Raw genomic sequence first — 67,435 nt, 5'->3', positions numbered from 1 at the left:
TTATATCCTGCCCGCACTCAGGCAATCGCAGTGGCCTGGATCCCTAGTTCTACCATCAAGTTAGTTCCTCAGTTGTCCATGGTCCTCTCACCCCAATACTTTTACGTTGGTCAAGGGGATCTTACAGATTGGCCTAATGCAGTGGTCCCCAAACTATGCCCTTTAAAGGCTTTTGGACTTCAACTCCCAGAAGCCTCAGCCACATTGGCCAATAGCTTGGGATTCTGGGATATGAAGTCCAAAGTTCCCTTAAAGAGCACAGTTTGGGGACCACTGGTCTAAGGCAATGATTCCCAAACTTTGGTCCTTTGGGTGTTTTGGACCTCAGCTCCCAGAGGTCCTAGATTAACCAATAGTCAGGAATTCTGGGACCTGAAGTCCAAAACATCTAGAGGTCCAAAGTTTGAGAACATGACTTCTTGCAATCTTGATGGTTCATGATGGCCAACTGTGCAGAGGATGGGGATCTTTAGGGCTTTTAGGACACTGGGAATAATGTGTGGGCCATAAATAACGTTTTCTTCCTTTGCCCCCAGATGTGGATGAGTGCAGCTATTCCACCTACTTGTGCCAATACCAGTGCGTCAATGAGCCTGGCCATTTCTCTTGCGCTTGCCCTCAAGGATACCAACAACTGAGCACCCGCCTCTGCCAAGGTAATGGTGGAACACATTTCCTTGCCTGGGAATCCGGTTATTGATGAGACACATTGATGATTATGGTTATAATTATTGTATTTTATTCCCTCTTATGTCCGAAATTGGCACTTGAAGTGGCTTGCAATGTAGTCAAAGAACAAGAGAGCTAAACGCATGCAAAAAGTGAACACCGAAATTGAATTAGTGTATATACTGGACTATATATTGACCTCAAGGGCAGTTTTGGAGGCCAGAATTAAGGATTTTGATATGAGCCATGCATAAGTCGAGGATAAAACTTAAGGGGATCTAAAGCAATGGTTTCCAAACTTTGGTTCTCTGGCTGTTTTGGACTTCTGCTTCCAGGATTGCTGACCATTGGCCAAGTTGGTCGGGGCTTCTGAGCATTGAAGTCCAAATCACTGATCTGAATGATGAAGCAAAGGAAAACAGTGCCAAAGTACTTACAAAATTCCAGCAGGCATAACTGTTTGTATCCACCCAAAAGGCTGGATGGATATGAGACTGGAGGGGCTTCCAGGACAGATTACGTTCTTGCCTTTTGCCTTTACATAAGAGTTAAAGTACAGTACATGCACTGACCCATTACTACTGCTACTACTACTAGAGTGGGCTCTTGGTTTTCACTGGGGTTTGGTCCTAGGTCCCTCCATAGATACCAACATCTGTAGAGGCTCACATTTCATTATATATAGTAGCATAGTAAAATGGTTGGAACCAGTATAGCGTAGTGGTTTGAACTTTGGATTGGATGCTGGGGACCAGCGTTTGAATCCCTGCTTGGCCATGGAAACCCATTGGATGACTTTAGGCAAGTCTTACTCTCTAAGCCTCAGAGGGAGGCAAAGGCAAATAGCCTCTGGACAAATCTTGCCGTTGAAAGACTTGCCTTAGGGTCACCATAAGTTGGAAACAACTTGAAGGCACCCAAAGAAGAACAAAACAGAGACTGGATGGGCACTTTTCAGGAGTGCTTTAGCTGCGTATTCCTGCATGGAATGAGGCTAGACTCTGTGGCTCCTATAATTCCTTTCAACTCTGTGTTTTCTCTCCTTACACCTCTCCGCTTCTCATTTGCAACCCTAGACATTAATGAATGTGAGACGGGGACTCACCAGTGCGCCGAAACCCAGAACTGCGTCAACTTCCATGGGGAATACCGCTGCGTGGAGAAGAACCGATGTCAGGAACCGTACATTCAAGTCTCCGAAAAGTGAGTAGAGGCGCAAGGGGTTGGGGTTGCGGTTAGGGACAGAGGAGGAAAGAGATGTGTAGGATCCACCAAGGCACAACCAATTGGCAGGAATCCATGCTAGGGAATCCTAATAATAATAATAATAATAATAATAATAATAATAATCCTGAGATTTGTAGTTTTACAAGTTCCTTTGCATTCTCTGCCAGAGAGTGCTGGTACCTCACTAAGACAACATAGGGTTGGGTTTGCGTATCATAATAAGCCATGATTTCTGCTAACCATGGTTTGCTGCTTAAACCATTAACTGCAGAGCAGTTGACTACATAAACTATGTTTTCCTATTTTTGGTCAGTTTCTCTCCTGCTCCTTTTGTCAGTCCCTGATTCTAAATGAAGAAACAAGCCAAGGATAAGTCACAGTTGCAAGTCTGGCTGCCTTCGCAAACCATAGTTTAAACAAGCCGGAGTTCCCAAGACGACAAACCATGGTATCTAATTGTGGTTTGTCGCTAGTGAATCAATCACAGATGGTCCTCCAGGTCTTTTGGACTTCAACTCCCAGAAGCCTCAGCCATCTTAGTCAATGGTCAGGAATTCTGGGAGATGAAGTTCAAAACATCTGGAGGACCACAATTTGGGAGTTGCTGAATTCTAGCAAATCAATTGCATAAGTTTGCTATAATAGTACAATTTAAACATCCATAATAAAACTATATAAACTAATCAATATTATTATTGATCAGTAAGCTTGGGAAGTCAGGGCATATACATCGACCCCACTAGTGCAAAGAGTCTACTCTAGCTGGGGCAAACCATTGGATTTAGGCTAGGGTTTTAAAGGAAGGCCTGTGAGTAGACTGCAAAGCTTCATGTTTGCAATTGCCGTACATCATCCCCACAAATGTATTTCCATTGTAGCCGCTGCCTCTGCCCAGCCACAAACCCTCTCTGCCGAGACAAGCCATCGTCCATCGTCCACCGATATATGAGCATCACAGCCGACCGGACGGTGCCTTCGGACATTTTCCAGATACAGGCTACCAGTGTCTATCCCGGCGCATACAACACATTCCAGATCCGCTCTGGCAATGAGCAAGGAGAGTTTTACATTCGGGTGAGTCCTCTTCCTGGCAAGCGAAAGAGACAAATCCATTGCGGAGAAGGACAACCAGGACTAAGAGTCATGCGGGCAAATTCCTTGATTCTTTGGCCCAATTCAGGGGTCATTCAGATGTCCTTTTTTTAGCAGGACCATGCCAACCATCTCACTCATGCATTCTGGGTTTGTTATTCACATTATGCAACCGCATTGATGCGCATCTCTGCAAGATCAGTTGCTCACGTGTAAGCATTCAAATAAAGATGGAGTCGATGATGTGAAGGCATTGGAAACACGTTCAAGACATGTAGTGTTTTATCCCAAGTCTATTCGTATCAGTTATTCATGTTACCAATGAAAACCCCAATATAGATTATTCGGATTAAGTGGGGGGGGGTTGGCAGCCCCTCAAAAAAACTAAATTAAGTGCATTCAGAATGTGTGTGAATAATGCAGATTCAACCTGGATTCATACTGGATTATTTTCACAGTGTGGATAACCCCTCAGATGATAAAAATAATCCCCAGGATGAATCTGGGTTGAATCTCCATTGTTCACATGCATTTTCAGTTTAGATTTAGAAGGGGGTTTCTGAGGCATGACACCTGGGATGGGACTCAGCCAAGGCTTCTGAGGACCATGCGGAGCCCAGGACCTTCTCACCTGAGACCACAAGGCTAACTCCCAATGCAATGTCCAGTCTTCGTCCCCATGGTCACCCTCTCCAACCACGGTCACCCTTTGCCTCTTTCTTGTCCTTTCTCCCCAGCAAATCAACAACATCAGCGCCATGCTGGTCTTGGCCCGGCCGGTAACAGGACCCCGGGAGTTTGTCCTGGATTTGGAGATGGTCACTATGAACACCCTGATGAGCTACCGCTCCAGCTCCGTTTTGCGCCTCACCGTCTTCGTGGGAGCCTACTCCTTCTAGCCAAGCGGAAACCTCCCCTTTACCTGGCCAAGGAAGGGACAGGTAAGTCTAGGGCGGCCGGATCTAAGGGTCCGGAGCCCCAACTTTATTAATCACCCTATGTATTGCAGTGGGCCCTTGGTATCTTCCGGGGCTTGGTTCCAGGACCCCCATGGATAACAAAATCCGCGGACGCTCAAGTCCCATTACATACAATGCCACAGTAAAATGGTACCTCTTATACAAAATGGCAAGATCCAGATTGGCTTATTGGAATTTATATTATTTGGGGATATTTTCAAGCCGTGGATGCTTGAATCCGTGAATAAAAAAATCGGTGGATACGGAGGGCCAACTGTACAATGATTAAAAAATGGCAAACGACAACATTTTGCAGTAACAGAAATTGCATTACTCATAGATCCCCTTTAATTTCCTCAACCTTCCTATCTTCTTGGCATCTTCTTGGAAAATTTGTATTTTCCAGCCTTGAATTTCTACATCTAGGAAAAAAGAATATGCCAAAGAAAGATTATACATCACTTAGTTGCAAACTCACACCTTGATATTACGGCACCTTATTTCTAATGTAGCGTTATCTTAAGTATACCAATTAAACCGAACCTAAAGTCAATAGTTGGACCTCATTCTTGGCTTAAACAATTCAATCCTGGCTCGTATTCTTCTTTCAATCCATCCGTTAAATTATTTCTTAACAATGGAGTCCATCCGCCCGATTCCATGTATTCATATAGTTTCCATATCTGGTCCTTTAATTCTAGAACTTGCTTATTTTTTCCATCTTGCCGCATAGTGGCAGCAGTAGTTACGTAAAGCAACAACCTCCCATAAGGAGTCCAGATTTAAGTGTGTTGTCAAGTTGGCTTTGGTTTATGGCGACCCCATGAATGGGAGACCCCAGCGAACGTAGAGGATCCATTGTATACGCTTCAATAGCATCCTTTGCCATTGATGTTTCATGGGTTTAGGGCCAAAAGGAGCAAGGTGCAAGGTTGAGCTTTCTCTCCAGTGTATTATATGCACCTACCTTTATTTGGCATCTTGGGGCACAATGTATTTGGACCAAGTGTGGAGACACTTTCTTCTTCCTCTCTCCGTTGCAGAAAAATGTCTCGCAGGGACCAGGCTAGGACGAAGCGATGAGGATCCACGAATCCCCAACTTGAGAGGGAAGGGAGGTCCCATCCGTACATCTCTCCCACAACCTCCCAAGCCAGAAACACTGATAACTATGACTGGATGAGGACTCTGGCGGCCGGAGGTGCGGGCACAAGATGGGCACCGCCGGCACCGCAACATGGCCAGATGTTGAAGCTCCGTCTCCCGCTTCCGGGATGGGGACCGAATTCAACCTCTGCACCTCAGAGGGGACTTTGGGACTTTGCAGGGTTCCCTTTCTATCCTATTCTGGTAAAACAGAGAAAAACATATAAAACAGACCAACAAAACTTAGTAAAACTTTTCTTTTTAAAGGAAACGGTTGGAATCGAACAACTTTTTTGTGTATCTGTCTGCTTCCCGCTGTCTCACATCACTCCAGAAAATGCTTTTAGGGTGAGACCCTGACTTTCATCCTCATCCAGTTGTTAGGCCATACAATAAAGCCAATCTAACCAATGTAGGATAATATAATGAACATGATTTTAAAAGGATAACATGTATTAAGAGAGAGCAAGCCAGAATGGTATCATGAGACATTATCACATGGGAGAAATTTGAACATAATCCTGAACGCAATCATGCGGATTCACGTTATTGCGTGATAGGTTATTGCACGCAATGGCTGGCAATGAAAACGCACTCTGAATGCGATTCCACATCAATCCAAAATTAAGTAAATCCGGTGAACCGGTTTGAGTGTTGGACTAGGACCCTGAGAGACTAGGGTTCGAATCCTGGCTCGGCCGTGTAAACCCACTGGATAGCAATGGCCAAACTCGTCAGAACAAATCTTGCCGAGAAAGTCCCTTAGGGTTGCCATAAGTCAGAAATGACTTGAAGGCATACAGCAACAACAACAACATGGGATCGTCCACAGACCTTTTCATGTGAATCCTGCACAGAAACGGGGTTTTAAAAGTAGAAAGAACCTGCAAAGGCGGGAAGTTTCCAGACGCGTTTGCGCCAAATATCAATGACACAAAAATAAAGCAAACGGAGTCGACAAAAACCGACACCTTTTGACTTTTGGAGGTTTACGTTTCAGAAAGGCTCCTGCAGAGCCAGGCAAGGTGTAAAGGGGAAAAAGCAAAGGCTAAGCAACTCTTGCTAAGCTATTTTTGGCTTAGCTTGACCCCGATGGATGGGCCAAAAAAACAGCAGTGGAGAATAATTTGGTAATTCATCCAATGCCTGAAAAACATGCATCGGTTCCTTTGCGCCACCCACCCCTTGCGTTTAATGAGAACGGCCGGCCTAAAAACAAACGGTTGGAGGCTCTGATCTTTGCAAGGGGAGGATGTCATAATATTTGCCTTGACTGCAAATCCTTCCAGGGTTCAAGCTGAGAAAATAGTGCAGCTTTTCCTCTATATTTAAACGCCAGGTTCAAGTCACACCAGTTGCTTTCACTGCCGGTTCAAATCCATCAAAAGTACAGTAAATGAGTTCCGGGGTTCGATTATAACGGCGATTCAAAAAGAACGCTGCATTGCTGGGTAAGAACAGGTTTACTTTTGCACCGTCCTTTTGGAATCATAGTTATGATCATTGTACAAATGCGAGGAACCTTGGAGGTCATCCAACCCAACCCTCCCCTTATTGCAGGTACATGTCCAGCTAACAAATGACGGCCTAGCTCTTTATTTAAATACCTCCACTGTAATAAAGTAAAATCAAATCAAATCCCCTCCTGAAGCTTCCTGCTCTGCACTGGAACATTTTCCAAGTCCAGGTATTTGTCCTAATCCTTCCTTAGGATTTGCACTCGACAATTTGAGTGGATTCTCCTTGGATTTTATTATTTACCTCCCTTTATATTGGCATAGTGTTTGGACTACTATGGGGTCCAAGGTTGCATTACTATGGAGACCACGGTTCGAGTCCCAGCTCAGCCATGGAAACCCAGTGGATGATTGTGAGTTCCTGTATGGCAGGGGTTGGACTGGATGGTCCTTGTGGTCCCTTCCAGTTCTATGATTCTATGACCTTAGGCAGGTGACATGCTCTCAGCCTCAGAGGAAGGCAATGGCAAACCTCCTCTGAACAAATCTTACCAAGAAAACCCCATAATACAGTTGCCTTAGGGTCACCATACGCCACCTTTATATTGCCACCTTTTCCCCAATGATCAGTTTGAATGAGGATATTTGCACCCCCGCTCCTTTGCTTCTGTGCATTTCTAGGGTGCCTTTGGGAAACGCAAAGAGCCTTTGCAAAACGACATTTGACAATTTTATTAGAATACTGACAACAGAGCAGATTTTTATATTTATAAAACCAATCTACCCACAGGAAATTGGTCAAGGCCTAATTCAGCAACCGGGTATGGGAACGCCAGCCCAGAGTATCTACAAATGTCTGCGACAGATAACAGGAAATATAAATATGACTCTCCCCATTGTAACCCTGGAGTAAAGAGGTGCATCCCACCAGGTCCATAGTCTGCCAGCATCCTATCCTTGGCATCTCCATTTTCCAAAAGGCAACGGTGGTTCCATTTGGTCATCTGCCATGTCCAGAAGGGATTTTGGTCATAACCCACCTCCTCTTGAAACAAAGCTGGGTAAGGGAGTGTATTCCACTGTGGAAAGGTAATCCCTTCACTCTATCTCCATCAGTCCTCACTTCTTTTACACATACACTTTGTCTGTCTCTTGTACACACAGCCTTCCCTTAACTCAAAGCAACGGTCCTGGCGTACAGTACAACTGGGCCAAAGTCTTGCTCAGGACAGGACCCAGGTTTCTGCAATGAGAGACAGAAAAAGAAGGTTTAGGTAGTGGATGAAGGACAGAAAGGTAGTTCTTTGCCCAACAATGAGTTGTGGCATCGCAAAAGAACAAAGGTCCCGGCAACTGGGCGCTTGGAGGTTCAGAGTGGAAGAAATGAACGAAAACAAAGTCCCATGTGCTACGTGACTTTGCCTACTTTCATTCTTCCACTGTGAATATGTGCTTTCTAGTTTGTTTAGTCCCGGTTCAGGCCATATGATAAAGTGGGGAATAATAATAATAATAATAATAGATTTTATTTATATCCCGCCTTTCCAGAAGGATTCTTCCACAAGGAAGAGCATCTCCAGCATTTTCTCTGGGCTCAATCTCCTGATGTTCCAAAATGCTTGCATATAGCCGGAGATTGTCCACACAGTTGGTTTTCTGGTTTCATTAACTAAGGTATCAGAAAACCCATGTTCCTGTATGGTTCACGCAAGATACCTTGGACCCACAGACATTAAGCTCCAAACCCAGGGGAGGAGACAGGTAGCTCTGCCACTCACCTCTGCAGTTTGCCACATCTGATGCCACTCAGCAGCTGTTCCTGGGCCTGGGGAGTGGGGCAGGCAGCGTAGGCATCTAGCAGTCTGAGCAAAGAGAAAGGGGCAGGGAAGGATTATGGGGCACTGACAGTCCCAACTCAAGCTGGTACGCAAACAGAAACTGATTCAAATCACTGGACATATAACTACCTTACTCTAGGTTGGGCTGTGCATCCCTATAGTCTAGTACTGACTCTTCTGACTGGCAGCCAGGGCTTTCTAACAGAAGGGGATGTGTTCCTCCTCATCTGCCAGTTTATGGAGGCAAACCTTCTGGTCCATGGAGGATTCCCATGGGGAAACCTCACCCCAGCATGGAAGACTCCCTTGCACACAAGTGGCTATGTCTTCTGAGGAGCCTGTGGCCATGTTGGTTGACCCTCACATTGTGCAAGATCCTAGATTGAGGTGGCTTGTATCCCTTGCGCCACCACTCTCCATCTCCATACCTGGAGGGCGTCTTATATAGCTCCAGTATGGCAGCTGCCTTGTCTCCACTGATGCCGCTGATCTGCATGAGTTGGCGAGCAAAGACCTCTCTCACGGTCTGGGCCTGGGAAAGGGAGAAGGAAGAGAGATAACAGGGATCAAGAAGGGCAATAATTCTCCCAACCTGAAATAAATTCTTCTCATATCAGTAACAAGAAACAGCAACAACCAGGGTAGCTGGAAGTGCAAGACACTACACACACAGCAGAAAACATTTAAACAGAGGCCAGGTAGCCACTTTATTAGGTTGCTCTAGCTGTAAGTTGAGCAGGAAGTAGGATTAGATGGTTTCCAAGATACCTTCCAACTTTACGATGCTGTGTTCGAATCAGTGGCAAGAATTCACTAAGGCAGTTACAAATGCATCTAGGGACTGTGTTAAGATAAGCAGAGCCCTGAAACTGGATCTGGCTAAAAGCTTCTCCGGTCCAGCGTTCTGTTTCTCAGATGTAACTGCACCTTCCCCTTTCTGATCCCCAGAAACTGGCATTGCACTGCCTCTGATATCGGAGGTAATCGCAGTCGTCATGAATAGGAGCCGTTGTTAGCCTCATCCTTTGAAAATCTGTCCAATCCTCTTGGAAAGCCAAGTTGGCAGTCATCATCACGTCTTGTGGCAGCTAATCCACAGTTTGACTCCCAAAGACGTAAGCGCCCCGAAGCCTTCTCAGCCCGAAGGCTTCTCTAAGCTAGCATTGTTTCCTGTAATGCCCAAGGAGATGTTCCAATGGGAATCTCACAAGTAGATGTAATCCCCTTCCTGTTCCTTGTAGGATCATACTGCCTCTTACCCTGGAAATAACACACACCCCACAGAGCGACAGCCACAGAGTTTGGGGTCCACTTCCCACATGCCCCAAAGAGACACAGGCTGTTCAAGTGATGGCTGACCAAAGCAGAAGTGACAGGTCACAAAAATTGCTTGGGGAGGGGATTAAAGATACACCTTAGTTTGGGGAAGAACTACACCCCTTGCAGTGGTTCCCAACCTTTGGTCAACCAGATGTTTTGGACTTCAGCTCCCCGAATTCATGACTGTTGGCCGAACTGGCTGAGGCTTCTGGGATCTAATGTCCAAAACCATATGGAGGACCATGACATATTTTTTGGGAGGGAGGTTCAACAGTGGGAGGTTTGGGCAGAGCAAATGTGCGCTCTGCAGGCCGCATGTAGCTTTGGCGATGCGCACTTCTGATATAGCTGTTCTGACTAGCAGCCAGTGATAATCCCATCTTCCATGTGTCTGATCAGCTTTCAGAGCAGTGTCCTAATTTGGTCCTAATGTTATTATCATATAGTTGTTACCCTGCATGTTACCCTACACTGGCTTTCTCCAGTCTACCACAGCACAGATTATATCAAGAGAGGAGAATGTGTGGCAAAGCAAGCAGGAAATGTACTGTTCTTTGAGATTCCTAGGTCACTTTTTGGCTTGGCAAACATGTGCATAAAACCCTCTTACGAACACAAGATGTTGCCATGTGAGTTCAGAGTACTTATTCATTCAGCCAAGTTTCTGACTGGCAGCAACTTGACCCTGGCCAAGAAAGGTCCGTCTTATCACCAGCTACCCAACGCTTTCTGAACTGGAGGTTCCTGGCTTTGAGCCTGCATGCAAAACCCATGTGCAGCTGCTGAGTTATGGCCTCTCCTCTAACTTTCCACTCCAAAAGCATTCCTTCTGCTACATTCACCCACCTTGTTTTTCACAGCTCCTTCATTAAACTCTGCAAAGGTCAGAAGATGGCAGGATCCCTCGCTGGGCGGCAGAGGGCACTCACGCTCCAGTTCCTCCTTGGTGCAGCTCAGCAGAGTTTTGTCCTGCAGGGAGAAAAATAGAGAGGATGGCATTCATTAACTGGCAGCTAGATGGTGGAAAGCAGCCTTTACCATCTTGGCATTCTCCAAGAGTGTTGGACTACCTGCTCCATAACCCCCAACCACAATAGCCTACTAGGGCAGGAGGTAAAAGAGAAGGGGAAGAAGGGATGAAAGAGGGGTATAAGAGCAGAGGTGGATGAAAGGGGTAACAATGCCAACATGCATTCCCCCTACCAGTTTATTCTCTCTCTCTTTTAATTGTATTATCTATATATAAAATACAAACGTCTCACAAAATTCACTACTTTACTCCTACACTCTTATATTCCTAATCGCTATGTCATAACATTTATACTATCTTCTATAATTCAATGTTAATGTTTTATCTACTAACCTTCCTCTCAGTTTCCTTAAAAACAAACCCTATTGCTACAGTATAAGCATCATAAAGCCAGTTTATTCTCAAGAGATACTATCACTACAGAAAAAGGGGGCGATTCTTCACCCCTTTTTGACGCATCGTGTTTTGGACCCAACCTGGACCAATTTAGGCCCATGGGATGACGTTTTTTGGGGGATGCCCGAGGCCCCTTGTACCTTAGACGGCATTTGGGGGCAAACAAAAATTGATTTTTTTCCTTCTTTTTATGCACTCCTGAATAAGAAAGTGCAACCTTCCAAAGTTCCTGAGAAGCTAATGTGGCCCCTATCCCTATCCTAATGTGGCCAAGCCTTGCATAAAGCAACCAGAGACGCAAAACACCAAATTACAAAAATCACAGACGAACCCAACAGCAGAGAGGCAAGACTGTGCAACATGCCCCTATGATTTGCAACATGCCCCCTGCCCCTTCGAACTCACCCCATAGAGTCTGGTCAAGTGGCGCGTCATGATGGTCAGGTAGGCAGCGGATTCCCGAATGTCGCGGGTACGTTTGACAAAGAAGCCGTCCACCACCTGGAGAAGGGGATGGTTATATGAAAGGTAAGAAGACTGTCAATCCCTGGTTGCATCCCTGGTTTTCAACTGAACACATCAGCAATGAAGGCAGGGCTCTAGAGCAGATCATTGTGAGTTCCTGCATGGCAGAATGGAGTTGGACTGGATGGCCCTCAGGGTCTCTTCCAACTCTAGGCTTCTATGATTCTGACTCAGGGACAGGGCAAGGGACCCTTAGATTAAGGATGAGGAGGGTTGGCAGAGCCTGGGTACACAGAGGGTTCATCCTCATCTGTCTGAGATGTATGGAAGCATGGATCTTTCAGGAGAATCCATACCTGGGTGTTGATCACGGCCTGCTGCAGAGTCTTTCCAGGCAAGCTGAGATGCTCCACAGACCCTGAATCTTCCACCAGGTAGATGGGGTGGGAGAGGCCACATTGCCGCAGACGGAACTAGGCATCGGCAAGGAAGAAGAGAGAAAACAGGTAGTTAGAAACCAGGATGTGAAATTATTCGCATGCGTTTCTGGAATAACATCTAGGTTCCCTAAATGGCTGCCGTCCCCAATCTGGTGCTTCTAGGATGTCTGGCTACTGTCGTTCCCAAGCGCCACAATTAGTAGTGCTGGTTGTGGATGATAGGAGTTACCATCCACCATAACTGGTGGTTGCCAGTTTTGGGAAGTTTGCAAAGAAATGTTCTCTCGCAACCCATCTTTGGGAAAATCGCTCCCTTTATATGCCCAAAGGGAGTCTTTCAGTAATAGAGGTCAGCCTTGGTGACCCCGCATTTTGGTCCATCATTGCAAAACGTCAATTGTCAAATAACGGACGAGGCTTTCTTGGTGTTGTTATCATCATTTTTCCAGGGAAGTCCAACAAGCTCTTTCCCTTCCTGTTTCTAGACAGCAATGGAAACTATTCATTATACTGAAAGGTTTATCCAGATTGTGGTTGTCATGCGTGTCTACGTTGACTCTTGACTTCTGGCAAGGCTATCACAGGGTCTCTTGGCAAGATGCATTCAGGAGAGATTTGTCATGAAAAGTGAAAGAATGAATTGACTTGCACTTGTGCGTTTCTATGGATGAGCAGGACTTGGTGTCCTGGCCCTACTCTCAAACCACTATAGCTTTTTGTAGGTTTGGGGGGCTCTGTGCCCATGTTCTGGAAGAGTTTCTTCCTGACGTTTCGCCCACATCTGCGGCTTTGGCATCTTTGGAGAATGCTGGCATGGAGGTGAGTGGGGCATATATAAACTGGCTTTGTTATAATTGTGTTTGCTGTTTTTGCTGTGTTTCACTAGTTTCCGAAGCTGCCGAGTTTTCTTTTATTTTCAGAATATTGTATTTTGTTGTCATTATATATATATATACACACACACACACACACACACACACACGTTATACATGTTCCTTTTACCATAAATCAGTTTGGAAAATTAGTCTGAAAATAGCTTATAAACCAAAACTTGGATTAAATGCTCAACTCCAGATCAAGTGAAGCCCTGCCCTGCTTCCATAAAACTCAGTTTTCTGAGGACCAAAGCTCCCAGAATTCACCAATGGGAATGTAGTCCAAAAAAGGAGTCCTATACAGTCCTATACAGGAGTCCTATACCTTCTGTTCACGAAAGCGCCCATCGATGATACTGCTACACAAGTCAGGCATCTTCTTCCGTTCCACCACATAATCAAGCACCAATTCTCGAGCTGAAGGTGGATGCAGTTGACCTGGAAAGAATGAATGAGAGAAGAAAAGGAAGGAAGACGCTTAGAGATAGCAGTCTGCTCATGTTTTCTATTTCAGAACATGTTGCCATGTGCCTTCGTGTCATTGGTGGCTTATGGCAACCCTATCATGGGATGTTCTTGGCAAGATTTCAGAGGATGTTTGCTACTGCCTTCCCTTGAGGCTGAGAGAGTGTGACTTGCCCAAGGTAACCCAGTGGGTTTCATGGACGAGCTGGGAATCGATCCCTGCTCTCCAGAGCTGTAGTCCAAGGCTCAAATCGCTACGCATAGCACTAATGTTTTAAGTCAGGAGAAGCAAGCGGCAAGACACTATGGGAAGCTTCATGCAAATCTGTGAAGGTGTTGAAACCTTCTGCCATTCATATGATGGGAGTGAGCTTGTTTTCTGCTGCTCCAAAAAACAGGACCCAAATGAAGGGATTCAGTACAATAGAAGAGACGTTGACAATACAACGTTATGACAGTAAAAGGCGTTCAGCAGTGGAACAGACTGCCTCAAGAGTGATGGGCTCTCCTTCATTTGATAGCCTCCTCTCAGAGATGTTTTAGTAGAATCATAGAGTTGGAAGAGACCCCAAGAAGGGCCATCCAGTCCAACCCCTTTATTCTGCCATGCAGGAACTCTCAATCAAAGCATCCCCATTGACAGATGGCCATCCAGCCTCTGTTTAGTAGTGATCCCTGAACCAGCTGGGGGTTGGCGCAGACGGTCCTTGAGATCACTTTCAACTTTGCAAAGGCTCCCAAAAAGGATCCCAGCATTTGTGTCCAACTCCTCAAAAACATCCTCCAGCTTCCCTCTCCTGTCTTCCAAACACGCCGCTGTGCCCACCTGCAATTGGAGAGACCTTCTCCCTGGCAACCCAAAGGAAATCGCCAACGTGAAGTTTCCGGACACTGAAGGGAATGTTGTTCCGTCGGAGCTCATTGACCAAGTCCTGCTTCCGGGAAGTGGGACCCCTGAAAAGCAAAGGGAGAGCAAGAGCAAATGCTTAGAATATATTTAAACACAACTGGTGGTGGCCATGCTGAGGTTTCAGTTACACCTTCTACCTATCGCATCGTAAGATTCATACCAGGTATTGCACTAACAGATGACAATGGTAGTACAGGGGATGATACTCCATCCCTTCACAATACTCTCACATCTGTACATGGTAATAGGAAATATGATGGCTTGTATGATTCTAACTTCTGTGCTCAGTTGTATATCTTTGCTTTTTAGGATCTTGCCCAGTTCTTTCATAGCCACTCTCCCCATTCTTAACCTTCTTCTGATTTCCTGACTGCAGTCCCCATTTCTTTCAGTTTTAAACTTGCTATATATGCACTTTACAACTCAGATTTACCATTAAAATGCAGATCTCATAGTTAGTACTTTTCGTTCCAAGGATTTAATAAGTTGCAAGGGGCTATTAGCACATGAGAGACCACCCCACTGTTAGCATGCATCCCTCTTCTCTGCATGCCACTCAGTTGCACACCTCATTTGCACACTTTTGTGTCCATTGCTGCCACTCACCCAGTAGTCTCAATGAAATCCACACAGAGGATAACTTCAAACTGTCCCGGCCGAAGGGTACATTGGGGCTTGAAAAACCCTGCATGTGGCTCTCTGCAGTTCGGCCTGAAAAAGTGAGAACACATTGGGGCATTTTCTAAAAAGTAACTAAAACAGATGCTCTTTGGAAAGAGACTGAACACTTTCCAGCAGAAGCCAGTGCTTGGACCACGGGATATTCCTTCACCACCTCTTAGTGTAATCATATCACTGTAACTAGAAAAGTAACTTATGCTGGAAAGGAAGGGATGCCATCCCTTGTCAAGATGCAACTGCAATGTAATGTGGTCATTATTAGGGAAAGGAACTATTCGCAAGACGTGTGTTATGTCCAAGCTGTAACACAACATTACCACCTTTAGTTTTTTGTGGGTTTTTCAGCCTATATGGCCATGTTCTAGAAGGGTTTATTCCTGACGTTTCACCAGCATCTGTGGCATCTGGCATCTTCAGAGAATGCTGGCATGGAAGAGAGTTGGGTATATTTTAACGTCAGGAATAAACTCTTCTAGAACATGACCACCGAACCCGAAAAACCCACAAACCCTATGGATGCCGACCATGAAAGCCTTCGACTTCGCATTACCACCTTTACCATTCACCTGAACCCCATGGCGAAAGGAAAAACAGTGAGGCGACTTACTCTGGGAAGGCAACTTCTTCTGGGAAGGCAGCTTCTTTCTCTGACTGGCTTGAATGTTGTCCACCTTCATCTTTGTCCTCCAAAGTCTGCAAGGATTCTCTGGTTCCAGCTGATGTTGAGTTGGTGGCATTGTTCTTTGGCTCTTCCAAAAGTACCAGCTCTTGTGCCAAGGACAGCCCTGCCTCTGTCAGAGAATATCTGATGGAATAGTGCAGATGAGTCAAAATGTTTTGGCAAAGACAATATAAAGCAACATAAAGATCCTCAGCTTCCTTTTTCCTTTCCTTCCTCAGGCCCAAACCTTTAGCACTCACAGAATCAGACAAGCACTTGCAAACTAATGTAAGGATCCGGACATCATGCCATTGCAACCTATGTGCATCCTTGGATTTTCCCTCCTCCCAAAGCTTTGGTGGAGATACACACCTGGCTGGGATGTTGGTCTTCAGGACTAGCTCCTTACGAATCAGATTGCCAACTGCGGACCAAGCCGTCTTCTTATCCCCAGGGTCAGCCTGTATGTTGAGAGTAAGGCAGGGAAGGAGTAACACCTCTTAACATAATGAGGGAAGAAAGAGTGGCAAAATAACGCATATGTGAGCCATACGGAGTGGCAGATAAAGGTGTTTCACAACATGCTAAAATGACAAACACACACAAACATCTTTTTGGAACCAACTCACCAGACAAAAAGATTTATTACACAGCGGCTGAGCTGCTCTCTGTAATTCTGGTTTTGTCAGGTAACCCCGAGATTCAGGATCCTGGAAAAAGGATGAAAGAAAGCAGGCCTGACTTAACGTTCTCTTCCCAGATCCTTTTCTCCTACCCTGATCCTTTGGGACAGGACCGAAAAGTAAATACGTATGCATGCAATTCCAAACTCTTAGTGATCAGTTAATATGTTGGTAGTTGCCCGCAGTCTTTTTAGGGTTACATGCCCCATATAGCCAATGCAATTGTGCTGCTTTGTGCCAGCTATGAGCTTACCATGCTGTCCTGGTAGAGCGCCAGCAACACGGCATACGCAGCAGAACGCGGAGCTGGGACCCGGGCGCGCTTGCATGACGCAGGCTGTTTCTTCTGGAAGGAAAAAGAAGACACCACTTTAACTGCCCATGGCTCAAATCTATGGAACCCTGGGATTTGTTGCGGCGCCAATGTTCTCTGACCAAACTACAATTCCAGAATTCCATCCCACTTTGACCCTTGATGGTTAAAGTGGTATCAACTGGTTTATTTTGGTAGTGCGCATACAGCCTATTATTATTATTATGCTTTATATAGCGCTATAGATCAGCCTAAGTAGCTGATCTAGGATCTCAGCCAATGTCTTTTGCATCAACTTCTGAGTGTTAAAGAAAACAGTATCCTTGTGGCACTTGGCAATGGACTTTCACCCTTCCCTTCATTTAAAGCTGGGAGCTGGGTATCTTTAGCCTGGAGAAGAGAAGGTTAAGAGGTGATATGAGAGCCCTGTTTAAGTATTTGAAGGGATGCCATGTTGAGGATGGAGCAAGCTTGTTTTCTGCTGCTCCAGAGAATAGGACCCAGATCAGTGGATGCAAGCTATAGGAAAAGAGATTCCACTTCAATATTAGGAGGAACCTCTTGACAGTAAGAGCTGTTCAATGGTGGAACATATTCCCTTAGAAGATAGTGGAGTCTCTTTCGTTGGAGGTCTTTAAACAGAGGTGAATGCTTTGATTGTGAGTTCCTGCATGGCACAAAGGGGCTGGACTGGATGGCCCTTGGCATCTCTCTTCCAACCCTATGATTCTAGATTTTGGATTAAACTCTCCATGCCTTGAATGTGTTTTGAAATACATTCGCATCATTGTAAGCAACCAGAAATCCAGAGATGCTGAGAGATGTGGTTCCATCATCTGTTGTGTGTGCTTTGACTGAGAGTTCCTGCATGACAGGGGAGTTGGACCAGATGGCCCTTGGGGTCTCTTCCAACTCTGTGATATTAAAGGTTTCTCCTTCTTGTCTCGGGCAGAGAGAGGGCTTGGTGCCAAAATCAAATGGGGAACAGCAACTTCCAGACATCTCCAGCCAATTCCATCTATTGCTTGGACAACAGGTATTTGCTACCCGACGGAGAAGTGAGGGAACCATAGTACAAGTTGCACTCTCACCTTCATGCGCTGCTCTGGACACTGGGCTGGCTCTGCGGCAGAGTGCGGCACTGGAACATGACTGGCAGATGCGCTCCCAAAGCTGAGAGGTTCTCCATCGTCCAAGGGCCACAAAGAGGGAGCTGGTTGCTGCAGATCTGGAATTTGCAAGACAAGAGAGACTAAAATGAGGGTGTTTCTGCACCCCCAGAAATGTCTCGAAGGCACACAGCAACAAATATTGTGTAGGGCTAGATATTTAGGTTAAAAAATTGAACCAAAAAGGCAGTCGACTTATTCATGGGTCATATCAAAATCTATAATTCTGGCCCCAAACCCAGCCCTTGATTTATACATGAGATTGACTTATAGTTGAGTATATAGTAAGGTAAGTGGTCAACCCCTCTCAGTTTCTCCCTGCGCAAACCTGTCGGCGCTGCGCCATCATGGCCACCGCGGTGCCGCTCCAGTCGCTCGTCAAGCTGGCGGCAGATCTGCTCCCCAAAGTACTGCAGGATCCGGGCCTCGCGCCCGCTGCGCAAAGGCAAGGGGTATTTGCGGAGGGAGCTCAGGGCCTGCGCAAGAGGAAGGAGGAGGAGGAGGTGTAAGATGGAAGGTAGTGGAAGGAAACTCTGGGGTGCGGCGGAGTCACCTTCTTTGGAAGCCTTTAAACAGAGGCTGGAAGGGCACCTGTCGCAAGTGCACCCACGCTCTTAGGCAGAGGAGGCTAAACACCTTGTAAAAACTACAGATCCCAGGATTCCACAGTCAAAGTGGTGACAAACCGGATTAGATTCCTGAGAGTTGTAGTTTTGTGGATAGCAAAAGAGGTGCTGGAATCCCTCTAAGGAACAAGGGCTGAGTCTGAACCTTACAGATATAATCCGCTCTGATCCCACTTTAACACTGCCCCACGTCCCCTTTACCTGAAGCCACACCCATTTACCCAAAACCATGCCCCTTTACCTGAAGCCACACCCCTTTGCCTGCAGCCATGCCCCCTTTACCTGAAGCCACACCCCTTTACCTGAAGCCACACCACTTTAATTCCAGCCACACCCACTTTACCTGAAGCCATGCCCCTTTACCTGAAGCCACACCCCACTTGGGATTTGCCCTGCCCATAGGGTTTCCAAGTGGAATTAGGAATAAGGTTCTTTCCCCTTTAATCCTTTGGTGCATCCGCACTCCAGAGATAATCCAGCTTGACACCGTTTTAACCGCCATGTTTCCATGCTATGGAATCCTGGGAGTTGTAGTTTCGTGAGGCATTCAGCCTTCTGTCACCACAAAACTATAAATCCCAGGATTCCACAGCACGGAGCCAGGGACGTTAAAGTGGTGTCAGACTGGATTATTTCTGCAGTGTGGATGCATCAAAGGATTAAAGGGGAAGGAATCTTTATTCCTCATTTCACTTGGAAACCCTGTGGGTGGGGCAAATTGCACATGGGGTGTGGCTTCAGGTAAAAGGGGCGTGGCTTTCCAGTTCATAGGCCCATTGGCTTCTTCCTCATTTCACTTGGAAACCCTGTAGATGGGGCAAATCCACATGGGGCGTGGCTTCTGGTAAAGGGGTGTGCCTTCAGGTAAATGGGTGTGGTTTTTGCTGGAGGCGTGGTTTGCCAATTCATAGGCCCATAGGAAACTCTGTGGGCAGGGCAAATTCCATATGGGGCGTGGTTTCAGGCAAATAGGCGTGGTCTCAGTTAGGGGCGTGGTTACCAGTTCATAGGTCCGTTGGCTCTTTCCTCATTTCATTGGGAAACCCTGTAGGCGGGGCAAATCCCACATAGGGCGTGGCTTCAGGTAAGGGGCGTGGTTTACCCATTTATAAGCCCGTTGGCTTGGGAAGCCCTATGGGCGGAGCAAACCCTACAAGGGGCGTGGCTTAGGATAAGGGGCGTGGCTTACCCTTTCATACGCCTTTTGGCTTCTGGGGCGCCCGCGTTCGGCCGCTTCGTCTCTCCATTCCTGGAGCCACTGCATAAATAAGGGATTCGGACACGGCGGAGGAGGTTTCGGCATCTTCCAAAGCCTCCTTTTCGCTTTTCCAGCACTTCCACCACTTTTTTGCTTTTTGACCCGGAAGTCGTAACGCTCAGGCGCCATAGAGTTACCGGAAGTGCGAGGAAAGAGCGGCCTGGCAAGGAATGGGTGCGCGCATGCGCAATTGGCTCTGAAAAGAACCTTGCTATTGACTGCCTCTGCACTGTGGAAATAATCTGTTTTGACATTACTTTATCTGCCATGGCTCCAGGAGGAGCAGCTAATGCCCCAGAAGAGAAGGTCAGAATCTCAAATGGCCTCCATAGATTAGAAAGCTGGCCAAAGCTCACAAAATGAACCTGAACAGGGAGAAAGGTTTGGCAGAAAGAACGAAATGCACAGATCTAGGATGAGGGACTCCTGGCTGAACAAGGAGACTCCGTGTGAAAGGGGCCTAGGAGCCCTAGTAGACCATAAATTGAGCATGAGCCAACAGTGTGATGCTGCAGCTAACAAGGCCAATGCGATTCTAGGCTGCATCAATAAAAGCATAGTGTCTAGCGATCAAGGGAAGTCATAGTGCCACTCTGTTCTGCTTTGGCCAGGCCCCACCTGGAATATTGAGGCCTTTAAACAGAGGCTGGATGGCCATCTGTCAGGAATGCTTTGATTGAGAGTTCCTGCATGACAGAAAGGGGTTGGACTGGATGGCCCTTGGGGTCCCTTCCAGCTCTATGTTATTCTAAGATGCACCCAGGAACAGAGTGCTGGACTAGACCACCTTTCGGTTTGGTCCAGTACAGCTTTCTGAGTGAGCCTCATTCAGTGTGCATTCTTGCGCTGCCAATCTTGTTTGTTGAACGCCCAAAACCTAGCAGGATTCTAGCCCAGGTGTAGCTAAGCGTGAAGCCACCCAACTTCAGGGCGTAAGTCTCCATTCCCTGCATCCTTTGAACAGACTCCTAATCGGAAGGGAGGTAAGCTGAGGCATTATTACGCACCCAAGGTGTGGTTTGCGTAGCTGGAGAGGAGACAAGCCACAGCATGTGACGCCAGCCATGCCAATTGGCACCTGGAGCGCACTACACATCCCATTGACTATTTTGCTTGTGCCAAAGTGGTTCTTTGGCAGCCTCTGGTCCAAAACACAGTGCAAAAATAACCCAGTGTTGAGACTGCTTTAAATGCCCTGGTTCAATGCTAGGGAATCCTGGGAATTGTAGTTTTGTGATGCATGGAGCCATGGCAATTGAAATGGTGTCAAACTGGATTGTTCCTCTTTCCCATCGCAGATGGTGAATCTCGACAAAGCAGGACATAAATAAAACATTATTATTCTTATTAGCATAGCAAAAGTAAAATCATCATTATTATTTTGTATTACAGATAGCCTGAACTTGGAGATATCTGCGCTCCGCTTGGAAACGTCACAGGCTTGGACCATTTGTCTTTTGCTCCGTAGATAAAACACCGTTTCTCAATACTCCCGTGTATTCTTTGGCGACTGGGCTCCTCTGCCAAGGCAAAACCCTCCATGCGTCCCGTGATGTTGGCCCTGGTTCCCAAAAGCTGTCTGCAACCGTCGTGAAAGAGCCCAGTTTGTTTATGAGTAGCTTATTGTGTGAAGAAATGGTCCCCCCAATGCTTGGTTGAATGCCTGGAATCCTTTTGCCTTGGCCTTGCCAAGATGCAAAAGTGTTATCTATTGATGGACTGATCCCTGGAGAAACGTGGGATGGAGGCTATATTCCACCCGCCAAATTATAGTTTATATCTCAGTTTTTTATTACCTTTCGTATCACACATTTCAAATAGATGTGCATATTTGAAATCTCTCTCTATATATGTGTGTGTGTGTATACACACACTCATCCCTCCATATTTGCGGCTTTGATATTTGCGGCTTTGATTATTCACAAATTTTATTAATATGCTCTCTCTAGGAATATCTAGGTCCTCCAGCGCAACTCTGTGGTCAACTTTAACTAAAGGTTGCCTTGAAGGACCTAGAGAGGACACTCTACTAGGCCTTTGTAGCTCCTCCAGTGAAACTCTTTGGTCAACTTTAATTAAAAGTCACACCGAAAGACCTAGAGATTCCTAGAGAGGTCACTCTACTAGGCCTTTGTAGCTCCTCCAGTGAAACTCTATGGTTAGTGTCTGTCGGACATTGAGCACAGAGTTGTGCTGGAGGACCTAGAGATTCGTAGAGGGGTGTCCTCTATGGTAAAAACGTTATGTTTTTGTTATTTGCGGCTTTTCCATATCCACGGAGGTCTTACGCCCCTAACCCTCGTGAATACGGAGGGACAAGTGTATACCGAACCACGTATTGTGGGTTTTTAGGACTATGCGGCCACGTTCTTGAAGATTCACATTCTTGGATGCGTGAATAACTGATGCATCTGAATGCCTTGAACGCATTTCAGATACATCCGCCTCTTAGGCTTGCTGGCTCATTCGGATGCAGCGCTTAAAACAACGTAAAACTGCCTTGTTTTTCTGTCGTGTGGAGGCACCCTGCGCTGGAGGGATGGTGACACATTTCCAGAAAGGCAGCCAGGCCTCTCCCTGTTTATCTCACATCAGTGGAAAAAACTACAGTACTGTACTTGCAGGGAGCTGGGAAAAATAATGAGTAGCTCTATCCACAATTGGGGTTTTGCCAGCGGGAAGGTGCACACACCTAGGTGTAACTTTGCAACATCTCCTCCTCCTTCCTCGGATGCATCCGCACTGCAGAGATAATCTGGTTTGACACCTCTTTAACTGCCATGGCTCAGTGCTATGCAATTCTGGGGACTGTAGTTTGTTGGGGCACAGAGCAAATTGTATACATTAATTGTTGAAGTCTAATGGACTTAGACTGCATCTGCACCACAGTAATAACCCAGTTTGATTCCACTTTAACTGCCATGACCCAATGCTATGCATTTCTGGGGATTTTAGTTTGTTGGGGCACCAAAGCAAATTTTATGCATTTATTGTCCAAGTCGGAAGGATGTACTCTGCATCTGCACTGCAAAAATAATCCAGTTTGACGCCACTTTAATTGCCGTGGCTCAATGCTGTGGGATTCTGGGGTTTGTAATATTTTGTTAAGATATGTATTGCAGTCATTTAATTCTGCTTTAACGTACTATTAGTCTTGGGAGAAGGGTGGGATATAAATAATATAATATAATATAAATATAATAAAATATATTAAAATTAAATTGAATTAAAATGAAATGTTTAAATTGTATTAAAATATATTTTAAATTTGTATATGAATATATATGTAATTAAAATAATAATAATTGTAAGCCGCTCAGAGCTTTTAAGGCTCAAAGGCGGGGTACAAATAACGTCAATAAAATAAATCAATAAAGATTTTAAATCGATTTTAGTTTGCATTGATAGTGTTGGTAGTTTAGTTTTAAAGAAAGGGATATGTAAATTTAAATATCTGGAGTATTTATACCCCGCTCTTCAGCCACAAAGGCTATCAGAGCAGCTTACTTTTTTAATTAGACAATTCTAATATTAAATATAATAATACCTGTAATAGTATATAATATAATAATAATATAATAATAAAATATAATAATATTATATTATTTGGATAATTTATACGCCCCTCTTCAGCCACAAAGGCTATTGGAGCAGCTTACTTTATTTTAATTAGACAATTATAATATTAAATATAATAATAATATATAATATAATAATAATAAGTATTATATTATTTTTTATTTCATTTTGAATATTTATCCCCACTCTTCAGCCACAAATATAATAATAAGCCTCCTGTGTCAGAGAGCTCTGAGCTACCATTCCCAAAATTCCATAGCACTGAGCCAAGACAGCCAAAGCGGTATCAAACCCGATTATTTATGCAGTGCAGATGCAGCCCTTAATAATGATGTCCTTATTTATTGCAGAGGGAGAAAAAGGCCTGCAGTTCTCGGCAGCGGCAGCGAGGGGGAGCCCCAGAGCCAGGAGTAGCGCTGCCTCCTCCTCCTCCTCCTCTTCTTCCTTTCACCCGCTTCGCTCCACATGCCCATATAAGGGCAAATCAAGTTGCAAGGTGGGCGGGGTTTGCGGGTTTGGCTCGTTCGACGCCTTATTTGGAAGCGAATGCGGAGAAAGGGAGGGGAGGGAAAACACAAAGCAGGCGGCGAGGGGGGTTGCTCAGTGCGCATGCGCGCTGCTTCTTGTGTGGAGGCGAGGCGGCGAGGCCTTTTGAGGCCTAGTTTCCCACTTTGAGCCTCTATTGTTTGAGGAGAGTTTCCTGCCCAAAAACTCCAGTCAGGAGAATTCAAAACCACAGCCCTGCTCTCATTTTATGTTCCCTCATGACTCAACAACAGACACACTGTTTGCACTTCAGAAATAATAAACCACATTGACACCACTTTTTTAACTGCCCTGGCTCAGTGCTGTGGGATTCTGGGAATGGTAGTTCAGAGCCCTCTGACAGAGAAGGCTAAGTAGCTTTACAAAACTACAAAGCCCCAGAATCCCATAGCATTGAATCATTATTATTATTAAGCTTTATTTAGAAAGTGCTGTAAATTGACACAAGGCTGTACATATAATCAAATAAAAATAGATAAAATATGATAAAAATATATTAAAATTAAATATATGTGTATATATATATATATATATAATAAAATAACAAAATATTATATATAATATATATTTTAATGTAAAGTATAAAAATTTATTATAAATATATTTTACTATAAATAAGATACTATATAAAGTATATAATATAAAATATACACAATATATATATATATATATATATATTATAAAATATATTATCTAAAACATGATAAAAATATATAAAGATATATACAATAATATATATATAATAAAATATTTGTATATAAAATACAAAATATAAATATTGAGAAGGCTGGCCCAGTTCCATCAGGGGCTGGCCTGAAGAAAGAGGCTCCTCCCTCCCTAACTGTCATCGTTCGGCCTCTGAGGGAGAGAGTAGGCTGGCCCAGTACCATCAGGGGCCAGCCTGAAGAAAGAGGCTCCTCCCTCCCTAACTGTCATCGTTCGGCCTCTGAGGGAGAGAGAAGGCTGGCCCAGTACCATCAGAGGCCGGCCTGAAGAAAGAGGCTCCTCCCTCCCTAACTGTCATCTTTCGGGCCTCTGAGGGAGAGGAAGGCTGGCCCAGTACCATCCGGGGCTAGCCTGAGAAAGAGGCTCCTCCTCCCTAACTGTCCATCGTTCGGCCTCTGGGGAGAGAGAAGGCTGGCCCGTACCATCAGGGGCTACTGAGAAAGAGGCTCCTCCCTCCCTAATGTCATCTTTCGGCCTCTGAGGGAGAGAGAAGGCTGGCCCAGTACCATCAGGGGCTAGCCTGAAGAAAGAGGCTTCCTTAACTGTCATCGTTCGGCCTCTGAGGGAGAGAGAAGGCTGGCCCAGTACCATCAGAGGCCGGCCTGAAGACAGAGGCTCCTCCCTCCCTAACTGTCATCGTTCGGCCTCTAAGGGAGAGAGAAGGCTGGCCCAGTTCCATCAGGGGCTAGCCTGAAGAAAGAGGCTCCTCCCTCCCAGTACCATCAGGGGCTAGCCTGAAGAAAGAGCCCTCTCTCTGGTCCATCTGCCTTGGTCCAGGCCTCAGAGGGAGAGAAGAATTGCTGGACCTGATTCCCTCCCCCCCTCACCATTCCCTTCTCCTTTTGTGTCGTGTCTTTTAGATTGTAAGCCTGTGGGCAGGGAACTGTCTGTTATCCCCTCTATTGTAAACCGCTCGGATTCCCAGTGATTGGGCGGTATATAAATAAAACCTATTATTATTATTATTAAATATATATAAATTTTAAAAATATATTTTACTATTAATATAATATATTAATATATATGTTATGAAATATATATGATAAAATATATAAAGATATAATATATATATATATATATAATAAAATGCATTTGAATACAATCTATATTATAGAAATATTTTACAATAAATACAATACATTATATATATATATATATATATGAATATATTTATATTAAATATGATAAAAATAGATAAAACTTGCCTGTGTTGTATGTTCTACGTTCTACGAGAAACAATTAAACATAATACATATGTTAAGAGTCAAGCAATAAAATATAGCAAATGATATATATATATATATATATTGTTTAGGGGAGTGTTCCCAGATATTACATGATTGTTGATGTTTTATAATTTTATATTTGATTATGTGTCGGTTGCTTCTACAGTCCTGTATTTCACTTGCATAATTTGTTTGTAACTATTCTATCCTTCTCTCTCCAGAACCCAAAAAAAAACAAGGAGCTAGGATCTGGATTTATATCAGATCCCTGGCTTGGAACATGACAATTTCGAAAGGAATTGCGTGTTGTCCGCAAGTGTGTGTGAGTGTGTGTGTGTGTTGTATTATGTGAAATCAAGACGCCTACAACGCAATGACTTGACAGCCCTAGAATGTGCAAAACTAAACCAGCCTCCCACGACCAACAAGCCAGATTTTTAACCACACGCTGGGAGGGATGAAAGACGGAAAGCGGCGCACAAAAAAGCACATTTTGTTTAGTGGTTTGACTCTGGAAAAAGAAGACAAAGGGTCTCAAGGAAAAGGAGGCAGGGACTGAAATTTTGGGGAAGTGTTGACTCTGGAAATAGAAGGTGCTCTTAAATTATATGTCCATTTTAGGACGGGAAAAAGGTTGGAGGAAATAGGTTTCACAAGCTGCCAGCAGGAAAACGGCCCAAGCATCGGGATCGTCCAAATGCCTTTGGGGCACTGTTTCCATTCTGCCAAGGCCTTCTTAATAGCATAATCCATCATCCACTCGCTTCCTGTTTTCTGGTGTTTGCATGCAGCCAAATGTCTGGACGCAACTACCTCCTCTGTGGTCCAAACCACATTGCAGAAATAATCCAGTTTGAGACTGCTTTAACTGTGGAATTCTGGGATTTGTAGTTCTGTGAGCCGTTTAGCCTTCCCTGTCAGAGCTCTCTGGGACCGCAGTAAACTACAACTCCCAGGATTCCATAACATGGAGCCCTGGCAGTTAAAGTGGATTAATTCCACCGTGTGGATGCTGCTTAAACAAGTCAAAGCACTTCCTCTCACAACCATAAAACATTTATTTAACCATAAAACTGTAAACATTTTTATCTAAGCAGCAGTTTGATACATTAATTCATAGCAGGTTGGGTTTTATGGTGCAGCTGGGTTTCTGTTATGCTTTGAACCCGTGTGTGTTTTTATGCAATTTTATATTTTAGACACTTTAATCTTATTTTTTTATTTTACTTTATTAGTTTAATATTATTTTAATGTATTTAATTTTGTATCTTTTTCATTGTATTGTTTTTAATGTAGTATTGCTGCCCAGAGCCTATAAATAATTATAATGTATTGTATGCTTATTGTACAGTATTTTACAGATGTTTTATTGTTAGCTGCTTCGACCTTTTCAGAGAAGCGGGATACAATTAATTTTATTTTATTATCATTATTATAATAAATAAATAATCTTGTCTACAGACGATTCCAATTGTTTTGAATTTTATTGAGATTTTTTTAAAAAAAATACTTTTAAAACATTGGGTCCTTAAAATATTAAAAATGTAATAAATATTAAAATAAAAGTCTAAAATATTAAAATGAAATATTAAAACAAAAGTCTAATGAATATTAAAATATTAAAAATATAATAAATGTTAAAATAAAAATAAATGTTAATAAAATTGAAAAATAAAAATATTAAATGTTTAAAATAAAATATTAAATAAAATATAATAAATGGTAAATAAAAAAAAAAATAAAAATATAATAAATGTGAAAATAAAATAATTAAATTAAAAAATATAATAAATGTTAAAAAAATTAAAATAAAAATATAATGTTAAAATAAAATAAAAAATAATAGATGTTAAAATAAAATATTAAAATAAAAATATAATAAATGTTAAAATAAAATATTAAATTAAAAATATAATAAATGTTAAAATATTAAAATAAAAATATAATGTTAAAATAAAATAAAAAAATAATAGATGTTAAAATAAAATATTAAAATAAAAATATAATAAAAGTTAAAATAAAATATTAAAATAATATAATAAGTTTTACAAGAAAATATTAAAATAAAAATATAATGTTAAAAGAAAATTTTAAAATAAAACAAAATATTGAAATAAAACAAAAGCAGCGTTGTTTTCCCTCAGCTGTTGCTGCTTCACTAAAGAAAGGCCTTCCCTCCCTCCCTTCCGTCTCCATGGCAACAGCCTCCACGCGCGGGACTCGCTTTCCCGAGATGCAACGCGTGGCTAGGCCTCAGAGCGTGAGGGGTGGGGGGAGGACTCTATTTCCCGTGACGCCCCGCGGCGCCGGACCGGAAGCGGCTCCTCCTGAGGCGTGGCTTTAAAACGGAAGCCGTGAGCCGCCGGGGCGGGGCAGCAGCAGTTCTTTCGGGCCTGTCTTGACGCGCAGAAGGAGTCGGAAGCCGCCGCTGTTCGGAGAGTCCCAGCGCCAGAGCCGCCTCGCACCGCCGCCGCCTCCTCCTCTTCCTTCTCCCTTCCTCGCCTCCGGGACCATGGTGAGGCCCCTCTCTGCGCCGCCCCCCCACTTGCGCCGCACGGCCGCCATCTTGTCTCCCGGCCGCCATTTTGTGGGGGGCTCCGGGGGGCCCCCCTTTGAGGGTAACGCGGCGGACCTCGCCTCGGGCCTCTCGGGGCCAAAGAGGGCCCTTGGCAAAATGGGGCCGGCCTTTCTTGGTCTTCTTTTCTCTGGCCCCCGCCTTCGGCCCCATTGAGGCCCCGTCCTTAACCCGCTTTCGACCCGCTTCCTCCTCCTCGTTCTCGCAGCCCACGTTGCGCCTTGGGAAATGGCAGCACCTGCCCAGGGGAAGCCATGCTTGCCCATAGGGAAGCATAGGAGAAGATTGGCCCGTAGGGAAGCATGGGGGAATGCTTGCCCATAGAGAAGAATAGGAGAAGGTTTGCCCATAGGGAAGCATTGGAGAAGGTTTGCCCATAGGGAAGCGTAGGGGAAGATTGGCCCATAGAGACTAAGAGGAGAATGCTTGCCCATAGAAGGTAATAGGGGGATACTTGGCCAAAGGGAAATGTAGGAGAAGATTGGCCCAAAGGGAATCCTTGAGCTTTATTTGCCCCTTGGGAATCATTGGAGAATACTTGCCCATAGGCAACCCTAGGAGAGGATTTGCCCATAGAGAAGAATAGAATACTCCCCCATAGAGTAACATTGGGGAATGCTTGTCCCCTCAAACACCGTTGGAGAAGATTTGCCCATAGGGAGTCATTGGAGAGTACTTGCCCTTATTACTACCCCATTGTATATCATGGGACTTGGGCATTCATGGATTTGGGGTATTTATGGGGTTCCTGGAGCCAAGCCCCAGCGGATAGATCCCAAGGGCCCACTGTATAATAGCACCCAACATCCACTTTACTGGAGCCGACTGGAACGCATGCCCAGCAGAGGTAGCCCTGTTCTGTGGATGTTTAATGCAGTTATACTTGGCTTTATGGGTCTAGGAGGTTTCCTCCTCCATCGCCAGAAAGAAACCTTTCGCAGGTAAGAACCAACACTCCGTTCTCCGCTTTAAGAAGGGAACCCTGGAGCCCCTTTTCTTGTGGCACCTCTTCACCCTAAATAAGCCCCATGGTCTTTATGCTTCTGTCTGTCTGGGGAGATGCAGATCGAGGGAAGGACTGGGGGAGAAGAAGGATACAGAGGAGCCTATTGTGTGCCATGCGCGGAGGGTGTGTGCGTTAGGGCACTTGTCGCATGGGCACCAAATCGCAGCACTGGCTCCCCCCCCCCCTTGAATGCGGCGATCAAGTGCTCTCTGAGGATTGCCTCCGGGGATTTGGTTGCCTAAAGTAGTCAGTTCACCGTTTCTCATTGCTAAAACATCATCCTTCTCTCTCTCTCTCTCAGGGTTGTGACTCCTGCGTCTTTCCTGCGCGGCCTTTCACTGGGCAAACCGTTTCCTCCTCTGAGTAACGGCTTCCCAGCGTTGCTTTGGGCTTATGGTCACTGCCTTTGCTCTCTCGTTTTGCCTTGCCACCCCTACTCCAGAAAACGCATCTGCTGGGCTGGTTTCCTTTCCAGGGATGGAACAGCTGAGCCTCTGTGCCCTTCCTAAGAAGGACCCTGCTTTCTCCCAACTTCTGTTGCTGACAATGGATCCCTTTTCTTCCCTCCCACCGCCTTCTCTTCGCGGTCACTTAACCTTCTCCGCCGTTCAGCCCCATGCGGCACAACTCAACTTCCTTTTCTGGAGCTGGCAGCGGGCGGCTAAGCGCCTCCTTCCAAGCTGGCGGCTTAAGGGCACCTGCTCCTCCTCTCCCATTTTTGTTCTTTTCCCCCACCCCTGAAAGCTGCTATTAAATCCCAGGGGCCTTTGCCCTTGCCTTCTCTTAGGCATGGGATCCAGGAGACCATACTTCTTAGTTACACCCTTGTTGGTTTATCTCCCAGCTTTGAGAGGTAAATTGCCCAAGAAGGTGCCACTCCCAGATCCGTTTGTTACCCCTCAGTAGCTCAATGGAGCTCTTGTCACTTCCTTTGCCTATGTCCTCTCCTTCCAGGAGCAAGACTTCTGACTTGCCTTAAAGGTGAATTGGGGGCTCCCTCTGATTTAACATGTGCGCTCAGTTGCATACATGAGGGAACTTCTTAGACAAGACGCTACCGTCAGAGACCTTATAGAGACCTTATAGACATGGAGCATGTTGGGAGAGAAATCCATCTTTCTGTGGCCTCACTAGAATGCCCAAATCTGGGATTACAGCGAGCCTGCTTCTCTCACAGCTTGGTGTGCATGGGTTGCCTGTGTCAATGCTCGGCTTCGAGGGTGCACCAAGTGTGTCCACAGCATTATAAATTGAAATGTCTATTTATTCTTTTCACTTGTTTGCCTTCATATTACTTGTGACAGGGTAGGATATAAATATTTTTAATGCTAAGGGTGTGGATGATAACTGTCCTTTCCCCCGTATTGTGCTGTTTTTCTGAAGTATAAGGAATACTTTCACACTGGGGTCCAGTAAAAGTGCATTCTTTCCAGACTGGGAAGGAAATTGGTGATACATAATCTGCAGAGCCCTGTATCTGGGCTCTTTGGTGGTTGGCATGGAAGAACATAACCAAACTGTCTGGACAAAGGGCTCTGTGGTTCAGACTTGTTTCTTTCACTGACCAACCTGTGAGATGTTCATAGCCATATCCTGAAGAAAGTGGCTTGCCTAGTCTCCCCAGAAAGTGACCCTTAGACATAATGCCTTTGAAACACAGAGATAACTACTTATCCCAAATAGCTTTATTCTCCAGTTGTTTGGCTTCTTTGGATAACTTTGTGCATTGCTAATATGAATATGAGAGGGTTTTTTCTGCCCTGCCCATTGTCTCTGCACCATGTGTGCCCTCTGAAGTTTCTCCTCTTGGAGGATTCATTTTAACTGCCATTGACCCCTTTTCCTTCCTTTCCCCCCCTTTCTCTTCCTCCCTCAACCCCCATCAGGCATCTGGCGTCGCTGTTTCCGATGCAGTTATCAAGGTTTTCAATGACATGAAGGTGCGCAAGGCATCTACCCCGGAGGAGGTGAAGAAGCGCAAGAAGGCAGTCCTTTTCTGCCTGAGTGATGACAAGAAGACTATCATCCTGGAGGAGGGGAAGGAGATCCTGGTGGGAGATGTGGGCGATACCATTGAAGACCCCTACCTGCACTTCGTCAAGATGTTGCCTGACCGCGACTGCCGCTATGCCCTCTACGATGCCACCTATGAGACCAAGGAGAGCAAAAAGGAGGACCTTGTCTTCATCTTCTGGTGGGAAATCTAAAATCAGTCCTGGAATTGCAGCCATGCCTTCCCCTCATCTTCACCCCAGTTGTTTTCAATCCTCGCTGCAGCCATGTAGCTGCTGGGGAGCACCTGGTTGTAACTAGGATAATGCTAACAAGTGAATGAAGTTGGATTTCAGGTTCTGGTCCACTTGCAACTTTTGCTTGGAGATCCCATTCCTGGGTGCACATTTGTGGTTTCCTCCTGAACATAAAGTAGGGCGGCTGCACCATCTATCCCACCTATTTGCCTGAAGCACCCCCAGTAGAAGCTTGCTGACACTTTTCCTGTTTCGTGGGGTAGTTTTGTTTGGTAGCATCCTGCCACTTAAATGAAATCTGGGTTATGACCTCCTCCTGAACTAGGTGTTGACCAACACCCAAGTTGCCCTAGCAAGGGTAATTGGTTGTTAGAGACAGAGACATTGTAGTCCCAACTTCATTTTAATGGCCACGTATTCCCCATCCCAGTCTAGGAGCAAGCAGCTGGGCTTGGGCAAGGGTAAGGACTGGGTTTTCATGGAGTCTTAGCAGAACTAAGCATTCTTTAAGCCCCTTAGTTCTCTTCTGTTATCCTCACTGGATGGAGTACTCTATTAAAGACACCTTTAAGCATGCTAAACTCAAGGTTTCCGTGTGTATGCCTTTCCCCCCTCCTCCGTGTTGCGAATCTGTAGTGTAGGGAATCGAAAGTTGCTTAATAGCTGCTTTTGTTCATGATGACACAAGAATACAATAATGGAACCACTGGTATTGAGTGAGAAGTGCAGGCAACCTAAACCTGGGGGGCAAGAGGTGCATGCAAGGACAACACTCCCAAACTGATTCCCATTGGAGTCTCTGTTCAAAAGATATCTGTGCTGATATCTGTTACCAAGTATAGCTGTGGGGAGCCATTAACATGGGGAAGTTCTATATTTCAACTCCCAGACGCTCCAGCCAGCTTGGCAAGGGACTGTGGGCATCTGAGTCCCAAGACATGGAGGACCAGAGGTTCCTTGCCCACATTCAAGCTTGTTAAAGTGAGGAGAAGGAGCTGGGTCCCATAATTTCTTACTGAGCAGATTTCTTCTTCTGGTGTTGTCGTGCCATAACAGCTCCATGCTACCCATCTCCTTGTTCTTGTTTCTCTCTGCCTGTGCTTTGAGCCGTGCCAACCTAGTCTCCCCTTGTGGAGGCTGGTAACAGACTATATTTGGGTGAGCTTGACCCAACTCTGGTGCTGAAGTAGTTGTTTTTGTCTCCCCACAGGGCGCCTGAGTCTGCCCCTCTGAAGAGTAAAATGATCTATGCGAGTTCTAAGGATGGCATCAAGAAGAAACTGACAGGTGAGAGCTGGCATGGGCACTTGCTGTACACTGAGGTGGGGGGAATAGGTGATGGGTTTGCTTGTTTTTCCACCCTGAGCCTAGGCTCTGAGATGACTAGTTTCATCCTAGCAAGCATGTGATATGCTCAGCTCCTGACTAACCATAGCTTGTTTACATACCTGAGATTAGCAGGCTGGGTGTCCAATGCCTTGCCAAGAGATAGCCCTTGGTTTAGTCAGCAGTATGGAACGGGCAGCGTAACGTTTTAACTGCTTGTCGTCTGTCTTGCTTTTGATCTTGCAAAGTGCTTTATTTAGTGCACATCTCAACAGTCATAGAGTTGTAGAACCTGAAATTGAGAGAAGCGGCTGCCACTTTCAGAGTGTGTTTGCACGGTCCAGTCTGTGTTAGCCAGACAACCCTCTCCTCCCCAAAGCAAGTACACTGGTACCCCGGGATACGAACGCGCCGCGTTACGAATTTTTCGGGTTACGAAGAAAAAACATTTAATTAATTATTTCCGGGTTACGAAGGTTTCCCCGGGTTGCGAAAAAAAGCCGGCGCTATTTTAAATGGAGCCGCGGCGGAGCCGCGGCTTTTCCCCATTAGCGCCTATGGGGATTCGCCTAACGAAAGACTTCCGGGTTACGAAAATGGCGCCGGAACGAATTAATTTCGTAACCCGGGGGACGAGTGTAGTCTCAAAATTACTAGAAGTAGGAAACCTACTGTTAAATTGTATGATCTGTGTTTTTAAAAATGGGTGGGGTTGTCTTGGGAGGCACTTAGAGCATGGGTCAAAACATTGTGGCGAGGGTAGTAACCAGATGCTGGATTATGAACCCTACCTGGCCTGGCTTCCCTGGATGATTTGTAGTCCACAGTTTCTGGAGAGGACAAGTGAACCGACTTCTGCATTGTGGACTTGAGTCACACTTCTTTCCTGTTGAAATCAACAGGACAAGCAAGTCCTTGCTTTAGATGGCCAATTGCTTCAAATTAGATTAAACACTAGTATAAGATTTATTTTAGCTGGCTCCAGTCTATATACCTATACAGTGGGCCCTTCCTTATGTAGGGGATCCATTCCAGACCCCCCCCCCCTTGCGTAAAGGAAATTCTGCATATGCTCACGGCCCGTTTCAAAAATGGGGCATGTGCTCACGGCGCAACATGCCATTTGTTTGATTGCCGCGCTGCTTTAGCGTATGCTTGAAGCTGCATGTGGTGTGCGCACACTGTATATCAGGTAGGAATTGTGTAACCCTCTAGATTTTGAACTGCGAGTCCCAGTATTCATCATGACAATTATGTTCATATTATATTATACTATATTATACTGTTCAGCAGTATCTGGAGGACTGCACAATTCCCACCCTTGTTGCATATTTTGGAAACGAAGTCAGCTTCCCCCAACCTGGTGCCCTACATATGTTTTAGAGGATGAGAACCAGTATTATAACCCAGTATGCAGAAACTATGGGAAGGCAATGCAGAGAAACATAATAAAGCCATGGGTGAGAGCTTTTTACATCTCTAGCTATGATTTTCAGCGTTTACCGGTTGACACAAGATGCAGCGGTTTAGGGAATCAATGCAGCCCATCTTTTGATGATCAAAGGTATACTTTCAAAGAGAGGTAGGGAAAGGAGGGCCTTCCTGGTATCCCATGACTGCAACGCTCAGCCAGTGGCCAGGGATTGTGGGGATGTGCAGTGCAGCAGCATCTGAAGAGCCATGTGTTTCCCATGCTCCAAAGGAATGACTCACTTCCTGTTTCCTCTCCTGCCATTAGCGGTGGTTCCCTCTTGCTTCTGGATGTTGTTGTCGATATTCTTCCGCCAGTCTTTGTGGAAGGGATGGCGTTGCTCCCTCTCCTGTGCTGGGGATGGGATTGGGACATCTGCCTGGCACAGGCATTCACACGTGTGCCCATCTTTTCTCTTTACAGGGATCAAGCACGAGATGCAAGCAAACTGCATGGAGGAAGTGAAGGACCGCTGCACCCTGGCGGAGAAATTGGGCGGCAACGCCGTCATCAGTTTGGAGGGCAAGCCCTTGTGAGCCTCCCCTTCCCCCTGTCGTGCCAGCGTCTCCGGAGCTTCCATGTTAATGGCCCTGTGCTACCGTTTGGGGTTTGGTGGGTGGGATGTGGGGTGGGTTTTCCTTTTTAGTTACATTCCGGTTTTTCTGCCTTCTCATCTTTGCCCCCTCTGGTGCTCCCCTCCTGTTTAAATAAAACACATAAGAAGCGGTTGCCCCCCAACTTCGCAGCTGCTGTTGAAACTTGCCAAACCAGCTACAGCTCCTTCCCTCACTTTTCCAAGCCCAGCCTTCGAGGCGATATTCCTTTGGGGGCTCCCACTCCTTGGCTGCCTCCTTTCTCCTGTGGGACCATCTGCTTCTTCCATTCCAGCTGCGGGACCATTCCTCAGCAGGGATCCACTCCTGGCCAAGGCTTGAGCGCGGGGGGGGGTGTTATTTAAAGGCAGGGGTCATACAGGGACCCTCTAATTCCAGAATTAATCCACGACTCCCGGCGTGTAGATTTTTTTTTATCGGTCTCCCCGTATGTGTGTTTTTGGAAAACCGTGTGGAATGGCAGCTGCGTTCCTGGCCCCTTCCCCTCCCTCCCTGTGCCTGACTCCCTTCTTAACTGCCATAGTGGCTTTGTGCTTGTCTGTAGTACTGTGTATAAATGAAATATCGTAGAGGAAGTTGCACCCATCTCGAGGGAGGTGGGGTTAACAAAAACGAAACAATGGAAGCAGCACCAATGACCTTCAATAAAAAAAGAATAATAATAATAAGTAATGCTGCCTTTTATGTGTCGGTCGTTCGTCGCCTGAGCTTTGGGAAGCGAATGCAGGGTTGATATATACTATGGTGAATCTGTGAATGAGACTCCTCCAAGTCACCCTGCCATCAACAACCATCCTCAGGTTTGCCAAACTCAGGGCTGTGGCTTTCTGGATTGAATCTATCCATCTGCAGTGCAAGTATTCTCTTCTACTGCCTTCTTCCTTAGCAAGCTAGTGAGTTGTCATCTTGCAATATGACAAAGTACTACAGTCTTAGAGACCTTGGCTTCGAGGGAGAGTTCAGTCTAGGTTTGCTCCAGGATCCTTTTTATCTCCTTTCTTCGTCATCCCGCTTTCACAGTCGTAAATAGAAATGGGAGATACAAAAGCATAGGCAATCCTAACTTTAGTACTCAGCAATATGTCTTTACATTTCAGGATTTCATCTAGTTCCCTTATTCCCAGTCCTAGTCTGATTTCTTGACTGCGGTCTCCCTTCTGATTCAGGACATGGAAAATCTTGGAACTAAAGGTGCTAACATTTTCCTCTGATAGGAAGAATAAATTCCTGAACCCTTGAATTATGCAGGCCTACAAAATTGGATTTCTTTCCCCCGCTGGCAGTCCTATTTGCCAGTGTCCAGGAAGGGAAATAGGCTTTACACAAGTGTCCCCTGTTTCTTTGCCAGTCCTTCAAGTGCCCATCTCCTTCCAAGTCTAACCAGGTAATTCCCCCCCACGCTTTTCAGCCTCTTTCCATCAAACTTTCTTCTTTAAACTATCCAATGACTCCAAAATAAACAGCCCTGGTTCATCAGTTATGAAGGCACATTCATGTACAGTATTCCATTCCCCCAGAGACATTGTTGGCAAATGACCTTTTAAGGTTTGCTAGGAGCAAATGGCGATGCGTCGTTTCCCGGTTTGGTGTGCCTCGTTGCCGAGCTCCAGTTAATGCCTAACTGAGCTCTGTTGGGCTGGAAAATCGAGCAGCCAGCTTTAAGCCGAAACGACTTCCCTGTGAGCTAAAATATGCAAGCTTTCAAGTTTCACTGAAGTTTGTTGCTTTTAATGGAAGTATTCGGTCATGTTCTCTTGCCCAAGGCAGAATAAAACCACTCACTTCCTTATTTGTCTGTTGGGCACAGGCAGGCGTCGCTTTGGAAATAGCATCCAGGCTTGGACTTTGGTCAGTTTGCTGTGGCCTCTCGGTTGTGGTGTAATCGCAGAGAACATGACATGTGCCTTTTGTTTAAATAAGGTTCTATTCTGAGACTGGAACCTCAGAAGTGTCTGCATTTCTATAGTGAAAGACATGTTATAGGTGTAGGTAGCCTAAACTTGAGCTGTTTGGGACTAAAGTAGTGGAAGTATCAAGAGAATGCATTTCTAAAGCAAAAAAGGACACACTGTAAAATGGAAGTAGTACGTAGAGAGATCTTGTAGCACCTTTGAGACTAACTGAAAGAAAGAAATGGGCAGCATGAGCTTTCCTAGACTTCAGTCTACTTTACTTCCTCAGATGCGCTGTAGGCAATCTAACCGTTTTGGGACTACACTCGGCCCTCTGTTTTCACAGGGGATCCGTTTCGGAGACGCACCCCAGTGAAAAAGGAGACATGCCGATATTCAGGCCCCATAGGCTTGAATGGGGCACATGCCTGCGAGCGCATGCCATGGCTCACACCCCATTGAAATTAGGTTGCCCCTCTGTGAATATTCAAGACCGAGGATCTCAAGTCTGCGAGAACGGAGAGGTGACTGTACAGTGGTCCCTCTACATTTGCTGGAGTTAAGGGTAAAGGACCCCCATGAATGTGGAAACACCGCAAATATATATCACCCCAATCCTCTGCACAGCCTTCAAGGGCAAGGTACAGTAATGCTGCATCCCTCCCCAAATTTGGATTGCAGCTCCCATGAAGCCCTAGCCACCTTGAATCCCATCTTGGGAGAAAGGCAGGGATATAAATCCCTTAAATACATAAACAAATGGCAGAGCAAGGAGTGCAAATCTTTGCTTCATCCCCACCCAGAAGAAGAAACCTTTTCAAACACAACTAAGCACAATTAGCTAGGGCTGATGGAAGCTGCAGTCCAAACTCGGGAGGGATGCAGGCCACAAGATCCCCAGCCCTTCTTTAGCCTTAAGGTCACTGTTGTTGGGATTTGAACTTGGGACCATCTTGGCTCCTTTGCTCCAGCCTCAAGTTTTTGGCGGCTGCCCTTTCCCTAGGTGTGGCTGGCACAGTCACCTGGGTTACGCCAAGCGAGATCAAAGTCCTGGGTGCGGTTTCCAGCCTCGACTGAAGTCATGGAGTCCTCAAAGCAGAGTCACTTTGGCTCTGTCTGGCTTCTCTTCTTAACCAGCTAAGCTTCAATAGGTATTAAACTGGCAGAGTCACTGTGCGTCAGGCGAAAGAGAAGCAGAGTATTTGGTAGTGGGCCCTTGGTATCCGCTGGGGTTTGGTTCCAGGACCCTCGGTGAGTACCAAAATCCATGGATGCCCAAGTCCCATTAAATATCATGGACAGGAAAATGATGACCCCTATATAAAATGGCAAAATCAAGGTTTGCTTTTTGGAATATACAGTGGACCCTTGGTATCCATGACTCTAGAGACAAGGTTCAATTCCCGGCTCAAGCATAAAAACTTTGGCCACGTCACACTCTCTCAGCCTCGGGAAAGCAATGCCAAACCTCAACAAATCTTCACAAGAAAACCCCAGGATAGGTTCGCCTTCGGGTTGCCATAGGTCCAAAACAACTTGAAGGCATGCAACAACAACAACAATATACTGTAGTTCAAAACTCTCTTTTCTGAACAAGAGATCTGCAAAGGGATCTTACGGTGTCCTGATAAGAAGCTCCACCCCTTTGGTGAAGGATTTGAACCGGTTGCTTTTGGCACAGAATGATTCCAACAACTACAGTATCCAAATATCCGCAAAATAGTGATCCCTTTATAGGGCCAACGGAAATGCACCAATGCAGTGTTTGTTAATGGCATCGTGAGCCAGTGCGTTGTGGTTTGAACATTGAACTAGGACTAGAGAACAGGGTTCGAACCCTGGCTTGGCCATGAAACCCATTGGGTGATTTTGACCAAGTCACACACAGCCTCAGAGGATGGCAATGGCAAACGTGCCAAGAAAACCCCATGATAGGTTTGCCATAAGTCAGAAATGACTTGAAGGCGCACAACAACAACCCCATCCTGCTTCCAAGGCGGTCTGAACAATCCTTTTCACAACCTATGTGTGTATATGTATATATTTATATATGTATGTATATATAGACTCCATCATAGTAATTTAAGTTTTGGTTTCATTTTACAACCCATTTTATGACTAGGCTTTTTTCATTGCATTTGCAGGTCACAACGGCAAGGCGCCAAGTTAAAATCTGCCTTGGCGTTTTGGGCTGCCCGGTTTGTCTGGAGCCAATCTGGTTGTTTCATAACAGTTGTTAAATACCATTACGCACAAATAGCTTTGTAGGTGTGTTAACACACACACACATAACAAATGGGGTGGTTTAAATATTTGCCTTGTCTTGTGGTCAAGGTTTTTCTCCTTCTGATCCGAAGACGGACGGGGCTTCGGCGGCCAGGTTTCGCCAAAGCGGCATTCGCACTGAGGATATAACCCAGTTTGACGACGCCGACAGCTATGAAGTGATGGGATTTGCTGTTGCAGTGCCAGAGAGAGAAGGCGAAAGGTCTCATCGAACCACAATCCTACGGCGGTTCAAGTGGCGCCAAACTGGGTTATTTCTCCAGTGCGCATGCAGCCCCTGTCAATGACTTTAGGCTCCTAAAACAGGACTAGACATTGCACGGTTTTGACACAACCTTTACACCAAATGGAACGCTTTGTGGTTAAGGAGTTGCAGCCTTTTTCTGGTTTGTGACGCCAAAGGCAGAGGAGGCCATGCGTGGTTCGTTCGCATGAATCATGGAAAGGCCGTGGCTCATTTCGCCATGCAAACCTATGGGGTGCTCTCTCGACCTCAGAGGACAGTGGCAACGGCAAAACCGCAGCCAAGAAAACCCAACGGTATTGTTATTAATAGTATTATTACTATTTATTTTAGGGTCACCAACAGTAAGGTCACCACAAAAAAAAGATATATTGTTCAGAAATGCAAGGTATTCTTTGTCCTTCATGCGCTGCAAAAGAAGGAAACGATGAAGTCAAAGCGACGGCAAAAAACGGTGCTCTGCTGCCCTCTCAAGGCCTTGAAAATGCCATTGCAAGATGCTTTGAAACCAGTAGGAAAGTTGGTTTTGCAATAATTTTGTCGTTGTCGTGTGCCTTCGAGTCGTTTCCGGCGTACGGCGAACCTACAAGGCGAAGCTCTCCCGGGGTTTTCTTGGCGAGGTTCGTTTGGAGGAGGTTTGCCTCTGAGGCTGAGAGAGTGTGACTTGCCCAAAGTCACCCAAAGTGGGTTTCATAGCTGAAGCAGGAATCGAACCTTGGTCCATACCAAGGTTGCATTAGTTGTTATGGGATTATGGACAGAGATAATGGTTTCTTCTTCTTGTGTGCCTCCAAATTGTGTCCTAAGGTGTGTCTATCATGGGGTTTCCTCAGCCAGATTAGTCAGAAGGGGTTTATCATGGCCATCCTCTGAGACTGAGAGAGTGTGACTTGCCCAAGGGTCACTCAATGGGTTATATGGCTGAGATGGGTCTACAGAGTCGTCCAATGCTCAAACCAATGTGCCACGCAACGGAGGACAAAAAAACGGGAACCTTTTCTGGAACAATGAAGGTTTGCTTTTTGAAATTTATATACAGTATATATATGTGTGTGTGTGTGTGTGTGTGTGTATAATACACACACACACACACACACACACACACACTACAAAGTCAAATTGTGGAAACAAAGGATTTTCAACAAGGTGGCCACAAAATTTAAGCCTTAATCCAGACTATAGAGGAAACAGATTTGGAAACTATATGTTCATTTTGCACGGTTGTGAAAAATGAAAGCAAAGGAACAGACAAAGGGAGAACTGTTGGTGAGCTAAACAAAAACACCAAGACAATTGGAAAAAGTACACACACACATATATACATAGTCACATAAATGTATACACACATATATGCGTACACACACACATGTGTGTGTGTGTGTACACACGCACATATACATGTATATGCACACACACACAGATATGTATGTATTCACAGACAAGTACAGTGGTGCCTCGGGTTACGAAATTAATTCGTTCCGCCGCCGCTTTCGTAACCCGAAAAGCATTCGCAAGCCGAAATGCCATAGGCGCTAATGGGGAAAAGCCGCGATTTCGTGCGAAAAAGCCGAAAAAAGCACCAAAATTTTTTTCGTAACCCGAAAAAACATTCGTAACCCGGAACAATTATTTCCTATGGGATTTTTTCGTATCCCGGAAATTTCGTAACCTGGGTATTTCGTATCCCGGGGTACCACTGTATATATGTATACACACACATATATGTATGCACAGACACACACATATATGTATACACACGCATGCATATACATGTACAGGTAGGCATGCACACATAAACGTATACACATGCACTCACATATATGTATACACACACACACATGTATGCACACGCACACATATATGTATACACTCGTATATACATTCGCACACACACACATATATATGTAGGCACACACATAGATGTATACACACATACACATAGATGTATGCCCACACTCATATATATATATATACACACACACACACACACATGCATGCACAGACATATATATATATATATATATATATATATATATATGGAGTTCCAGAGTTTAGGAGCAGCTACTGAGAAGGCCATGTCTCACATCCCATATTCGTAAAAGCGCTCAGGGAGGGAAATATACTTTACTAGCAGTTTGGAAGGGAGACGGTTTTCTCGGCAACGTTCTTCAGAGAGGGTTTGCCGTTGCTTTCTTTGAGCGTCTTCTAGCCAAGGATTGTTAGCAACGGTTGCATGGGGAGCATCTGCAATGGTTAAATATTTCCAGACATGCAATCCTTCTTTCTCTCTCTAGATCCGTTCAGGCGCCACTTGATGCGCGGTGAAATACATTTCTTACCAACCGATGCTCAGCGACATTCTCACTAGAGCTCAATGGACAAACAGCGTGGCATGAAACACTGGCCTCATTTACACTATATAATAAACCAATTATTGCCTTGGATCATTTTGAATTGATGGAGCTGTTCGACGCTAAAGAGACGTTCAGGCTTTGGTTGCTGCAATTTGAGTTAGCTCACTTCATGTGTTCACATTAACAATTGGATTGATTCACAATGGATTTTCCATGTGGTCGCGTCCCAAGGATTGGAACCGAATCCAATCGACAACACATTTGCGCTTGCATTGAGCCGAATCGTTCAAAAAGATGCGCCAAATGCCTCGGGTTCGGAAGGACTGGTTTAACCAGGTTTAGCACTAGCACCAGTGTGAACAAGGGCCTGGTTTAAAGTGGTTTGAAAACCCAGTTTATTATGCAGTGCGAACGCAGCCCTTGTGCAAGTTGCATTTTTCAATCTCTGCCTCCAGATGGTGGTCTCCGCATGACAACAAATGCTCCATCAGTGGCTAGTAGAGTATTCTCTCTAGGAATCTCTAGGTCTTTCAGTGCAACCTTTAGTTAAAGTTGACCATAGAGTTGCCCTGGAGGAGCTAGAAAGGCCTAGTAGAGTGTCCTCTCTCGGAATAATCTCTAGGTCTTTCAGTGCAACCTTTAGTTAAAGTTGACCATAGAGTTGTGCTGGAGGAGCTACAAAGGCGTAGTAGAGTGTCCGCTCTAGGAATCTCTAGGTCCTTCAGTGCAACCTTTAGTTAAAGTTGACCATAAAGTTGCACTGGAGGAGCTACAAAGGCCTAGTAGAGTGTCCTCTCTCAGAATAATCTCTAGGTCTTTCAGGGCAACCTTTAGTTAAAGTTGACCATAGAGTTTCCCTGGAGGAGCTACAAAGGCCTAGTAGCGTGTCCTAGAGTGATTGCTGCAGCTCAAACTGTAAAGTATCTTTTATCTAGAGCTGGGGAGGAGAAAACTCTTTATTTTTGTTCTTTAAATTAAACTTCCCCCTTTTTGAACTTTACATTTAGCTTCAGAGCCTTTTTGGGTAGAAGAGTTTGGTCTCACCAGGGTACCGGTGCATTGCACACCCAAACCTGCCACCACCTTTAGTTGGGTGTGTCTTCACACAGTTCTTAAAATCTGTGAGGTTGGTGGCTGCCTCCCAATGCCCAAGGCCTCTCTCCTGGCCCTTCCCACAGGCCCCTTCCTCTTCGCACAGAGCTAGGCGATCCTGGCTTTGCTGCTGCCTTCCCCTCCTGGCTCCCAGAGGCCTGGTCCCCTTCCCTTTCTCCCTCCACTCTCCAACCTTCCCTCTTGCCCATCTGCACTGCTTCAGCATTTCACCTTCAGCATCTCTTCCCTGCCTTTCTATTTTTCACATTCCTTCCATCTCTCTATCACAGATAGAAACACAGCCACATATCATATCACCTCTGAACCTTCTCTTCTCCAGGCTAAACATCCCTAGCTCCCTAAGTCTCTCCTCATAGGGCTTCATGGTTTCTAGACCGGTCACCATTTTGGTCTCCCTCCTCTGGACACATTCCAGCTTGTCTACTTCCTCCTTGAATCGTAGTACCCAGAACTGGACATCATTGATAAAAATGATCAATGGCAGAATAATCCCCCCCCCAGTAGGGAATACTGCACTGCAGTCCCTACAGTGGCACTGTATTTGCAGACACTAGAACATAGCAGCACGGCACTAAGGACCTGGCAATGCTATGACACTGCATTGAGGTCCCCACAGAACAGTGCCACTGCACTACAAACCCCAGAATGCAGTGGCACCGGCCTACAGACAACCCAATGAAGTGGCATTGAACGTCAGACCCCATAATGAGGAGCTCTAGTGGCACAGTAGTTAAATGCCAGTCCTGCAGCCACAACGTTGTAGGTTTGATCCTAAAGGAAGGCTCCAAGATCCACTTTTGTAGGTTGGTAAAATTCGTACCCAGCTTGTTGAGGGCAATTGGCTTTACACATTGTAAATCCCTTTGGGAATTTTGTTGTGGGTTTTTCAGGCTGTGTGGCCATACCCTTTCCCGACGTTTTGCCAGCATCTGAGGCTGGCACCTTCAGTCCCACTTCCGAAGATGCCAAAGCCGCAGATGCTGGCGAAACGTCAGGAATAAACTCTTTGAGAACATGGCCATATGGCCCCCAAACCCACAAAAAACAATAGGTTTCCAGCTTGCAATGGAAAAGTGCCATGGAAGGGGGGCCCTGATGTCACAGAAATATCAACAAGGACCAATGTCCATGGCGTCGAATTGTTGAAAGACATCTCTCCAGAGAGAATATGATTCAAACTGGAGCAATAAAGCGGAGGCCCAAAGGGTCATTCCCTCCGCTTTGGAGTACCAAAGAGATCGTGCAAAACTGGAGCTGGGTGAGTTGGGGCTGAGGCTGGGGAGGAGGAGGGAGAAGGAAACCATTTGTTCCCAAATTCCCCGAGTTATTCTATAAATCTATAACCTCATCCTTCCAACCCGGCCGCTATGGGAGCTGCGTCATGCCTCTCCGCTTATTCACTCATGTTCCTTCCATTCCCCCTGCGACGCTGCAAACATACAGTATTAGCAATATTTGTCACAGAAATATTTGGTTCGATGAACAAAATGTTCCCCTCCCCATTGCTCCCCGTAGGTTTGAACATGTTCACAAATGCACAGGAACATAAGAAGAAGAAAAGAAGCAGATAAGTCATGCCAAAAATGAACATGACAAAATGAAGTCTAAATGCGGCAGTTCTGCATAGCAGGACTGGGTTGGATTGGATGGCCTTTGGGGTCCCTTTCAACAACTCTATGGTTCTATGGCTTCTTAGAAATTGATGCAAGCCACAGTGACCCCAAAAGGTGCATCTAACTGGAAGGTCTTGCCAATGTTTCCTCCTCGGAGATGCTCAAGCTATCAGGCACATCTTCCCCAAACAAGGCTCATTGTAGATCTTCAAGACAGCAAATATACCACTATTTTATTTAAGTGCAAACTTTGTAAGCCATTGTAAAGTCTTTGTAAGTTGTCGCCTAAACCTACCGCCGTAATAATAATGTCGAAGGCTTTCATGGCCAGCATCCATATTTTTTTGTGGGGTTTTCGGGCTATGTGGCTATGTTCTGGAAGAGTTTATTCTGCAACAAACCCTTCCAGAACATGGCCGCATAACCCGAAAAACCCACAAAACAAACTTTGTAAGTCGTTTCCGATTTATGAGAACATGCAAAACTGGGGCTATCCTGGGTTTTTCTTGGCGAGGATTGTTCGGGGGGCGGCTTGCCGTTTGCTCTCTGAAGCTGAGAGAGCGCGACTCGACCGAGGCGGGTATCCATGGGTGCAGATCCTGGCAGAAAAGACCAAGCGAGCCATACCAAACGCATTAATAAAACAGAATAAAATGTTTTCACAAGGCATTCCCTCTGGGCCCTGTAAAGCAAGAACATATGCAGGGTTTCCCCCTGGTGAAATCGGACAATAAGCATGAGCAAAGTCAGGAAAACCCCCCCATTGAAAATGTATGGAGAGATGGGGATGTGGGCCTCCGCAGTAAACCAGACCCAGCTGGAGGGACTGGGAGAGGTCTGGGTGGGTTGTATAAATATACAAAGTGGGCCAAGCCTCGGCATAATGTTTCTAGGAGGCTGGGGATGGGGGGGAGAAGGTTGCAGGGGGCCCCATTGCCAGGAAGAGCCGTGCAAACGTCTCTCCCTGGTTTGCATTAACATTGCTTCAAGGCCGAACCAAAGATGCTCCAGTTCTTTTCCCATTCCTTCCCCAGCCCCCAGGTCTCCCCTGCCACTGTTTCCCACGGCAAAAAGGAATTCCACTTATTTCCGCCTTGCATTGACCAGGAACTGAGGCATGGATCCCTCTTTCACATTCTTCCCCGGCCTCTTCTTAGGAGTTTATCCCATGAAGGCGATCGGGAGTTTATCCTGTGAATATCCCGGAAGAAATCACGTAATTGCGCGTGATGATTTCGCACGACGTGGCACAAAACCCGCCGTTAAAGTGGTCACAAGGGCATCTTTTTCTTTCAGGGTTGCAGCGACAATGCGTTTCCAACATAGCCTTATTGTGCAACTGTGTGTGATCATCATTTGCGCACTTACTCGCCATTTCCGCTCCGTTTGCGGGATGTGTTAAATGTGCTTTAATCTCTCTTTAATTTCGAAATCAGTCCCAGTATAATAAACTCCTTCGTCTTGAGCCAAAAAGGAGGCAAGCAGTTGTGTGCATACTTGTGTCAGAGCTTGGAAATGTGGCTTTTTTTTGGGGGGGGGTTGTGTGCTGGGAGTTGGAGTCCAAAAGAGTAACATTTCCATGTGTGGGTTGTGTGGCTTCATATCCGACATGCATTTCTGGGCAAGAGCTTGAAATGTGACTTTTGGGGGGTTTGTGTGCCAGGAGTCATAGTCCAAAAAAGTAACGTTTCCATGTGTGTCGTGTGCCTTCATTTCCGACATGCATCTGTAGAAGTCAGAGCTTGGAAATGTAACTTTTTGGGGTTTGCACACTAGGCGTTGTGGTCCAGAAGAATAATGGTTGCATATGTGAGTTGTGTGCCTTCGTATCCGACATGCATCTGGGGGTCAGGGCTTTGAAATGTGACTTTTTGGAGTTTGCGCGCTGGGAAGTGTAGTCCAAAAGAGGAACATTTCCATGTGTGGGTTGTGTGCCTTCATTTCCGACATGTGTCTTTGGGTCAGAGCTTGGAAACGTGACTTTTGGGGGATTTGCACCCTGGGAGTTTTAGTCTAAAAGAGTAACATCTCCATGTGTGTGTTGTGTGCCTTTCTTCCTCCTCTGCCTCTTCCACTCCTTCTTCTTCTTCTTCTTCCTCCTCCTCATCCTGCCCCCCTTTTCTCTCCAAATCCTGGCAGAGGCTCAGAAGGAAACCTTAAACCCTGGCTCCACCTTCCTGCCTGCCTGCCTTCCCACTGGAACTGGGGCTGGGAAGGGCTTGGGGGCCCCCTTCTTGGATGCTCAGAGCTGCAGAGTGCTGAACCTGGACCAGACGGCTCTCAAAGTCCCTGGGAGAAGATGCTGCTGCTGCTGCTGCTGCCTTGGCTATTGCTGGCAGGACCCTGGCTGGCCTCCTCTTCTCCTTCTTCTTCTTCTTCCCCGGGGGATCCACCACTTGCCTCCTGCTCACCCGAGGGCTGCTTTGCTGTCTATGGCCAGCGCCGGACTTTCTTGGAGGCTTGGAGGAGCTGCCGGGAACTGGGGGGCAACCTGGCCACCCTCAAGAGGGCCCAGGAGGCTGCCCAGGTGAGCCAGTTGCTCCGCAGCCACGCCGAGGACGGGGATCCCCAGCAGCACCAGCAGCCTCCCCGGCGGCTCTTCTGGATCGGGCTCCAGCGGCAGCCGAGACAGTGTCACCCCCAGAAGCCCCTCCGAGGCTTCACTTGGACCACCGGTGAGCAGGACACGGTGTACACCAACTGGGCCCGGCCCATCGAAAGTGGTGCTGGGAACAGCGGCCCCAGCTGCGCCGCCCCGCGTTGCGTGGTCTTGGATGACCAGGACTTCCAGTGGCTAGAAGGTTCTTGCACGGTGCCGGTTGACGGCTTCGTGTGCCGCTTTGCTTTCCAAGGGATGTGCCCTGGCCTTGACAGGGTGGGCAAGGAGGTTGCCATTACCTACAGCACCCCTTTTGGCCCGGCCGGTCCCCATTTGCGCTACCTGCCCTTTGGCACCGTTGCCACCGTTCGCTGCGGCCCAGACCTGGCATCCCCCGTAGTCTCAGTGCTTTGCTTCCAGCAAGAAGATAACACAGTAGGTTGGTCGAAGACAGAGCCAATATGTCCAGACGAGGTGTACCCATCCAGCGGCTGTGAGGGTGACAATGGAGGGTGCCAACAACTTTGCCTGGATGAAGGCAGCGCGGGGTACTCCTGTGAGTGCCACACTGGCTACTACCTCCTCCCCGACGGTCACTCCTGTGCTACCCATGACGCCTGCAAAGGTAATCCTTGCCCCTTCGGTTGCTTGGCCCTGCCGGAGGGTGGCTACCAGTGCCAGTGTCCAGCAGGCTATGAACTAGGCCCAGACGGGCACCAATGTGAGGATGTAGATGAGTGCGCCGAAGAGGCACCTTGTGAACACCAGTGTGAGAATACCGAGGGCTCTTTCCTCTGCCGATGCCACCTGGGATTCAGCCCCGCTGAAGAGGATCCAGGGCAATGTGTCGACACTGACGAGTGCCAGTTCCCCGGTGTGTGCCAACAGATGTGTGTCAACTATGTGGGTGGCTTTGAATGCTATTGCACTGAGGGTTACGAGTTGGATGCTGACGGCATTAGTTGTGTCCTGGTGGCCCAATTGCCACCCTCGGCCACTGCCCAGAGCCACCCTGGCGGTGGCGGTGGTTACTTCCAGCCCTTTGGTGTTGGCCATGGATGGGAGCCAGAGGTGGATGACCGCCACTACCTGGATGACCGCTTGCCTGCCTCAGACCCCTTCTCGGCTTTTCAAGACATTTGGGTGCCATCTCCTGACTTGCCATCCATCCCAGATTCCCGGGTTGTTCCCCGCATGGTGCCAGACACAGAAACTCCCGAACTAGCCCCCCTGGATTGGAATCCATCTCTTTTGGAGACTGTGGAGCTTAGCCGGATTCCCAAACTGCCCTCAACCACCCCCACCACATCTCCTCATCCCATACCCACCCGTTCCCTCCTGCCCACCCCTATTGGCACCTCTGAAGATCTTTCCACTCACCTGATGCATCCTGTCTCAGACCCACACCTTCCCCTTGTCCCCACAACCACTTTGCCCATGCTGCCCCCGACTGATGGCATAAAAGGGGGTGTTGCGGTGTGGGGGGTAAGGGCACTTCCCCCAAGTTTGCCCCCACAGAGCCCCACTCCAAGCGAGGAAGGCACCATCCGTCCGAAGCGCGATGACCGCTGGCTCCTGGTCGCCCTGTTGGTGCCAATCTGTGTCTTTGTGGTCATCATGCTGGCCCTGGGCATCGTCTACTGCACCCGCTGTGGAGCTCAGGCCAAAACGCGCAGCGTCACCCAGTGTTACCGCTGGGTGATCAGCTCGGCAGGGAAAGGCGCCCCGCCACCCTCGTCCTCCCGGGCGTGCCAACCCGCCACATGCCGAACCAGCGTCTGAGCCACGTGCCAGCAGTGGGCACGGTGCTCCTTTCTCTCCCGGGACTGCACCATTTGTGACACAGCTGCTGATTTTTGGGCAGAAAAGATGGAGCGCAAAGAATTCTCTCCCCATTGAATGGGGATCAAACATGCCAGACTGTAGGGGCTAGAGCTTGCCAATTCTGGACTGCATCTCCCATCATCCGCTTTCTGACGCTGGCAGGACAATTCTGGGAGGTGTAGTCCAAGGAAGAGCAGCTTTGCCAGGCTCTGGTTTGACCCCCTTCCACATCCATTCACTCCATATCTGGGACACGCTGAACCACAGGAGGATATGGAGACTTGGAGCCAAAATATGATTCTCTCTAGCCATCACCAGGACTCTTGCTTGGTTGGGTTCAAATCCCAGCTTGGCCATGGATATGAACTGGGTAATCCTGGGCAAGTCGCACGCTCCCAGCCTCAGAGGATGGCAATAGCAAACCTTCTCTGAACAAATCTTGTCCCAGAATAGGGCCACCATAGGCCTGAAATGACTTGAAGACCCATAAGAATAAACCAACCACAACTCACTTGGCCAGGGGACCAGAGGACCTTCTCTCTCCCTTTGCTGGGTGGGATACAGGCCAAAACCAGGGAATCATTGCTGGGACGTGTTGCAAGGACAAAGAGACCCTTTGCTGGCACAGAGAACTGTCCTCTCCTGCCAGCTGGGATGCGCAGTACCGCACACCCCCAAAGGGCCCCAAAACTTGGCCGGGGATGCCGTGAAGAAAAAGAAGACAGGAGGTGCTTTTTAAACATACTGCATCATCCTTGCTGCTCCGTCCAGCTCAGGATGATGGACATGACTGACCTTGCCAGGTCCAGAATTGGGGATTGTTTGTACGCCAAATACATCTTCAGCCACCGCTTAAAAAGAGAAAGGTCTCCAGTCCTTACGGTGCCAACATGAGAGGTTGGTTTGAAAGACACCGCCACCTTCTACCACGCAGCTGAGAAATACAACTGTAACCCCAGATGGGGTAGGACTGCAACTCCCATCAGTCTTATCCAGCAGAGTTGAGGGATGCTGGGAGTTCAGAGTCCAACCATGTCTGGGGAAGGAAAGTGGCATGATTCCCCATCCCTGGTTTAGATGGTTTCGGAGATAAAGTGTCTTCCAGTCCCACCTGGAAGTTGGAAGAGACCTCAAGGGTCATCCAATCCAACCCGCCATGCAGGAAGACACAAAGCAGATGGAGGTGTGGCAGACTCAAACTCAGGACACCCTGCATGTAAAGTGTGTGCTTGGCAGCCCTTTGTAATATTGGAAGTGTAGGACCAGGGTGTTATTGCCGTTACACCTGGACATAAAAAAAGCACACAATGTACACCGATTTTTCCCCACCTCCGGCCCGCTCTCGCCCAGACCGCAGCTGGCAAAGGTGGCTCTCTGGAAGATGACTGCTGGAAAAGTGGGCCCACCAAAGCTTGGCCAAGCTTGCCCACTGTCCAGTTGGTCAGTGGCCTTGGAGAGATGGACTTTCAGACTCCCTTAGGCCTCTTCCTCCTACTCCTCTTCCTCAGGACAAAACTTTGGCACCCTTTTTCTTTTTGCTGGGCGCTTCTAGGACCCCGGCTGGCATGGGGCCCGGTCCGTGCCTTGAACCCGGCACAGAAAAGGGACTTATTCCAGACATCAGGGGTCGGGTGTCCAGTTTTGGAGGCTTTTTTGCTAGTGTGCGAAGCAGATGGGTGGGTGGGCTTGTCTTTTGTAGTTGTTGCCAAGAGGGAAAGGGGCACTATATGGGCACCCAGTGAAGATGGGGAGGGCTGTGCTGGTCGTGACTGCTGATGTACTTTTCCTTTGTGGGGGGATTTTTTTGCCCCCCTTGTGTATGTGTGTGTGTGTGTATATGTGTGATTTTTGTTCACCTCCAATAAAAGGGACTGGCACCTCCAACTGGCTGGAATGAGAAGAGCATCTTCTATGTATGGTGGGAGTAAAGCATGGGAGAGAAAGGCGTGTGGGGCAACAGAGACAAGGAAAGAAATTCTTATTTTGAAGCACTCATGTGGTTCAGTGGGCCTAAAGACCCCCAAAAGCACCAGATCCAGTCTGAGCTTGGAAGCTAAGCAGCCATGGTTTGTATTTGGATGGGAGACCGACATGGAATACCAGGTACTGTAGGCTATATTTTGGAGGAAGGACTAGACAAAACCAGCCAAAGAAAACCCTCTGAAATGTGTGGGGTCACCACATGTGGATAGGTAACTTGAAGGCCCCTATACGCACAACGCGCATGATGTGGCACAAGTTGCACACACACAGCAGTCTCATAAGGATACGGAATATGAGAGCCTACATGGCATAGTGGACCTTGGGCAGGTCACACTCTCTCAGCCTCGGAGGAAGGCAAAGACAAAGCTTGCACAAAGCTTGCCAAGAAATATGCGTGTGCACACTCCCCCCCCCCCATAAGTTTGTTCACTTTTGGGTTCCCATACATTTTTAGAACTGGGGACTAGGGGACACGGGTTCCGATTTAGGACTCTAGTGGGTTGTGGGTTTGGGGTCGGTGGGAAGCAAGACTCCAGTTCCCACTTGGGAGGGCATGGTGCTTATACTGGGTATACTGGGGAAAGCCCCATTGTGTGCCTTCAAGTAATTTCTGACGCATGGCAATGTCATGGGTTTTCTTGGTCATCCTCGCCTCCCTTTAAGGCTGAGAGAGTGTCACTTGCCCAGGGTCACCCAGTGGGCCTTCATGCTTGAGCCGGGATTCGAACCCTGGTCCAGACTCAGAGTCCGAGTCCAATGCTCAAACTACTGTACTGCACTATACTGGTCGCCCAGTGGGTTTCCATAGCTGAGCCAGGATTCGAACCCTGTTGTGTTGTGGGGGAATTAAATCTAGTTCGGCTTTGTGGGGAGTCTGTGAACAGACCTCCATGGAAGGGAAATGTTTGCATCTTTCTTCCAGTCCCTATAATTTCAAGGTAATTAAAGATCTGGATTCCCAGAAAGACCTGCCTCTGAGCCACGTTTCCGTCTCTGTAGCCCCCAATTTGCAAAAGAAGTCGCTTTTCAATCCCCTTCCGTATGGGACCCCTATACTATAATTCCCTATTTTCCAGGCTGCAAAGCGGTCCCCGGATATTGCGCAACGATTTGAACAGATTAAATTGAGATTGATTAAACGGAGATTAAACTGAGATTAAACTGAGATTGATGTGATCTCTGCAGCCCCCAATTGCAAAAGGAGTAATGTTTTTGAATGTGTCATGAGTTGCGCCTTGGTTTTCTGGGTAGCTTTCAGGGTCAGAGCGATGCTGGTGTATATTAACACCCAAAATCCACATTGCAACAGATACCTTTACGGGGCCAACCAAAATGCACCCAATTCTACATTGCAAGCTTTCGAAGCTCTAGAGGCACTCTGTCCTTTCTTTTCCTCTTGGAAGTCTCAGAGCTAAGCCTGACAATCGCAATGGGTTTCAGAGAACAAGGGAACGCACTCTGCTCATGCCTAGAGGCACTCTGTCCTTTTATTTTCTGCTTGGGCATTTCAATGCTATGCCTGATAGTCAGGTTCAAGAAGAAGGGAAGGAAATGCATTCTGCTCATTCCTAGAGGAACTCTATCCTTTCTTTTCTCTTTCGGGTTCCAAAATGCTAAGCCTGACAATTGCAATGGGTTTCGGAGAGGAAGGGAATGCACTCTGCTCATGCCTAGAGGCACTCTGTCCTTTCCTTTTCCTCTTGCATGTTTCAATGCTAAGCCTGACGTCTCAATGCTTGGAGGAAAAGAATGCACTCTGCTCATGCCCTGAGACACTCTACCCTTTAATTTCCAGTGCATTCCAGTGCTAGGCCTGACAATGACCATGGGCTCAAGATAGGAAGGAAATGCACTCTGCTCATGGCTAGAGGCACTCTGTTTCCTCTTGCACTTTCCAGTGCTGAGCTGATGGTCACAATGGGTTTCAGAGAGGAAGGGAATGCACTCTGCTCATTCCCAGAGACACTCTGCCCTTTAATTTCCAGTGCATTCCAGTGCTAAGCCTGACAGTCACCATGGGCTCAAAATGGGAAGGAAATGCACTCTGCACATGGCTAGAAGGACTCCATTCTTTCACTTTCACTGCGACCCATGATGGCCACAAATGGTTTCCAGGCCTGGATTCAGCCCCCTTCCCTAAAATATTGGAAGATCCAAGAGGAATTGGGTGGGAATTGTGTGTTGGGTGTGTTGCCCAAAATGAAATCATGGCATATTAAATGGAAAAGGACCACCGCTGTCTTTCGATTCCCATCCCACCCAAAGACCCCCCTAACTTGGTCTCCTATTCCCCCCCCCCCCCAGCCCTCTTTTTTCCTGGGTCCGGCTTGCATGACTCAGATCTGATTCGAATTTGCAGCCCTCCTGGGTGCCATGGCACACGGCCCACTTTTGCGCTGTGCGTGTCGACTTGTGGGGCAAACCCTTAAAAACGTTAACCCTATGCAAGACTTTGGGGAGAGAGAGAGAAGAGCTTTGCGCTTAAAGGATGGTGGGCTGCAAGGTTTCCATGTGGAAGAAAGGGCTGCTTTCAAAGACCCCTTCCTCTCCAAATGATCTATGCACTTGGCCCTTCTTATCCACTGATTTTTTTATCCGCAGATTCAAGCATCCACGGCTTGAAAATATTCCCCAAAAGTCTAAATTCCAAATAGCAAACCTCACTTTTCCATTTTATTATAAGGGACACCATTTTACAATGCCATTGTTTTTAATGGGTCTTGAGCGTCCACGGATTTTGTTAACCGCGAATGGTCCTGGAACCAAACCTCAGCGGATCCCAAGGGCCCACTGTATCTTCCTTTTGCTTTCTTTTTCACACCCAGAACTTATAAGAGTCTTGGGTGAGTGTTTATATCGGATGTTTTAGGTTCGAAGTTAACATCTGGGCATTGTCTTGAAAGCCAGTATGGGATAGCGGTTTGTGGATTGGGCCAGGACTCTGGAGAACAGGGATCGAATCCCGGCTTGGCCATGGAAACTCACTAGAGAACAGGGTTCAAGTCCTGGCTCAGCCATAGAAACCCACTGGAGAACAGGGTTCGAATCCCAGCTCGGTGACAGAAACCCACTGGAGAACCCGGATTCAAATCTTGGCTCAGCCATGGAAACCCATTAGATGGCTTTGTGCAAGTCTCACTCTCTCAGCCTCAGAGGATGGCCATGGCAAACCCACCTCTGAACCCCATGATAGGTTCCCTTTAGGGTTGCATCATCATCATTATTATTGGAGGACACAACCACAACCCCTGGTTCTTGCCCTAATTCTGCTGGTGATTCTGCTCCGAAACCCAAGGTTTGCATCTAGCTCTCAATACTCCCCAGAAAATTCAGAGTCAGAGTGATGAAGAGGAGAGGGTTGGAGGAGGATGGATGATAGTTTTGGTGTATATGTTGTGTTGCATTGTGTTGTGTTGAACAGTGGTTGCAATGAGCATGGCACCGAGAAGGTTAACTCCAGCCTTTGGAATGTGCGCTTTCTGGCAACTTTTAATAAGGAACAGATGGGACTGGGTTTGTGCTGCCCCCCTTTCCTCCCCAGATCAGACCCAACTCCAGTAAAGCCTCCCCTTTCCTTTCCTAGCCTTCCTTAGGAAAGATCTAGCTGTTGGTGGTGGCAGGCGTGTATACTCATTGGAGTATGTGGCCGGCGTGGTGGAGGGGGTTGAGCATTGGGACTGTGGAGTTTATCACACTGGGGCCGATTTCTGCATTAAAGAGAGATTAAAGCGCATTTAAAGCATCCCGCAAACGAAGCGGAAATGGCGAGTAAATGTGCAAACAATGATCACATCAATGCATTGTCGCCGAAATCCCGGAAGTCAAAAGAGGCGCATTGATGCGTCTTTGCGACTGCTTTAACGGCGGGTTTTGTGTGATGTCGCGTGAAACCGTTTTGCGGAATCATACAATTTTCCCGGGATAGTCACGGGATAAACTCCGTTGTTTGATAAATTCCTATGACATTGGAGACCAGGTTTGGTCTCCCAACTCTGCCCAAATCTCTCAGCCCCAAAAGCAAATCCCTTCTAGACAAATCTTGCCTAGAAAACCCCATTAGGGTCCCTATAAGTTGGAAATGTCTCCAAAGCACCCAACAACCAATGCAAACCCGTGTGATTGCTTGCAAACAGTGGGATTTTTGGGGGGGATGACCCATACAGTCACTGGAGAGCAAACACGGTTGGGATGGCCGCCTCTCTCTGCAGCTGTGAGCAAAATCCAACTTTTCTTACAGCTGAAGAGAGGGGCTTTTTAAATTCTTTTCCAATTCAAAGGTCTGGGGAAATGAAAGGCTACCCTCCCTTACTTTTCCTGAAACAGGAGAGGATGGCGTTCCAGACCCTCCATGGCCCTTGCCTTGCACTTTCTGTAATTGCGCTTGGGTGGGAATTCAGCATCCGGCCCACACAAGCGCAAGCGAGAGAGAGAAAGACCCCGATGCAGCAAGCCAGGGAATTGGGTGGGTGGGTGAGGCCTGGGAACCAGGACACCCAGGTTTCCATTTCGTGGCCTGATCCCAGCAGTAGGGCCTAGTAGTTTAAGACTAGTACCGTAGGACTTATCGGTTATGCGCTAACAATGGCTGAGATCCAACATCGCAGCCTCTGTTTAGCAGTGTTAGGAGTCTGTAGCTACGTTGCAGAGATGCGACAAAGCCCTATCAATCGATTGCAAACATGTCCATCCAGGCACTGGCAAGAGTGCTCTGATGCCACGCCATCTGAAGAGCATGGGGCAACTCTTGATGTGCATCGGACCCCTCTGGTTTTCAATTGACACTTCTCATATGCTCCAGACTGATCACATCTGCTGCGCGCCAGAAACTTGTGGCATTCATTTGACCGTTCCAATATTCATTTAACGGATGGGATGCACATCTGATGAGCATGGGGCACCATTGATGTGCATCTGTGCCTGATGTGCCTGATGGACATCGCAAGTGTTCAATAGAGTAAGTGCTAGAAATGCCCAATGCACATCAGATATGTCCAGTGCATATGGAGATTCTCATTGGACACTTCTCCATATGCACTGAAGATGTCCGATATGCATTGGGCACTTTTGGCACTTATTCTATTGAACACTTGTGATGTCCATCAGGCACATCTGAAGAGCATGGGGCACTCTCGACATGCTCTTGGTGTGCACTGGGCCCCTCTGATTCTCATTGGACACTTCTCCATATGCACTGGACACATCCAATGTGCATTGGGCATTTCTAGCATTTATTCTGTTAAACACTTGCAATGTCCATCAGGCACATCTGAAGAGCATGGGACACTCTAGACATGCTCTTGTTGTGCTCCGGGCCATTCTGATTCTCATTGGACACTTCTCCATACGCGCTGGACACGTCCGATGTGCACTGGGCACTTCTGGCACTTATTGGACCTTTCGAATGCTCGCTGAACACTTGCAATGCACATCAGGAACATAGTTGAGCATGGAGATGTGCGTTGGACCCTTCTGGTTCTCACTGGACACTTCTCTGGGTTTTCTGGGAATGAGAGTGTGCAGAACTGTAGTCCAATGCTCAAACTGCTATACCTTGCTGACTCTTGTTGAATATTATGCCATTAATGTTTTTTTATATAAAGGCTCCTCTGACTATATGGAGCAGCTGTAGGAAATTACAAAATTAATCTGGCAGTTTGGAAATCATGACAGATCAATTTCTGAATCCCCTACAGCTGCCATAAAGTCACAGGAGCCTTTGGAAAGCATTATAGCTGCAGGACATGTCACTTTATAAAAATCCCTTTATAAAAATCCGTGAGTTGGCAGGTACCGCGACCGCTGTTACTTGGCTGGAGCCAATAACTCCATGTTACCTACCTTCCTTCCAAGAAACTGAAGGAGTGTCCATTGCTGTCCGTGTGTTTTCTTCTCACAAGGACCCTGTGAGGTTGGCCATTGGTCCACAGTCCACCAAGTAAGCTTTGTGGCTAAGTGAGACTCTGATGGTCCTAGTTTGCCAAGCTAGCCCATAATGGAGTTGCCAACTCATTGTTTCTGGGCAAAGGTGTCAGTAGGGGAGTGCGAGGGGTGTGTATTGCACCGGGTGACACCTCAAAGTGTATGTCAGTATTCCATGTGTGGTGTATTGCCATATCTCTTATAGATCGGGATTCCTAGTGACTGAAGTTCTTGCAAAAGACCTGGTCCGCCCGCTCAAAGGTGGCACAAAGGCCGGCCAGGGCACGGTTGGCATGCCATGGCAAACTCCTGGAGGCCTCTCCCATCATCGAATCGCACTTGGATCCCCTTGAGAATTGCAAAGAAGGTAGGTACAGTGGGACAACCCAGAATATGGACAATCCCTTGGGTGTCCATCAATGGACAGTCCACTGTCAAGGACTGGTGACCAAGGTGACACTACCCCCAATGACGCCACTGCTTCCAGAACTTTAACAGAGGCACAAATCAGTTGGCATGGGGTTGAAGAGGCATTTTAAAGGCAGCGGAGCAGGAGCTGGCTCAGCAGTTGGCTCTCCAGCTCCAATCTGGAGCACTGGTGCCTGCGCCGAGAGGCCAACGACTGAACCAACCCTTGTTCCTCTGCTTTTAAAAACCCCATTCGCTCCAGCCTACCTAGTGGTTAGCGAGGGAGTCGCTGCCGCTGGTGTGGGCCTGGATTCGATCTCAAGTCAAGGGTGGAGGCTTAGCCCCTGGCCGGCTGGACCGTTCTCTCTGGCCAGGGTTGCAGTGAGGTCAGGAGGAGAACGCTTTGTCCCTTTCGCTTGCAGACAGACCTGGTGTTGTTAATGGACGGGGAGGCGTCCTCCCAAGTGGACTGAGTTCGAGGGATCCCAGCCCAAAGGAAGGGGGGTCTGGTTTGTCTCATCCCCCCCCGCTTCTTCTAAAACATTTCTCCTTCCCAGCTCAGCACAACTCTTCCACTCCTCCTCCAGCCTTACCAGCTTGGTCCCATCTGGGAAAGAAATGCATGTTTTGCATTTTTGGGGAATGACTTGCTCCCACCACTGGGCTTCACATCCTTCTAAAGGAGTCTCCAATAAGTCCCATTGAGACTTCTGAGGATTTCGGGGCCTGGGCAGGGGAGATATAGTCCGCCAGATAGCCTGGACTTGACCCATTCCTATTTCATTGTTGTTGCGTGCCTTCAACTTGTGGCAACCAACTTATGGCACGAAAGGGACTCATATCACGGGGTTTCTAAGTCTCATCAGAGAGGGTTTGCCATTGCTGTCCTCTGAAGCTGAGAGAGGATGACTAGCTCAACATCAGTGGGTTTACACGGCTGAGCCAGGATTTGAACCCTGCTCTCCAGAGTCATAGTCAAACCATTACACCACTCTGGCTCCTATTTAGGCCCTGCACCAACAAGTGTGCAGTTTCACCGAGGATGTTTCACCTGTTGCATAGCTGCCTGTTGTGCAAAGTGGTGCTCCTACAAGAGCCTTCCCATAAGATAGCATAACAGTGCTGTGCTTCTGCTTGAACCGCAATGGCTGCATCTTATGGGATGCTGGGATTTGCAGAACACTGGACCAGAGAGCTTTTGGGCATCCCCAAACTACAGATCCCAGGACCTTTCAGGCCGCAGCCATACAACCGGAGAGCTTTTTGGCCTCCCCAAACTACAGGTCCCAGGATTCCACAGAATGCAGCCATGGGAGCCAAAGTGGATGCGTAGTGCTGTAATTTTGCAATGCGAAAGGGTTCAAACTCTGTCCTTAGTCATGCCCTAATCCAGATGCAAAGCAAAGCGAGCCAGGCAGCTTTCCTCCCTCTACAGGGAAAACCCCCATGTGCAATGTGCAGTGTGCATTTTTCCCTTCCTTTTCCACATTCCCAAGACCTGGCTTCTCCTCCACATTTTGGCTCTTGCATGGATTGACTGCCAGCAACATCCACAAGTTGCAATCCCTCCCAAGGCATCCTGCCCAGAAACGTATTATTATTGTTGTTGTTGTTATTTTAACACAGGCCTCTCCCTTTTAAACCTCAGCAATGGGAGCCCCCCCAAAGGGTGGGGTTCCTGACGCACCGTTCCCAAGTTCACCATTTTTGCAGAGCCAAAGAGAGGGGAAAGAGGGACGGATTGGAAATGAGGGTTATCAGCTGAGCCGAAGAACCCAAGCCATTCCCACCCAACAGTTGCTGCTGTTATACAACAGTCAACATTTGGTTTCCCTGGTGAGAAGTCCCTGGAAAACACAAAATAAACCAGCCCCATATATAGGGGTTTTGTGGGTTTTTCAGACCATGTGGACATGTTCTAGAAGAGTTTATTCCTGACGTTTCGCCGGCATTGCATTTTTGTAACCAGATCTAGGTGTGTGGGAAGCAGAACAGATTAGTTTTGCAGCGTCCATATTTGCCCAGGGGCTGTTGTGATGTTACAATGCCCGGATCTCCGTCGTGCATTGATAGCGAAGAAGTGAGTGATGTGCCACGGCCCTGATGCACAATGGGCACCGATGTACATTGCAGCGTTCCCAATGTCCATGTGGACTTGGGTTAGAAAGTGCTGGAGTGCAGTGGAAATGGCCAATGCACACCAATGCCTGGTGTGCACCAGAGGTGTCCAATGTGCATTAGAATTGTCCAGTGCATAGTAGAAGTGCCCAACGCATATCAGAAGTGTCCAAAGCACACCAGAAACCTCCAGTGTGCATCCAAAGTGACTGCTACACATCAGCAGAGCCCAATGCTCCTTGGGAGCATCCATGAACATTGGAAGTGCCCAATGTCCATGAAGAGCACTTATGCACATTTAGGAGTTTATCACATTGTTGTTGTTGTGTGCCTTCGAGTTGTTTCTGACTTATGGCAGCCCTATTCTGGGGTTTTCTGGGGCTGAGAGTGCGTGACTCGTCCATAGTCACCCAATGGGTTTCCATGGCTGAGCGGGGAACCGAACCCCGATCTCCAAGTCCTATTCTCAAACCACTAAACCATGCTGAATCTCCATATTTATACCCCATCCTATATCAAAGATCTCAGGGCATTTTAGAAAAAGGGATGGCGTTTAAGGCTATACCAAGGTGCCATACCCAGATGAGACCATTGGTTCATTTAGTTCTATGGCATCCACCACTTTTCTGGATGGCAGAGATGTGTCTTCTTTACCGAACCTGCAACCTCTTCACAAACCAAACCTAACCATTGGACTCTGGACCCTTGGAGCTTTAAAGAGAGGAGCAATGGTCATGATGATGATGATTATGATGATTTATTTATATGTCACCTTTCCCATAGGATCAAGGCGGTTCACATCAGATAAAACGTCATGTAGAAAACTACGAAAATTGTGCATTGCCACGAGAAGTTGGTTTTAATTCTTCCTCTGCCACAGTCAATGTTCATGGTCCAATGGGTCTTTCCCCTTAGACCCAGTTGCCCCTGGTCCAAAGGAAGGATTTGGTCCAACAAGGTTGTGGTTGCGACTCTTGCAAAAGCTATGCCTATATTTCATAGTTTAGCACTCCGAAATATCCCATGCGACGTTCGGATCTGGAACGAATCACTCGTCCCTCCCATGTTTAAAATGTGAGAGCTTGAGATTCCTCTCTGCCCTAGATTTTGGGACCCGATCATGTTGTCACCGGTCAAATATAACTGATGGCTAGATACTGCTTTTTGTTACAGCCTCCAATAAAAGACAAGGGATGTCACTTGTCTGCGTTAAATATCTGGCGCGTGTTCAGAGTCTTTGACGTCACCGTTTGCCTGGAAGAATCCTCAGCAGAGCGCATGAGTCCAAAAAATGAGCATTGGGGGAATTGTTCTAGGAGAGGCAATGAATACAGTAATGGCTGTTCAGAGGAACCCAAGAAGAGACCTACTGGATAGTATTTTCCAATGTTTCGCAGATGAAACATTGGGACACGTGCGACCAAACAACCGCAGATGGGAAAATACTAAACCTTTATTATTCAGGAGGAAAAATGCGACAGAAGAGCAAGCTTCCACTCCATTATTTTATTTAATAATAATAATAATAATAGTAATAATAATAGTAATAATTGGGACAAAATTGGGACAGTTGCACTAGATCTACACTGCAGAATTAGTGCAGTCTGACACCACTTTCCCTGCTATGCAATGCTGGGGTTTGTAGTTTGGTGAGCTATATAGCCACCTCTGTCTGAGAACTCTAGGGCCACAACAAACTACAAATCCCAGGATTCCATAGGACGGAGCCGTGACATTTAAAGCAGTGTCAAACCGCATTAATTGTGCAGTGCGGCGGCAGCCAAAGTGGACACAGGGAGAGCATGTTTTGTTTTACGTCAGAAGCTTGGGGAAATGGCAAGCCGATGCTTTGAAAAACGGTTTCTGGGACGCCGCATCACAGCGTGCGTTCTCAGCTTTACTAACCTGGAACTATGTTGTGGTTCGATTGAGAGTTCCTGCATGGCAGAATCAGGTTGGACTAGATGGTCCTTGTGGTCTCTTCCAACTCTAGGAATCTATGGTTCTACGAAGCACAACAAAACCCTGTTGAGGAATTGCAAGGATGAGCATCCAGGTGCGTCGAGTGCCAGGCACATTTGATGCGCACCAAGCACGTCTGTTGTCCCGATACATATGGAGATCAGTACTAGGGGCCACCATTGTTGTTGTTGTGTGCCTTCAAGTCGTTTCGGATTCATGGTGACCCTAAGGCAACCCTATCAGAGGGTTTCCTTGGTAAGTTTGCATCGCCATCCTCTGAGGCTGAGAGAGTATAACTTGCGCAAGGTCACCCAATGTGTTTCCATGGCCGAGTTGGGATTCAAACCCTGGTCCCCAGAGTTGTAGTCAAACCACTACTGGCTCTCCTATAGTAATATTATTAAGCATGATTAAGTATCAACCACAGCTTCTTACGGCTGGTAATTCGAAATCTCACCCACTGCATTTCTCATAATTATACCCCAGAGCCAGCATGGCATAGCTGTTTGAGTGTTGGACCATGGCTCCTGGAGGCCAGGGTTCAAATCCCAGCCGAGCGGCGGAAACCCATGGCAAGTCACACATTCCCAGCTTCAAAGGAAGGCCGTGGCACACCTCCTCTGCGCAAATCGCGCCAAGAAAACCTTGTGCTCGGTGTAAGTTGGAAACGGCTCAAAGGCACACAACAACAACGCTATGCTATCGCATAACTACAAATATAACTCATCTTGGTCTTTTTAAGGTGCTGCAAGACTCCTGTTTGTTTTCGCAGCGTTGTCTTGTCCCGCATCCAAAAAGGCTGGGAGGGAAGGTTTGGGCAGGATGCACGGTTCGTTGTGTCAACTTTCAAAAGTGGGGCAAGGAGAAAAATGGGATTTTGCAACCCAAATGGATGCAACATGGAATTGGACGCAGGGAAGCGCATGATCTCATCCCATCCGTGCACCAGATAGGAGCGCGGAGTAAACACGAACCAGGCATCGGTGCCAAAGAAGAGAGAGATGGAAGGGGTTTCTTGCTCTGGGTGCTTCGGAGGAAGAGGGTTCGTGTCGCCTCTCCAGCAGCCTTGGCTTTGCCAGCAACGGGGAAGAAGTGTGCTGGGCCGCCTCCTAACTTAGCAATTGATCCGCAAGATGTACAGGAGAAGAGCCTTCCTGGAAAAAAGGCCCCACCAAAGGCCTGTCTCGGAGGACTTGTCCGCAGCGGAAAAAATGATGGCAGCACAGCGCCAGACTTGAAGACTTGATTTCAGCAGCAGATGAGCAAAGAGGCTGAAAAAAACATCTGGGGAGCAGAGTTGGCATCGCCCGAAAAACTGTTCCGCGTACACAGTTCAAGTTGCGATGTTTCAAAAGGGGGAAAGGGAGGGAGGAACATGGCCAAGGCCTTCCTTTCGGGTCCAATATGTGTCTTAAGGTTGGGGATGGAACAAAGCATAAGGGTCTCTGAGCATGTACAGAGCGGAGCACTTAAATCTGACCCAGGAGAGGTCTGTTCCTCACTGAGAAGGGAAGGCCAAGTCGCTATCTTTTGTGGTTCAAGAATAAAATAATGTATTGTCCAGATTTGGGAACCTCCAATCCTCCTGCAAGTCAGGTTAGATGCTGGGAGTTGTAGTCCCATCGAGTAACCTCTGTATATACGCAACTATAAGTTGATCTCCTGTATAAGTCGAGGGCAGGTTTTCTAGACGTGTACATGAGTATGTATAGTAAATACAACACTTACATTGACCCATGGGTAGGTGAACGCAAGTTTTGAACAACATAGATGTATACATGAGTACTTACATTGACCCATGGATACGTCGACCCAGGTTTGGGGGTTCATGCTTTATGACTAATATTTCTAGACATATACATGAGTGTATGCATTAAGTACAGTACTTACATTGACCTGTGGATAAGTCAACCCAGGTTTTTGGGGTCAATTTCAAACCTTTCTAGACTTATACATGAGTGTATACAGTGTTCTCAGCCTTACACATCCAATGGAGGCCCCTTGGAGCCTGGTTCTTGGGGATCTGGAAATGCAGAGGCTGGAAGGTGGCTTTTCTCCCCCAATCTGGGCGGCCGCGGGTGTGGGAAAGGGCTTTGGGGTCCGTGATTAGAGCCAGGTGGATGTGGGTGAAGGGCGGTCCTACCATCGTCCTTTTCCCATAACCCCAGGGAGGTGAGTCAGACGCAGAAAAATTTGGTGAGTTCATCGGTTCTGTCCTTGCAGCAAAAGCAGGCACCCCGCCCCGGTCCGGCTCCTTCTTCCAAAGGCCACAAGCCAAGTGACCCACTGGAACAGCTGGGCTCTCTCAGGCCCAACCCTCACGGACGGACGGGGTTACGAGCTGTCATTGACCCTGGTCTCTCTGTCTCTCTGTGCAAACTTCTTCCCATTGCTAAGCTTGGAAGCAATTGCCTCCAGGTTGGCTCTGACCACTAGGCACAGTCTGCACAAAAAGCTCAGTTGGTCGGGATTACAAGTCATTGACCCTGGAGTCTGTATCTCGCAAACGTTCCTTAGCACCTTCCCTTGGAAGCATTTGCCTCCAAGTTTGATCTGACCACTGGGCACTTACAGTGGGTCCTTGTTATTGATAGGGTTTGGTTCCAGGATCCCCCGTGAATAACAAAATTCATGGGTGCTCAAATCCCATTAAATACAATGGCATGGCAAAATGGTGCAAATGGAGGACCAACGTCTGGGAATCACTGCTCTAGATTGTGGATTCTGGAAGCTATCGGATGTCGTTGGTCTACTATGAAACCCATTCCAGGGCTGATGGGACTTGCAGTCCACAACTGCTCTTCTCCAGTTCCTTGTCTAGACATTGAATCTGTCTTGGAGTGAGGTCCAGCTTGTTTTCTCATTCCCATCGCCTTTTTCCGCCCGTTTCATATCCTGTTCTCATAGGGACATGGCGTGCCGAGGGCCGGGAAAGGGCAAGCCAGGCCGGATCTGGCCTCCCTTGGGATCTGGTCCCCTGTAGTGTCTGGGGGGCATGGGGCAAGATGGTCAAAGGATCCTGCGGAAGTGGGGCCATGCATCTGGACAGCTGTTTTTGGAAAGGGAGCAGAAGGGGATAGGGGAAAAAAGAGATGATGACCCACTCTGGCCTCCATTCCCAGCAAGGACTGCGGGGAAGTCTTTTGCATCACCTCCCAAAAGGAGAAAGGCAGATACATGACATTTGCAGAGGGTTTGTTTAAATTATATGTGCAGATGTTCTTTTCTGCTTTGGAACTGGGTTGGTGAAGCCCTTGAGACGGGTCTCAAATCGGACCAGAGAACCAGCGTGGCACAATGGTTTGAATGTTGGACTACGTCTTTGGAGACCAGGGTTCGATTTGCAGCTCGGCCATGAAACCCACTTGGGCAAGTCACACTCTCTCAGCCTCTGAGGATGGCCATGGCAAACCTCCTCTGAAGAAAGTTGCCATGAAAACCTTAGGGTTGCCATAAGTTGGAAATGATTTGAAGGCACCCAACAACAAACCAGGGTTCATTCTGTTTGAGAGAACTGAAGATTGGATGTAGGCTCATGTTCCAACTCTGCCTGTGCTGGCGTCCCTCCAGATACTCCAGATTGCAACTCCCATCGTCCCCAAGATGCACAAAGGGAGGGCATTGCAAATACTTGGTCTGCTCCATTGAGTTGGTCCTCTCTTCTCGGGGTTAATGGCATCCTGTGTCTCTTGGATCCTCACCAGGAGGACACTTAAGCCGAGCCGCCGGCTGCCGCTGGAATCCGCCCAAGAAAAACGGATCACGGATTAATCTGAGCCAGGGCTTAGCGCCTGAAATGCTTTGAATCCCTTGGAAGGCGTTGAAACCAAGGTGGGTGGCTACCAAGGAGAGAGATGTCTCTGTGATGATGGCCACCATCGCCACCTCAAGATTGCCACTGAGCATGTCCAGAGTTTCTTTCAGCCGCTTAAACCTGGGCTCTGTTTGTAAAAGTAAGCCTTAGATTGCGGCGTGTCTTTGCCGTATAACAAAAAACAATGACAATGGCAACAACCATAATGGCCAGAGTTCTGTATTAACTTAATGTAGCTAAGGGTGCATCTACATGATAAAACTAATGCAGTTTGACACCACTTTAACTGCCATGGGTCCATGCAACCGAATCATGGGATTTGTAATTTGGGAAGTTCCCAGCAAAGACCTTTTGAAACTACAGATCCCATTATTGGACACCATCTTTAGAACCCAAGTTTCCAAGCTGTTGCTTTACAAACTCCCATCTCCTCCTGTAGCCAGAGGTCAAGGAAGATGGGGTTTGTAGTCCAAGAAACATCTGGGGACCCATTATGGGGAAGGTCAGCCACAGTTTGAAACGCCGATAAATGGATCTAGACGTTGAAACGGGCAGATTTGGCTCCAAAAGTGTTGGGGAGGACACAGTTGATCCGGTGCAAGGAGTGCACAAAATGGAAGTCTGCAAAATTCAAATTATACAACGACAAAAGGCTCCTGTGCAATTTATTCCCAAAATAAAGAATCTCCCATAAGGGTGAAACAATACAAAGGACGTCTAAGCCCTTAAATGCTAAAGTCATGCAATAATATCTCATTTAAAAACACACACATACAACCCTTTGGGGAAAAAGGAAGGAGCACGAAGCGGTTACGATGCAAATTAAACAAAGGAAGCAAATACAATAAATACAGAAAGACAGTAAAAAAGGATCTTCAAAGCCGTCGGATAACCATCAGCCGCAGGGCTTAACCTTGCAACGAAATCGCCTGGGAAAATACGGATGCGGAAAGACAACAACAGCAAAGCAATGCTTGTTGACATGTGTATCTTTTTGCACTCTCCATGGGGATGGGGATGTGGGGTCCGTTGGACACTTGTGCACTAAAATTAACCATGTGCCCCAGCCCTTTGCAGGGATTTAGTGTATCTGATTTTGCAATTCCGCAACTTAGGGATCAATACTAGGGAGAGTTTTCTGTCCAGACCGCGCGACAGAACGCACTTTTGTTGTGCCGTGTGTCAGTTGTCAGACTTTAAACTCAGCATGCCTCCTTCCATTTCATGTCCTAACCATAATTCATCCTCATTTAATAGCATTCTTGGAAGAGAGGCAGGGCAGAGATTATATGTTGGCCTCCTTCCACCTTTCCTTCTCCTCGACCCGGGCTCAAAGAGATTCCTTGCAACGACGATGGAAGATCCGTCTCCTTTCGGAAAGGCCTGGAAAAGTGCCGGAGGGATCTTGGCCAAGGACTTGATGCTCACCCATGGCCAACCTTGCAACGGAGGTGCGTTTGCAAACTCTCCGCTTGGCCATTGCTTTGTTTCCTTCCCTTGCCAAGGAAGCAGAGGGTTGGGAAGCGGGCAAAATATTTCTCGTCTTGCTGGAGTTTCCCCACACTCTTTGGGCATATATTTTAAGCGGTGTTAATACGTTCCTGGACCTTGAGTTGGCAGCTCTTGAGATGTAGCTTTTTGTGGGTTCATGATCAGGCCTTTGCAGTGGTTCCCAAACTTTGGCCTTCCAGGTGTTTTGGACTTCAATTCCCAGAATCCCATACTGTTGGCGGAGGTTTCTGGGAGCTTTAACTGTAGTGTGCTTGGATCAGGATATCCCCAAGATGTTTGTATGTATGGACTTTATCACATGGAGGAAAATTGGAAGTTTAAATGGGGTTTATTGGGGGATTCCAGCAACTGTGGCATCGCCTTTCAAGAGACGGAGGTCCTTCTTGAACAGGTTTCCTTTTTGGACCACAGCATCCAGCCTCCTTTCCAAAAGTTCCCTTCTATGCCATTGAGAAGCCATGCGATTTATCGTCACGAACGAGAAAACCCCGTGATAGTTGCGCCTTAGGGTCGCCATTGGTTGGAAACGACTTGAAAGCCCCCAACTGAAACAACTTGGGGGTATAAACCCATTTCTTTATGTGCACTTTTGCACATGCAACATGTTTTCAGCATCCCAAGTTTGCATACGGCATGGATCTATGAATCGGATGGGAAAGTGCTGCCTCCTGGCGCTGGGTTTGCAAACTCCAACCTGGCTTGGGTTTGAGAATAGAAATCGGAAGGATGGGAAATTGTGGAGGACTTGAAGGAACACACACATCGCATCACAAACGCACAAACACACCGCATGCAT

At 46.9% G+C, this 67,435-nt stretch overlaps 4 protein-coding genes and 1 long non-coding RNA gene across 11 annotated transcripts in view; 4 read left to right on the top strand and 1 right to left on the bottom strand.

Moving 5' to 3' along the window:
- The window catches only part of EFEMP2 (EGF containing fibulin extracellular matrix protein 2), an 11,516-nt gene extending 7,587 nt beyond the window's left edge, over nucleotides 1–3,929 (top strand). For all 6 annotated transcript variants that reach the window (XM_042441079.1, XM_042441074.1, XM_042441077.1 and 3 more), the window contains 4 exons: nucleotides 537–656; nucleotides 1,746–1,872; nucleotides 2,775–2,970; nucleotides 3,726–3,929. In XM_042441079.1, the coding sequence (XP_042297013.1) occupies nucleotides 537–656; nucleotides 1,746–1,872; nucleotides 2,775–2,970; nucleotides 3,726–3,887 (605 nt within the window). In that variant the 3' untranslated portion in view covers nucleotides 3,888–3,929. The remainder of the gene's footprint in view (nucleotides 1–536; nucleotides 657–1,745; nucleotides 1,873–2,774; nucleotides 2,971–3,725) is intronic.
- Nucleotides 3,930–7,278: 3,349 nt separating this feature from the next.
- Nucleotides 7,279–19,848, bottom strand: MUS81 (MUS81 structure-specific endonuclease subunit). 2 transcript variants are annotated; one of them, XM_042438934.1, is made up of 16 exons: nucleotides 19,612–19,848; nucleotides 18,125–18,272; nucleotides 17,719–17,879; nucleotides 16,568–16,660; nucleotides 16,261–16,341; nucleotides 16,004–16,092; nucleotides 15,578–15,775; nucleotides 14,896–15,000; nucleotides 14,206–14,333; nucleotides 13,240–13,352; nucleotides 11,956–12,072; nucleotides 11,540–11,635; nucleotides 10,555–10,677; nucleotides 8,817–8,920; nucleotides 8,329–8,412; nucleotides 7,279–7,793 (listed from the first exon to the last, which is right to left on the bottom strand). In XM_042438934.1, exons 1-16 carry the CDS (start codon nucleotides 19,807–19,809, stop codon nucleotides 7,727–7,729), a joined length of 1,905 nt encoding a protein of 634 aa, XP_042294868.1. In that variant the 5' UTR covers nucleotides 19,810–19,848; the 3' UTR covers nucleotides 7,279–7,726. The 2 variants fall into 2 exon arrangements, with proteins under 2 accessions (XP_042294868.1, XP_042294869.1); XM_042438935.1 differs by having other exon boundaries at nucleotides 17,719–17,855.
- Nucleotides 19,849–19,852: 4 nt separating this feature from the next.
- On the top strand, nucleotides 19,853–21,169 carry LOC121915082. The gene is made up of 2 exons (XR_006100641.1): nucleotides 19,853–19,986; nucleotides 21,073–21,169. It is a non-coding gene; the product is annotated as an uncharacterized LOC121915082 (long non-coding RNA).
- A 6,945-nt stretch (nucleotides 21,170–28,114) lies between these two features.
- CFL1 (cofilin 1) lies at nucleotides 28,115–35,666 on the top strand. Its single transcript, XM_042440455.1, has 4 exons — nucleotides 28,115–28,272; nucleotides 31,225–31,532; nucleotides 32,798–32,874; nucleotides 34,808–35,666. Exons 1-4 carry the CDS (start codon nucleotides 28,270–28,272, stop codon nucleotides 34,918–34,920), a joined length of 501 nt encoding a protein of 166 aa, XP_042296389.1. The 5' UTR covers nucleotides 28,115–28,269; the 3' UTR covers nucleotides 34,921–35,666.
- An 11,098-nt stretch (nucleotides 35,667–46,764) lies between these two features.
- CD248 (CD248 molecule) lies at nucleotides 46,765–51,248 on the top strand. The gene has a single exon (XM_042438881.1). It carries the CDS (start codon nucleotides 46,800–46,802, stop codon nucleotides 48,879–48,881), a length of 2,082 nt encoding a protein of 693 aa, XP_042294815.1. The 5' UTR covers nucleotides 46,765–46,799; the 3' UTR covers nucleotides 48,882–51,248.
- Nucleotides 51,249–67,435: the final 16,187 nt, after the last annotated feature.

The sequence above is a fragment of the Sceloporus undulatus genome, chromosome 9 (assembly GCF_019175285.1).
Source record: "Sceloporus undulatus isolate JIND9_A2432 ecotype Alabama chromosome 9, SceUnd_v1.1, whole genome shotgun sequence".
NCBI classification, from domain to species: Eukaryota; Metazoa; Chordata; class Lepidosauria; order Squamata; family Phrynosomatidae; genus Sceloporus; species Sceloporus undulatus.
The sequence above is the reverse complement of the archived record's forward strand: the minus strand, read 5'-3'. Positions and strand labels throughout refer to the sequence as shown.

Bases quoted from the DNA above. Each gene is read 5' to 3' on its own strand.
- MUS81 (XM_042438934.1), bottom strand. From the start codon at position 19,809: ATGGCGCCTGAGCGTTACGACTTCCGGGTCAAAAAGCAAAAAAGTGGT. The intron at 11,636-11,955 runs GTATGGATTCTC...CCCCTTCTCCAG, and splicing joins AGGCCGTGATCAACACCCAG to GTGGTGGACGGCTTCTTTGT. The intron at 7,794-8,328 runs GTGAGTGGCAGA...CTCTCATTGCAG, and splicing joins AGATGTGGCAAACTGCAGAG to AAACCTGGGTCCTGTCCTGA.
- CFL1 (XM_042440455.1), top strand. The intron at 31,533-32,797 runs GTGGGAAATCTA...GTCTCCCCACAG, and splicing joins GACCTTGTCTTCATCTTCTG to GGCGCCTGAGTCTGCCCCTC. The intron at 32,875-34,807 runs GTGAGAGCTGGC...TTCTCTTTACAG, and splicing joins CATCAAGAAGAAACTGACAG to GGATCAAGCACGAGATGCAA.
- CD248 (XM_042438881.1), top strand. From the start codon at position 46,800: ATGCTGCTGCTGCTGCTGCTGCCTTGGCTATTGCTGGCAGGACCCTGG.